This window comes from Salvelinus namaycush, chromosome 38 (genome assembly GCF_016432855.1).
Source record: "Salvelinus namaycush isolate Seneca chromosome 38, SaNama_1.0, whole genome shotgun sequence".
Lineage (NCBI taxonomy): Eukaryota > Metazoa > Chordata > Actinopteri > Salmoniformes > Salmonidae > Salvelinus > Salvelinus namaycush.
Window position 1 is genome coordinate 4,612,255 of NC_052344.1, and position 72,089 is coordinate 4,684,343.

General features: G+C 43.5%; 1 protein-coding gene across 1 annotated transcript; it reads left to right on the plus strand.

Annotated features, from left to right (window-relative positions):
• The first annotated feature begins 34,186 nt into the window (after nt 1–34,186).
• On the plus strand, nt 34,187–59,049 carry LOC120032145 (myoD family inhibitor domain-containing protein-like). The gene is made up of 5 exons (XM_038978108.1): nt 34,187–34,384; nt 34,656–34,818; nt 36,627–36,755; nt 51,666–52,001; nt 56,504–59,049. The coding sequence occupies exons 2-5, from the start codon at nt 34,725–34,727 to the stop codon at nt 56,755–56,757; spliced, it is 813 nt and encodes a 270-aa protein (XP_038834036.1). The 5' UTR covers nt 34,187–34,384; nt 34,656–34,724; the 3' UTR covers nt 56,758–59,049.
• The last annotated feature ends 13,040 nt before the right edge of the window (nt 59,050–72,089 follow it).

The following is a 72,089-nucleotide window of genomic DNA, read 5'->3' on the forward strand; positions in this document are numbered from 1 at the left end:
TCTCTCTCTCTGCCTCCACAGACAAAGGCCCTGTACTGTATACGATCCTCTCTCTCTCTCTCTCTCTGCCTGTCTCGTCTCTCCACTCCGCTGAGCCTAGACTCGTGTCAAATCAAAATAACATCTTGAAAAATTCAGTCAACATAGCCCTACAAACAGCAAGGCCCCTGGTTTTGTATCCATGTATTCAGGTGTACATTGTATCATGGTATAGGCCATTCTGTTGCTCGGGAGAGGAACATGGCGATTCCCATCAACATTTTATGTATTCAATTATAGTCACTAGTAAGTCTGTTTGTTTACAGATAATGGTGATGTTTACCGGTCCAGACCTGCCAGGAAGGAGTGACTACACACATGCAAATAGGTGTCTTATCGTACAAGTGGTCACCTATATACACACCTGCAGGTCATATGTCTTCTGGCGAAGAAGACAACTCCTACATTCTCATTTTCCAATGCTCTCCTTCATCTCTCTCTCTCTCTCTCTCTCTTTATCTCTCTTTATCTCCCTCCCTCCCTCCCTCTCTTTCCCTGTCCCTCTCTCTCTGAGTGGCGGTCTGTCTATCAGCACATACCTGGGAGAGGCCATGACAGTGGAGCCAGGTTGAGCGCATACAGGCTGGTGTGTGTGTGTGTGTGTGTGTGTGTGTGTGTGTGTGTGTGTGTGTGTGTGTGTGTGTGTGTGTGTGTGTGTGTGTGTGTGTGTGTGTGTGTGTGTGTGTGTGTGTGTGTGAGTGAGTGAGTGAGTGAGTGAGTGAGTGAGTGAGTGAGTGAGTGAGTGAGTGAGTGAGTGAGTGAGTGCACGCACGCACGCACGCGCGTGTGTCAAGATCCACAATATAGCCCCAACGCACGGCTGTGACAAACACCAGATGTGCTCAGCGTGAGAATTATTGGCTCCCTCTCCTCCTTTCCCTCTCTCTCAGTGTATTTACATCCTTGTTTAGTGTCATCCTCCCAGGGTCAAAATAAAGTGCTTTGCCTGGGGCTGGCTCCGAGGTTTGTGTACCACTGTGTTTGCTGTGCATTCGCACAGCCCCATCCTGCCTGGTTCTTTTCCTGACATTTTTTTCTTCTCAAATTAGTTATTATAAGATACCCGATGGCGGTCTCACTTGCAGCCTGCAAAGATCTAGAATAATATGTAAATAGAGAGTACTGAAAGTTCATTTAGTGCATTCGCAGACAGCTTACTAAATCAGGAAGGGGGAGCCACCCCCTTGTTCTCCTCCTCTTGTGAACCCGTCTTGCCTGGCCCACATTTCCATTGTGCTCTTTTTTTCACAAAAATTCCTTTTGTGTCAAAATGCATTACGAACATCAAAACATTTCTGTTTACAGCATCACAGTCATGTCAATTAAATCTGATAAATTATTCAAACATTTATCTTTTCCCCGGCCTGGGGAATTTTTAATCAAGCTTCGGTATTTGCTTTAAATTAACACTGTCAAGTGTGCCTTTCTGTAAAATCCCTCGTATCATTAAAGATTTATCAATTGAAGTCTGTTTGGGTTTATTTTGCTGTTAATTGGCTAGCAGGCGTATGGAGGCTGACTGGGACTCCATGTTCTGTGCCTGCTGCTGCAACAAGTGGCTCAGAGCCAGAAGCCAGAGCCAGACGGGGCATTGCAGTGGAGGACTGATGTGAACCACATGTGAATGGGTTGGCATGCAGGTCACACAGGGGTCAAATGCCATACCGGCTCTCTCTCTTTCTTCTCTCTCTTCTGTCTCTCTCTCTCTTTTTCTCTATCAAATTCAGATTGCTTTATTGGCATGAAGTACAATTTGTAGATATTGCCAAAGCAGTGGTACAGTATAGCGGTACAGCATTTCAGTAAATACAGTACAATGGAATGAGGTTAACATCAAAATGTACATGGATGATGGTTGCACTATGCATTACTTGTAAGTTATATACAATGTAAATACTTCCGGGTATGAATGTTTTAATTCCAAATCTCTCTCTCTCTCTCTCTCGCTCTCTCTCTCTCTCTCTCTCGCTCTCTCTCTCTCTCTGCAGATCACACCATCCACTCATTCCTGCCCAAACGTCTTACTGTGTGTTGTGCAGTGTACTTCATATACTTGGCATGTTTGAAGCAACATCAGTGGTGATATGTTTTGACAACATTTCAAACCCCTCTCTTTGTAATGCTAATCTCACCGACTCAATAGGAAAATACGGACACATGCTAAATGGATAGCTGGCGGATGGTTGAAGTCTTAAACATTGAGGGTTGGACTCCACATTCGTGAAGGATAATAATATTAACTGGTAGTGATGGAACTGTTCTTAGGGTTTCACTGGTTCCTCTCACCGCCCGGACCCAGGGGTCATTGTTGGGGCTCCCTCCGTGTGCCCCAGACCTGCAGCTCACATCTGGCTGCAGCTCGGCTCCTGCTCCACTAAACGCGGCCAGGTGTCGGCCCACAGCGACGCTCACGTCTTCAGGCTTGCAGACGCTGATGATTGCTCTTTTCATTGAACTGTGAAACATGAAAAGGGAGATAGGCACAAAAGTGTGCGTGTGTGCGTGTGTGCGTCTGTTCAATGCCTGTGTCTGTTTATTTCCGTGTCTGTGTGTGTTATTTGTGTGTGTCTGTCTCTATGTGTCATATGAGTCCTCTCCCCAGAGAAACAAGGCGGCGTTGCACTATAGACGAGATGATGTGAGGGCAATATCAATTAATGTATTCATGATATTTATATATTTAAATATATTTATAAGGGAGTAACCCATAGGGGGTGGTGGCCTCCCATCTTCTTAATGATATGCAAATGGGATGTAATACCTAATGTTTTGTTCTGTCTCAAGCTCATCCTAGTGTGTTCAATGGGGTTGTGAGTGACACAGCCGACAGCAGACAGAAGATGACTAGATGACTGGCCAATCCGATAACGCCACGAAAACTTGATGCAATGGGCAGTTAGGAATCACAAAGGAGCTTCACCAAAGCAAATAGCAAAACAACCATTTCTAATGCAAAACTATAGTAAGGAAGATATTGAATAATAATTTGTGAGTTAAATGTGTTTTATATTGCCTGTAATTAGATCTCTTATCGATGGGTGGTCTTATCTCCTCCTGTAATATAATACAGCGTCATAACACACACACACACACACACACACACACACACACACACACACACACACACACACACACACACCCTCATCAGGATGCTGAACCGAACCCTCCCAGGTTAGCCACATAGGGAGATATAATTAATCGGATGTAATCTTCATTTAACTGGAAACCACAGGGGATCTCAGACAGGTAATGCTGCATTCATCGCCTGGTGAATTAAGGATGTTGTCGTTCGTTTTCAAATGCAAGGTTCTCAAATCCAAATTTCATAGGGGGTTATTTGTCACGCCTGCTCCCGCTTCCCCTCTCTGGCGCTCGAGGACGCCAAGCTGCCCTTCATTACGCACACCTGTCACCATCATTACACGCATCTGCGCTCATTAGACTCACCTGGACTCCTTCACGTTGTTGATTGCCCCCTCTATATCTGTCTGTTCCTCAGTTGTGTTCCCCGTGTCAGCATTATTGTGGTAATGTAATTTTGTTCCCCGTCCAAACGCTGTTCTTGTTTTTGTTATATGTCCTTTTTCCATTAAATGTTCACTCCTTGTACTTGCTTCTTGTCTCCAGTGTTGGTCCTCACATAATGCTGACACCACTATTTGAAGCATCAGGGAGTCCTTGTTTTTTGTTTTTGTTGGAGTTGTCGGGTCCGGGTGCCTCTGTCGATGGAACCAGGGGTGCCTCAGCTGGCTCGTCGGGCTTCCACGCCGTAGCTGGCTTGAGAGGTTTCCTTGCCTCGGCAGGCTCCCATCCCACGTCATGCCTCAGCCGGCTCGTCGGGCTCCTACGCCTCAGCCGGCTCCTCAGGCTCCCATCCCACGTCATGCCTCAGCCGGCCCATCAGGCTCTCACGCTTCAGGCGGGATCGTCAGGCTTCCACGCCTCAGCCGGCTCTTCGGGCTTCTACGCCTCCGCCGGCTACTCGAGCGCCCATGCCTTGGCTGGCCCCTTCAGGCTTGCCCAGGGGGTGCCCCTTGTCACACCTGCTCCTGCTTCCCCTCTCTGGCACTTGAGGGCACCAGGCTGACCTTCATTACGCACACCTGTCACCATCATTACGCGCATCTGCGCTCATTGGACTCACCTGGACTCCTTCTCGTTGTTGATTGCCCCCTCTATATCTGTCTGTTCCTCAGTTGTGTTCCCCGTGTCAGCATTATTGTTGTAATGTCATTTTGTTCCCCGTCCAGACGTTGTTCTTGTTTTGTTATATGTCCTTTTTCCATTAAATGTTCACTCCTTGTACTTGCTTCTTGTCTCCAGCGTCGGTCCTCACAGTTATTATTATAATATATATTTTTTAAGCTATTGGCTCCAAAGTCAGACATCAAAATATCATAGGGTTTAAAACTGTAAACATTGAAGAGGTATTAGATTGTGGGACACAGTATCGTCTTCCTCTGTTCCGTTTTAGAGTGTGATCAAACTGCTACCAGTGATGAATGTCCTCTTGGTGAGTCTACCTGTGTGTTCTGTGTGTTGAGGCTGAGCTGTTGTAGTGTTAGTGTACAGTACAGTAGCTACAGTATGTGACAAGGTGAAAACAGGTCACCATGTTGGCTGCCTATCCTGGTCCCAGATCTGTCTGTGCTGTCTTACCAAGAAATGGCCATAAGAGTTGACAAGACAGCACAAACAGATCTGAAACCAGATTATTTTACTGGAGCACAGGTTAGCCACATCTACATTCCTCTGTCGCCATGACGCTGGCAGGAGATACACGCAAAACAGAAACAGAGCTGGAACAGACTCTGTTCTCTGGGGTTCTGTCCAAAATGGCACACTATTCCCTACATAGTGCACTACGTTTGAAAAATAGTGCACTATATAGGGCAGGGATGGGCAACTCCAGTCCACGGGGGCCCAATTGGTGTCACACTTTTGCCCCAGCACCAGCTAACACGCCTGACTCCAATAATCAACTAATTGTGATATTCAGTTTAGAATGCAATTCGATTAATCAGCTGTGTTTGCTAGTGAAGGGGCAAAAGTGTGACACCGAGGACTGGAGTTGCCCATCCCTGATATATGGAGAGGAATGCAATTCAGACACAACCAGGAACAGACTCTGCTCTCTGATCTGTGTGAGTGACTGTAGCGCTGCAGATAGCATGAGCCAACAGCAGGGTTGCCATTTTGTTTTTGTCAATGTGGTCATTGAGGATGTTTTCCAAAGATCCCCCTCTTCCTTCTGATGTCTGATAAGATTTCTCCAGAGCGTTTTTCAGTTCTGTTCTGTTTTAACATTTCTAGGAACACATGAACAAAGCTCCTGTAAATTAACAAAGACCATATTTTTGAGGGTCATATTTCTTTTATTGAGTTGTTCCTTTAATATGAATACATTTTTCAGTTCCCGGTCAATACGTATGTATGATTAAACCTCAAAGTTAGTATATTTTTTAATGATGGTTAATATTAAATGTATTGTATTGATTAGGCAAGCTGATTGGTGATTTATCGTTTACCTTCTGAAATCCTAATCCTCTTTAGTAATGCTGACATTTGGAGAATTCTTGATTTACATAATTAGACATCTTTGATCTGAGATTTGTGAAATCCCCTCTTTCTCCCGTCCTGCCTTGTTTCCTTCCACATCTCACAACCTTCACATTAATACTGTGAGTCCTTGGCTTAGATTTGACATTTGAAAAGGCATGTTTGACTGTATGAAAAGAGAAAAATAGCATCATCACATTCTGAATGGATACAGGCCAACTCAGGCTTGTATTTACGTGAGATGGCACAGGCACACACTCAAGCGCACACACACACACGCACACACGCACATGCACACACACACGCGCACACACCTACACACAAGCACACATTAAAAATACACACTCACAAATACACATATAATCACAACATTGGGCCTGACTGCTTTGAATAGTGTAAAGATGCCCGTGGACTTATTTCCCCTCTAACTGAGTTATCAGTCTGTGTTGTGAGCAGGGGCTTCTATGATCCATAGAGACAGAGAACACCTACACACGCGCAAACATAAACACACATTTCTACTCTATGAAGGAGACCACAGAGAGCTCCAGTGCTTTATAGATTTCTTTAGGTGCAGTCCTCTTATTCTTCCCAGAGGGTGCTGAGTGGTGCTCATCGGACACATACCTCAGACTGTGATCCCATGTCAGTGAGACCAATGCCTTCTCAACAGGCCACCCCTTACTATACTAACAACACCCATTCTACCTGTTTGTCAGTAATAGACAGCACTGTACATCAAAGTCAATGGATCTTTGTCATTGACAAACTACGGCAAGGTGTAATTGACTGGCGTACATAGTAATGGGTAATGAGTCGAGAAGGAAGACATGGTTGGGGAATTTGGGTGAACCTAGGTGCTTAAAGGTTTATTTGGGGATATTAGGACTTTAGTTTAAACATCTCACTTGGCGTGTGGGAGTGCTTCACCTGATTCTACAATCAAGGTAAACAGCCAACCCGGACACTTAGAATGTCTCGTCAGAACACATCAAACATTCTTAACAGGAAATATCTCACTAAAATTCAACCTCAATGTTCCCACAGTATCAACTAGCGAATACTGTTGCACTGTCCACTATTGTGCCAGCTATTCGTACCCAACCGTCTGAATGTTACACCATTTCAACATTGATGTCATTGTGTCTCACCTTTAGCTTGGTTTGTCTTTAATTATTGTCAGAGCCGCACACAGAGCCAGACCTCATCAACTGGATAAATATTTGACTGCTGTTCCATACAAATTGCATTGGTTTTATTTTATATCTGCACAGCCAGCCAAACCTAGACACAGTGGATTGGCTTCTTTGCAGGTGACCACAGTCCATCTCCACATGAGGTAAATTAAAACCCACATTTGTTAAAAAATGTGATTTTCCTTCACTTCCAGATTTGCCTTTATTTAATTCCAATATATTTCAAAGTCTAATCTGAGGCTAAGGCAGGGCCATTCAATTAATAAAAAATAGGCAAAAGTGTAGTTTTGTGGAATATTATGACGGCTTCACAGCGGTGTGTGTGTGTGATGATATGCCGCTAGTCTTGCCCTGCTGCACTCAGGGGGGTACACTAACAGGACTCTGGGGTATGTGTTTGGCACCGTGTGAGACGGCTCAAAGCTGGACACACAGGCTATGTGGCGTCACGCCTTCACAAGTAAGTAACCTACTGTGATTTTTTAGCCAGTGTCTCCACTGTATATCTTTGGCTTAGGTTTATGCTAATGATACGTCTCTGATGAATCAGAAAGATCCAAATATTGCGGTGGTGTTCAGCTTTGAAAACAAAGTCAATCAGATCCAGCCAAGGACAAGAAATGCTAAAAAAAAAACTGCTCAAAACTTTAAAAGGGGCAATCTGTGATTGCTACATCCATTTTTTGACTTTTTAAAATATAAACCCATTGATTCTTGACAAATATAACTTGTGAATGCCTAATGAGCTTAGTTCAACTGTCATACCCCATCAGAACCCAAAATATAAGCTTGTTTTACTCCATTGTTTGTAAATAATATACGGTAATTGTAAACGTATAGCCTCAAAAGATGGTTAAAACTATACTTTTGATATCATGGACAGTCAAACCTTGCATCCATAGCTCTGTCAATTAATTTGAAAGTGGTTACATCTCCTCAGCCCCATCCCTCATCCCTTTACCAAAACAGTGGTGGGAGAGTTTGCTTTGTTATTGTTTGAACTGCAGATTGCCCCCTAAAGTTAACAAATCGTAAATTTTATATTAACAAAGCAGAGAAGAGTTTTACATATCTTTGGTTAGCATCGTAACAGAGTCATACTGAACATAGACTACATGTACCACATCAGCTGTGACACACTGTCCACATCAACATGCAATCTGTAGCTTATAAAAGAATGTTAACATTAAGGAAATTAGCAACACAACCCCTCACGTGTCAAACTCTCTCTCTTACCGTGATGTCATTTGACATGTTGTTGGTCTCACGTACTATAACTTTGCTGCAGCTGTGAAAGTGAGAAACTAACATTAGAGCTACAGGCTGGTGGTGGTAGAGATTAGGGGGGTTGGTTGAGTGTGTGTGTGTGTGTGTGTGTGTGTGTACGTGGGTTTGGGGGTGCTGATGAGTGTTGCAATGATTCCCACAGCCAGGGGGATCCAGTTCCACATTTAGAGCTAACTAACACTGACTCAGATTGACTCCTTTTACACTCTCACTCTCTGTTCATCTGTATCAACAGCAGAAAATGAGTGCAGGACTGTGATGGATTGGATGATTTGACACATGCATCTGTGGCTTGGGGTAGAATGTCAACCAGGTTAATTTAGCAGCCTCAACTTTGATCTTTGGATCCCATCATCAGGAGCTGTCAGCCATATTGTTATAGCCTAACTGTCACTTTGTCCTGCTGCTGTACATGTGGACTATGAGTCATCTGGCCTTAGTTATCATCATGAAAACCTGCCGAGCGGTCTTTTGTTTTTTGAATATTAGTTTTCCATCAACTTCTCTTTTGCTCAGACCAAGGGCCATTTTGTATTGGAGAGAGGGATACATATTCATGAACTCATGACTAGTCTGACCCAGTGTGAACATTTGCTATTGATTACGTGCATTCTTCATCCATCCCAAAGTTCGAGTCCAGATGTTTACAAGGCAAGCGTAGAGGAATATTACTTCTTCTTCTCTTCCTTCCCTTGAGGGAGCTGAATCAACAATCAATTATAGTAATTGGCTAACAGTGCTGATCAGCAGGAAACTTGTTTTTTAATGAGTCGCATATCTATTCATGTCATATTCGTTTCAAGCAGACAGCTCCAGACTAGGCTTGCTCTGTGAAAACAAAGTCTGCCTCAGTGTCTGACAGTGCGACCAATAAAAGGGTGCAGAGTGTTGATCAGAGAGTATTTCAAACGCCGTCAGAAATGACCATAATGCCGTTAATCACACAGGGCGTCAAGGGTCACCCAATGCCACGGTCATCTTGGTCTGTGGATGGCTGGTGTTTTTTCCTCTGCTAGCTTCAAAGCTCGACTTATCAGGTTCCTCTCATTCTAGCCATCGACTTCCTTGTGAGTCTCTTTGAAGGTTTGATCAGTTACGGGTGTGTACTGTGGCTGTGCCCTGGTGTTTTGGTTGGAAGTGTCACCTTCTCATTTCGCTTGGCCATTAAAGTCAAGACGAGGTCCCGGCTCCGTCGGTAAGTTTCACATTTCTATTCCAATCACAGCGCCAGAGAATAAGCTCATTAGGCATAATTACAGGTTTCCAGTTCCACTGCTTTTCTTTTACACCGTTTGGTGTGAAACTTTAATTCCATAACAAAAACCAAATGCGTCCACCACAGGCCGCTGGTGAGAGCGATGCATAAGGACCATGGTGGGCCTCTTAGTTAACTAAAAGGGCTAGTTTAGGGCTCTTCAACTCTGGGCCTTGAAGTTCTCCTCAACACTGTGTCACGATCGTCTTGCGGTGAGAGAGAGGACCAAAGCGCAGCGTGTGAAAAATACATTCTCTTTATTAGAGATGAGTGAAACACGAAACAAACACTTAAAACAAAACTAAACAAAACAACAGTGAAGCTACAAACGTAAGTGCAATACAAAAGCTACAAACGTTCTACATAGACAATTACCCACAAACACATAATGCCTATGGCTGCCTTAAATATGGCTCCCAATCAGAGACAAATGAAAGCTGTCTCTGATTGAGAACCACTTAGGCAACCATAGACTTACCTAGACACATTCACTAACCACAACCCCATGCACTAAACCCAACACCCCCTTTACCATATAACCACCCAAGACGAGACAAAACACAAACATTCCCCATGTCACACCCTGACCTAACTAAAATAATAAAGAAAACAAAGAATACTAAGGCCAGGGCGTGACACACTGCTAGGTTTCCTTTCTTTCCCTCTAATCAGGGACTGATTCAGAGCTGGGAATGAGTGGACTTTCTGGCCAATCAATTACATTAATCCATTACTCAACCAATCATGAACTACCAAGAAGAGAAGAAAAACAGCATGAGGCCCAGATCTGAATACCACTGACCTATTTCCATCCCCTAGCTTTGAACAGTTTGTTCTTACCTAGGAGCACCCACATAGCCTACTGTAATTAAGTGACACTTTTCTCATTTGGTTTGTATGGTCATTGATTATCAGTTAGGAACACGTTGCAAAGCACGTGCCTTGACTCTCGGAAAGAGTGGCAAATGCAATGTAAATCAAATCAAATTGTATTTGTCACATACGCCGAAAACAACAGGTGTAGACCTTACAGTGAAATGCTTCCTTACAAGCCCTAATCAACAATGCAGTTAAAAAAATAAAAATGATTAAAGAGCAGCAGTAAAATAGCAATAGCGAGGCTATATACAGGGGGTACCAGTACAGAGTCAATGTACGTGGGCACCGGATTGTCGAGGTATTTAAGGTAATATGTACATTTAGCTAAAGTGACTATGCATAAATAATAAAAAAAAGGGGGGGGGGGAACAATGCAAATAGTCTGGGAAGCCATTTGATTAGATGTTCAGGAGTCTTATGGCTTGGGGGTAGAAGCTGTTTAGAAGTCTCTTGGACCTAGACTTGGCGTTCCGGTACCGCTTGCCGTGCGATAGCAGAGAGAACAGTCAATGACTAGGGTGGCTGGAGTCTTTGACAATTTTTAGGGCCTTCCTCTGACACTGCCTGGTATAGAGGTCCTGGATGGCAGGAAGCTTGACCCCAATGATGTACTGGGCCGTACGCACTACCCTCTGTAGTGCCTTGCGGTCAGAGGCCGAGCAGTTGCCATACCAGGCAGTGATGCAACCCGTCAGGATGCTCTCGATGGTGCAGCTGTATATCCTTTTGAGGATCTGAGGACCCATGCCAAATCTTTTTAGTTGTCACGTTCCTGACCTGTTTTTCCTTTCTCTTGTATTATTTTAGTTGGTCAGGGCGTGAGTTGGGGTGGGTTGTCGATGTGTTTGTTCTATGTTGGGATGTTTGTGTTCGGCCGGGTATGATTCTCAATCAGAGACAGCTGTCAATCGTTGTCCCTGATTGAGAATCATACTTAGGCAGCCGGTGATTCACGTGGTTTTGGTGGGTGGTTGTATCGCGTGTCTGTGTTAGTACCACACGGGACTGTTTGCGGTTTGTCACGTTTGTTGTTTTGTATGTTGAAGTGTTCAGTCTATTTTCATTAAATATGAACACTAACCACTCTGCGTATTGGTCTGATCCTTCTCGCCTCTCCTCCTCGTCCGAGGAGGAGGATTACGACGATCGTTACAGAACCACCCACCAATCTAGGACCAAGCGGAGTGTAAACGGGCAGCGACAGCAGCAACAGAGGACACAGGACTCGTGGACTTGGGAAGAGATCCTGGACGGCAAAGGACCCTGGGCTCAGCCAGGGGAATATCGCCGTCCCAAGGCGGAGCTGGAGGCAGCGAAGGCAGAGAGGCGCTGGTATGAGGAGGCAGCGCGGCGACGCGGTTGGGAGCCCGAGAGTCAGACCCAAAAATTTCTTGGTGGGGGGCACACGCGGAGTGTGGCAAAGCCGGGTAGGATACCTGAGCCAACTCCCCGTGCTTACCGTGGAGTGAGAGGGCGTCGTACTGGTCAGACACCGTGTTATGCGGTGAAGCGCACGGTGTCCCCAGTACGCGTGCTTAGTCCAGTGCAGGCTATTCCACCTCGCCGCACTGGTAGGGCTAGGTTGGGCATCGAGCCGGATGTCATGAAGCCGGCCCAACGCATCTGGCCTCCAGTGCGTCTCCTCGGGCCGGCATACATGGCACCAGCCTTACGAATGGTGTCCCCGGTTCGCCAGCATAGCCCAGTGCGGGCTATTCCACCTCGCTGCACTGGCAGGGCTACGGGGACCATTCAACCTGGTAGGGTTGGGGAGGCTCGGTGCTCAAGAGCGCGTGTCCTCCTTCACGGTCCGGTATACCCGGTGCCACCTCCACGTACCAGTCCACCGGTGGCAGCCCCCCGCACCAGGCTGTCTCTCCGGGTTCTCTCTCCAGCTGCTCCCACCTGTCCAGCGCTGTCAGAGCCTTCCTCCTCTCCAGCGCAGCCAGTGTCTGAACTGCCTGCCTTCCCAGCGCTGTCTGAACTGTCTGCCTTCCCAGCGCTGTCTGAACTGTCTGCCTGCCCAGCGCTGTCCGTCTGTACTGAGCCTTCAGAGCCGTCCAGCCAGGACCAGCCAGAGCCGTCCAGCCAGGACCAGCCAGAGCCGTCCAGCCAGGACCAGCCAGAGCCGTCCAGCCAGGATCCGCCAGAGCCGTCCAGCCAGGATCCGCCAGAGCCGTCCAGCCAGGATCCGCCAGAGCCGTCCAGCCAGGATCCGCCAGAGCCAGCCAGCCAGGATCCGCCAGAGCCAGCCAGCCAGGATCCGCCCCTCATTCCGGTGTTGCCCCTCAGTCCGGTGCTGCCCCTCAGTCCGGTGCTGCCCCTCATTCCGGTGTTGCCCCTCATTCCGGTGCTGCCCCTTAATCTAATGGGGGTTATATGGAGGGTGGCCATTGGGAGGAGGCCAAGGAAGCGGGGTTTGACTATGGTGGGGTGGGGACCACGACCAGCGCCAGAGCCGCCACCGTGGACAGACGCCCACCCAGACCCTCCCCTAGACTTTATGCTGGTGCGCCCGGAGTTCGCACCTTAAGGGGGGGGTTATGTCACGTTCCTGACCTGTTTTTCCTTTCTCTTGTATTATTTTAGTTGGTCAGGGCGTGAGTTGGGGTGGGTTGTCGATGTGTTTGTTCTATGTTGGGATGTTTGTGTTCGGCCGGGTATGATTCTCAATCAGAGACAGCTGTCAATCGTTGTCCCTGATTGAGAATCATACTTAGGCAGCCGGTGATTCACGTGGTTTTGGTGGGTGGTTGTATCGCGTGTCTGTGTTAGTACCACACGGGACAGTTTGCGGTTTGTCACGTTTGTTGTTTTGTATGTTGAAGTGTTCAGTCTATTTTCATTAAATATGAACACTAACCACTCTGCATATTGGTCTGATCCTTCTCGCCTCTCCTCCTCGTCCGAGGAGGAGGATTACGACGATCGTTACATTAGTCTCCTGGGGTGGTATATATTTTGTCGTGCCCTCTTTACGAGTGTTTGGACCATGTTAGTTTGTTGGTGATGTGGACACCAAGGAACTTGAAGCTCTCAACCTGCTCCACTACAGCCCCGTCGATGAGAATGGGGGTCCTCCTTTTCCTGTAGTCCACAATCATCTCCTTTGTCTTGATCACGTTGAGGGAGAGGTTGTTGTCCTAGCACCACACGGCCAGGTCTTTGACCTCCTCCCTATAGGCTCATTGTTGTCGGTGATCAGGCCTACCACTGTTGTGTCATCGGCAAACTTAATGATGGTGTTGGAGTCGTGCCTGGGCGTGCAGTCATGAGTGAACAGGGAGTAAAGGAGGGGACGGAGCACACATCCCTGAGGGGCCCCCGTGTTGAGGATCAGCATGGCGAATGTGTTGTTACCTACCCTTACCACCTGGGGGTGGCCCGTCAGAAGTCCAGGATCCAGTTGCAGAGGAAGGTGTTTAGTCTCAGAGTCCTTAGCTTAGTGATGAGCTTTGAGTGCACTATGATGTTGAACGCTGAGCTGTAGTCAATTAACTTCTCTGGGATAGTTGGGACGCTAGCGTCCCAACTGACAAGCACCCCCAACCCCCCCCTCACTGATTAGCATCGCGTCACAATTAAATAGTAGCATCTAAATATGTAAATATCATTAAATCACAAGTCCAAGACACCAAATGAAAGATACAGATCTTGTGAATAAAGCCACCATTTCAGATTTTTAAAATGTTTTACAGGGAAGACAAAATATGTAAATCTATTAGCTAACCACGTTAGCAAAAGACACCATTTTTCTTTGTCCACCATTTTTTCTCTCCACCAGTAGCTATCACCAATTCGGCCAAATAAAGATATTGATAGCCACTAACCAAGAAAAAACCTCATCAGATGACAGTCTGATAACATATTTATTGTATAGGATAGGTTTTGTGCATATTTCAGGTATAAATCATAGTTTACAATTGCACCCACCATCACAACTCGACTAGAATAAATACACAGAGCAACGTGTATTACCTAATTACTAATCATAAAACATTTCTTAAAAATACACAGCTCACAGCAATGGAAAGACACAGATCTTGTGAATTCAGACAATATTTCAGATGTTCTAAGTGTTTTACAGCGAAAACACAATAAATCGTTATATTAGCATACCACATGTGCAAACGTTACCAGAGCATCGATTCAAGCCAAAGAGAGCGATAACGTAATCATCGCCAAAATATATTAATTTTTTCACTAACCTTCTCAGAATTCTTCCGATGACACTCCTGTAACATCATATTACAACATACATATAGAGTTTGTTCGAAAATGTGCATATTTAGCCACAAAAAAACCGTGGTTATACAATGACAATACTAGCAAAACTAGCCTGAAAATGTCGGGCGCCATATTTGACAGTGATCTTGTCTCATGATTAACTATTCATAAACTTGACTAAAAAAATATAAGTTGGACAGCTATCGAAAGACAAATTAGTTCTTAATGCAATCGCTGAATTACATTTCTAAAATTATCCTTACTGTGCAATACAGGGTTCGCCAAGCGAAGCTATACCAAAGAAAATGGCAGAATATGCGTTTAAAATTTTTCGACAGAACAACGATTTATCATCTTAAATATTTCTTACTATGAGGTGATCTTCCATCAGAATCTTGGGCAATGTATCCTTTCTTGGGTCTAATCTTCTTTTGGTCGAAAGATGTCCGCTTGTCCGTCGAAATGCCCACTAACGTTCGACCGGTACTGGAAACGTGCCCAAAGCTTCAAAGTGCATCACCAAGAATTGCCTCAAAATCGCACTAAACGGATATAAATTGCTATAAAACGGTTTAAATTAACTACCTTATGATGTCTTTAACACCTATAACGAGTAAAAACATGACCGGCGATATATAAGTGGCTAAACCAAAGCTTGGAAAGAGATCCAGTCCAACGTCCTTCGTGCGTCAGGCGCAGCAGGAAAAGAAATCCACTTCCGCCTTGTGCTGTTTTATACAGGCCCTGATTGCGCAATCGACTCCATTCAAATTGTCACCACTTACTGACATCTAGAGGAAGGCGTGGGCAGTGTTTGTATCCTCATAGGATTACAGGGACTTTAAAACTGATCTGGAACCAGAGGCCAAGATCTCTGAAATCTCACACACTGGGAGGAAAAGTGCTGTAGAATGAGTTCTGTTTCACTCAGAGACATAATTCAAACGGCTATAGAAACTAGAGAGTGTTTTCTATCCAATAATAACAATAATATGCATATTGTACGAGCAAGAATTGAGTACTAGGCAGTTTAATCTGTAGAGCAAATTATGCTAATGCGAAACAGCACCCCCTATATCCCCAAGAAGTTAATAGCATTTGCATCATCTGTGGGTCTGTTGAGGCGGTATGCAAATTGGAGTGGGTCTAGTGTTTCTGGGTGTTGATGTGAGCCATGACCAGCCATTCAAAGCACTTCATGGCTACAGACGTGAGTGCTACGGGTCGGTAGTCATTTAGGAAGGTTACCTTAGTGTTCTTGGGCACAGGGACTATGGTGGCCTGCTTGAAAAATGTTGGTATTACAGACTACGACAATGAGAGGTTGGAAATGTCAGTGAAGACACTTGCCAGTTGGTCAGCGCATGCTCGGTGTACATGTCCTGGTAATGCGTCTGACCATGTGGCCTTGTGAATGTTGACCTATTTAAAGGTCTTACTCACATCGGCTGCAGAGAGCGTGATCATACAGTCGTCCAGAACAGCTGATGCTCTCATGCATGTTTCAGTGTTGCCTGCCTTGAAGCGAGCATAGAAGTAATTTAGCTCATCTGGTAGGCTTGTGTCACTGGGCTGCTCTCGGCTGGGCTTCCCTTTGTCGTCTGTAATAGTTTGCAAGCCCTGTCACATCCAACGAGCCTCCTAGCCGGTGTAGTATGATTCGATCTTAGTTCTGTATTGACGCTTTGCCCGTTTGATAGTTGGTTGGAGTGGGATTTCTTGTCACCTTCCGGGTTAGAGTCCCGCTCCTTGAAAGCGGTAGCTCTACCCTTTAGATCAGTGTGGATGTTGCCCGTAAACCATGGCTTCTGGTTGGGGTATGTACGTACAATCACTGTGGGGATGACGTCATCGATGCACTTACTGATGAAGCCATTGACTGATGTGGTGTACTCCTCAATGCCATCAGAAGAATCCTGGAATATATTCCAGTCTGTGCTTGCAAAACAGTCCTGTAGCTTAGCAGCTGCTTCATCTGACCACTTTTGTATTGACCGAGTCACTGGTGCTTCCTGCTTTAATTTTTGTTTGTAAGCAGGAATTAGGAGGATATAATTATGGTCAGATTTTCCAAATGGAGGGCGAGGGAGAGCTTTGCGTCTCTGTGTGTGGAGTAAAGGTGGTCAAGAGTTTTTTTCCCTCTGGTTGCACATTTAACATGCTGGTGGAAATTTGGAAAAACGGATAAGTTTACCTGCCTTAAAGTCCCAGGCCACTAGGAGCGCCTCCTCTGGATGAGCGTTTTCCCGTTAGCTTATGGCGGTATACAGCTCATTGAGTGTGGTCTTTGTTTCAGTATCGGTCTGTGAGATACTCTACAGCCATCTGAGATACTCTACGTCAAGCGAGCAAAACCTTGAGACTTCCTTAGATATTGTGCACCAGCTGTTGTTTACAAATATACATAGACCGTCGCCCCTTTTCTTACAAGAGGCTGCTGTTCTATCGGGCCGATACAGTGTAAAACCTGCCAGCTGTATGTTGTTCATGCCGTTGTTCAGCCACGACTCGGTGAAACATAAGATATTACAGTTTTTAGTGTCCCGTTGATAGTTTAATCTTGCTCGTAGGTCATCGATTTTATTTTCCAATGATTGCATGTTTGCCAATAAAGCGGATGGTGGTGGAGGTTTACTCACTCTCCTACGAATTCTCCGAAGGCAGCCCAACCTCTGCCCCCTTTTTCTCAGTCTTCTCTTCATGCAAATGACAGGGATGAGGGCCTGTTCCCGGGAAAGCAGTATATCCTTCACGTCGGACTCGTTAAAGGAAAAAGCTTCTACCAGTTCGTGGTAAGTAATCGCTCTTTCTAATGTCCAGAAGTTATTTTCGGTCATAAGAGATGGTAGCAGCAACATTATGTACAAAATAAATAAAAAAATAAGTTACAAACAACGCAAAAAAAAATAAAAAAAAATAACACAGTTGGTTAGGAGCACGTAAAACGTCTGCCATCCTCTCCGGCGCCATTCTACTCATACAGTAGCAGTCAAAAGTTTGGACACACTTACTCGTTTCAGGGTTTTTCTTAATTTTTACTATTTTCAACAAGTGCTCAGCATATGTGGGAACTCCTTCAAGACTGTCGGCAAAGCATTCCAAGTGAAGCTGGTTGAGAGAATGACAAGAGTGTGCAAAGCTGTCATCAAGGCAAAGCTGTGGCTACTTTGAAGAATCTCAAATGTGAAATATATTTTGATTTGTTTAACACTTTTTTGGTTACTACATGATTCCATATGTGTTATTTCATAGTTTTGATCTCTTCACTATTATTCTACAATGTAGAAATAGCAAAAATAAAGAAAAAAACCCTGGAATGAGTAGGTGTGTCCAAACTTTTGACTGGTACTGTATTTCTGTATCAGGACTCTATAACTTTCTCTGAACAGTGAGCCTGGGCTGCACAGTATGTATGTTGCGATGTTTACAACATTACAACACCAGGTGGCCTTTTATCACTAGATAAAGTGGCTGCATTTTTTGCAGTGTGAAGTAATGTGTTTTGGACAGTGGATTCAGACAGTGAAAAGGGATTACTGACTGGCTTTGTCTGGCTCTTTTCTACTCCAGCAATCAGGCAGGCTGCCAAACAAACAGATGAAGTCAATAGAGACATTTCCTATGTCTTCTGAGATGTGACTGCAACAGATGCACAATGCTGACACGGCGCTGACACGACACTGACACAATGTGACAACCTGCTGTGATGTAGTGTGTACACAGAGGATTCCACCTCGCCTTATTTAGGCGCTGATACCACACATGATCACACACAAGCTAATGTTTGTCAGCGTGTGTCGCTCTGTAACAAAGGGGAAAATAGATTTTGCAATGTAGTCTGAATGTGTGAAAAAGCACTGTCTCAGAGAGGAAGCTTGACTTGCGCAAGAAGCTATACATCTGAGATACAGTATTTGAGATATTTGCAGTGCACATCATTCAATCTTTGACTTGTACAGGATCCATTCCACCAAGGTCAGTGGCCTATTACTTTAATGCGATTTTAGCCATATCCGTTCCCAGTTACCATCCATTGAAACACCCCAAACAGACAGGGGAAATAGCTTGGAAGCACAGCAACCGTAGTTTGCCGAGTTTTTACCTTTAGCAGGGAGTCAGGGTGTGTCTGTATACAGGTAATTACCATCTGTGGGGCACAGAGGCCCACTGTGATTACAGATGAGCCCAGTAATAGATTTGACACTTAGAAACGGAGAATGCTGCATTCCTCCAGTCCGACTGCAAGGTGGGTAGGTATCTGCAAGATGGATTATGTGGGGTTTGTGAGTTCAACATGGACACAGATTCATCGTAAATCATTATGCCGGCGACCCGGAGTGATTTTTGCATTAGGAGCAGAAAATGGAGTTCACCCAGTCAATGAGGAGGGCATATTTCACATCAGTCACCCTACTTTCATGTTACATTTCACTTCCGTTACCAAAAGGGATCATGGTATATAATAGCAATCAGCATGATACCGCGCTAACAATAGGCCCTATACGGTTCCTGCACAGGGGTCACTGCATGGGGCGCTATCTTTCTTATAAAGCAAAGACAAAGTTCAAAACTAATGTTTAACTAAATAAATGCATGTATAATGTCAAATCTTTAATAGATGGTTTAGAATATAGCGTATGGTCTTTTTAAAGCATTTGGCACAGAGCTGTGAGGACGGTTCCCACTAAGCACGGACCAACGTCAGCGTCTTTTGGACGTCTTTTTTTGGTCCTGTGTGGACCGCCTGCCTTTTTTGGGGGGTATTGTTTTGGTGCGTTCCGGACAGACCTTGATTTCAATGTCCAAAGATGGTGCTTTTTGGTTCGGTCCGGACCAAATCCGAACCAATCTTAGACGTTTCTGTGTGGTTCAGATCAGCCTATATTTGGCCCGAACATAGTAGTCTATAATTGTTTCAGATTTGGTCTGGACCAAATCTGAACCGATCATAGACATCTATGCTTCACAAGTTTGGACAGCACAGTGCAGTAGAGCACATTACAGTACACTATAGTACAGTCTGATGAAACCAAGATTGAACTCTTTGGCATGAATGCCAAGCGTCACATCTGGAGAAGACCTGGCACCATCCCGACGGTGAAGCATGGTGGTGGCAGCATCATACAGTGGGGATGTTTTTCAGCGGCAGAAATCAAATGAAATTACAGTGAAATGCTTACTTACAAGCCCTTAACCAACAATGCAGCTGTAAAAAAAAAATAAGTAAAAAATATAAATAAAAATAACAAATAATTAAAGAACAGCAGTAAAATAACAGGAGCGAGGCTATATACAGTACAGGGGGTACCGGTACAGAGTAAGTGCACGGGGGCACAGGTTAGTCAAGGTAATTGAGGTAATATGTACAAGTACTGTAGGTAGAATTAAAGTGACTATGCATAGATAATAACCAGAGAGTAGGAGCAGTGTAAAAGGTGGGGTGAGGGGGGGTCAACAATGCAAATAGTCTGGGTAGCCATTTTATTAGCTGTTCAGAAGTCTTATGGCTTGGGGGTAGAAGCTGTTAAGAAGCCTTTTGGACCTAGACTTGGCGCTCCGGTACCGCTTGCCGTGTGGTAGCAGAGAGAACAGTCTATGACTAGGGTGACTGGAGTCTTCAACAATTTTTAGGTCTTTCGTCTGACTCCGCCTGGTATGGAGGTCCTGGATGGCAGAAAGCTTGGCCCCAGTGTTGTACTGGGCCGTACGCACTACCCTCTGTAGTGCCTTGCGGTCGGAGGCCGAGCAGTTGCCATACCAAGCAGTGGTGCAAGCCGCCAGGATGCTCTCAATGGTGCAGCTGTATAATTTTTTGAGGATCTGAGGACTCATGCCAAATCTTTTCAGTCTCCTGAGGAGGAATAAGCTTTGTTGCGCCCTCTTCACAACTGTCTAGGTGTGTTTGGACCATGATAGTTTGTTGGTGATGTGGACACCAAGGAACTTGAAGCTTTCAACCTGCTCCACTACAGCCCTGTCGATGAGAATGGGGGCGTCCTCCTTTTCCTGTAGTCCACACTCATCTTCTTTGTTTTGAACACATTGAGGGGGAGGTTGCTGTCCTAGCACCACACTGCCAGGTCTCTGACCTCCTCCCTATAGGCTGCCTCGTTGTTGTCGGTGATCAGGCTGACCACTGTTGTGTCAACGGCAAACTTAATGATGGTGTTTGAGTCATGCCTGGCCATGAAGTCATGGGTGAACACGCACACCTGAGGGGCCCTGTCATGCCAAATAGTGTCCCCCGGCCAAATAATGTCCCCCTCTATGTCACAATAGGATTCGATGAGTTGTAGCTTCTGTTGCTAGGGATGTTGCTAGAATTTGCAACATTCTGACCCAATTACGTAATGAACCAACACGTCCTTTGCAATGCTGGTTGCTTGGCTCTATTTGATCTCGTAGGAGGATGCGGGCAGTTCTAGTTCTATTTCACAAAAACTTATTACCTCAGAATTGTTCTCCAAGGACGGTGTTTTTGACGGTGTCACGACTTCAACCGAGGCAGGCTCTCCTTCCCGTTCGGGTGGCGCTCGGCGGTCGTCGTCACCGGCCTACTAGCTGCCACTGACTCTTTTTCCTCCCCCTCCTTATGTGTTTATTTGTTACACCTGTGTTTAGGTGATTGTTAATTAGTGTGGCTTTATTAGTCAGCCAGCCCGTACGCTTCCTTGTGCGGGATTGTTCATTTGTACTTTTGGATTCGGGAGTGGATGTATGTATTGTGGACTGGGTTTTGTCTTCCGTGTTTGGACGTTTGTTTATGACACCCAGTAAGTCCGTATTGGACATTGGTTTGCCGGTTGTGCATTAAAAAGAAAGCACCGTATTGAAGCTCTGTTGTTCCTGCGTCTGACTTCACACCCCCCGACACCCAGAGCGTTACAGACGGTGACAACCTGCTGACTTCCAGCTGCTTCAGAGGACCGAAAAGACTGGAAGAGAACACTTTCTTACCATTTAGAGTTGAGGTCAGAAGTTTACATACTGTACACCTAAGCCAAATACATTTAAACTCAGTTTCTCACAATTCCTGACATTTACCACTTTATTTTAAGAATGTGAAATGTCAGAATAATAGTAGAGAGAATGATTTATTTCAGCTTGTATTTCTTTCATCACATTCCCAGTGGGTCAGAAGATTACATACACTCAATTAGTAGTTGGTAGCATTGCTTTTAAATTGTTTAACTTGGGTCAAACGTTTCGGGTAGCCTTCCACAAGCTTCCCACATTAAGTTGGGTGAATTTTGGCCCATTCCTCCTGACACAGCTGGTGTAACTGAGTCAGGTTTGTATGCCTCCTTGCTCGCACACACTTTTTCAGTTCTGCCCAAAAATGTTCTATAGGAATGAGCTCAGGGCTTTGTGATGGCCACTCCAATACCTTGACTGTGTTGTCCTTAAGCCATTTTCCACAACTTTGGAAGTATTCTTGGGGACATTGTCCATTTGGAAGACCCATTTGCGACCCAGCTTCAACTTTCTGACTTATGTCTTGAGATGTTGCTTCAATATATCCACATAATGTTCCTCCCTCATGATGCCATCTATTTTGTGAAGTGCACCAGACCCTCCTGCAGCAAAGCACCCCCACAACATGATGCTTCCACCCCCGTGCTTCAAGGTCGAGATGGTGTTTTTCGGCTTGCAAGCCTCCCCCTTTTTCCTCCAAACATAACGATGGTCATTATGGCCAAACAGTTCTATTTTTGTTTCATCAGACCAGAGTACATTTCTCCAGAAAATATGATCTTTGTCTCCATGTGCAGTTGCAAACCGTAGTGTGGCTTCTTTCTTGCTGAGCGGCCTTTCAGATTATGTCGATATAGGACTTGTTTTACTGTGGATATAGATACTTTGTACCTGTTTCCTCCAGCGTCTTCACAAGGTCCTTTGCTGTTGTTCTGGGATTGATTTGCATTTTTTGCACCAAAGTACGTTCATCTCTAGGAGACAGGCCACGTCTCCTTCCTGAGCGGTATGACAGCTGCGTGGTCCCATGGTGTTTACACTTACGTAATATTGTTTGTACAGATGAACGTTGTATCTTCAGGTATTTGGAAATTGCTCCCAAGGATGAACTAGACTTGTGGAGGTCTACAATTTGTTTTCTGAGGTCTTGGCTGATTTCTTTAGATTTTCCCATGGTGCCAAGCAAAGAGGCACTGAGTTTGAATGCAGGCCTTGAAATACATCCACAGGTACACCTTCAATTGACTCAATTGATGTCAATTAGCCCATCAGAAGCTTCTAAAGTTTCTGTACATAAGCTATGCGAAAGCGAATAGCTATGCGAATTTCAGGACTATTGAAATTATATTATTTTATTGTAGATAAGGGAAGGGCAGGTTAAAATAAAAACATGACAGCCAGACTGTCACGTTCTGACCTTTATTTTCCTTTGTTTTGTCTTTAGTTTGTATGGTCAGGGCGTGAGTTGGGGTGGGCAGTCTATGTTATGTGTTTCTATGTTTAGGGTTGTCATTTGGCCTGATATGGTTCTCAATCAGAGGCAGGTGTTTTGCATTGTCTCTGATTGGGAACCATATTTAGTTTGCCTGTTTTCACTGTTGGTGTGTGGGTGTTTGTTTCCTGTGTCAGTGTTTGTGCCACACGGGACTGTTTTCGGTTAGATTTACTTTGTTATTTTGTATTTTCTGTCGTGTTCAGTTTATCATATTAAAACATGGACACTTACCACTCTGCGTCTTGGTCCGATCCCTGCTACACCTCCTCTTCAGACGAGGAGGAGGATATCCACCGTTACCCAGACAAGCCAGTTTATGAATAAAATGGATTTACATATGAATGGAGTGGAAATGAGCTGACTTCGTAATCTGTAAGGTAAGTAACTTTAATGTGTTAAACAGATTACACGTTTTCTTTGCCATTTCCGAAACATAGCAATGTTTAAGACATGGATTTCATGTTGTAACGTTAACAAGGTACCAAAAGTAGTTTGAAATAATGTTTTCATTTTATTAGCTAAAAAAAACTTGTTTGAACAGGAAATTGTCGAGGAATTCAGCGATGATGAAAAGAGCGCCGTTTAGGCTGTAATGATCTCCAAAATTCGAATCATTAGGTCATCACACCGTTGATATAACAACAGACGCTAATAGTTTATCGAACTCCATTGTGACGTAGAAGGGGACACTATTTGGCCAGGGGACAATATTTGGCATGACAGCTCCCGTGTTGAGGATCAGCGTGGCAGATGTGTTGTTACCTACCCTCACTATCTGGTGGCGGCACCGTCAGGAAGTCCAGGATCCAGTTGCAGAGGGAGGTGTTTTGTCCCAGGGTCCTTAGCTTAGTGATGAGCTTTGAGGGCACTATGGTGTTGAACGCTGAGCTGTAGTCAATGAATGGCATTCCCACATAGGTGTTCCTTTTGTCCACATGGGAATGGGCAGTGTGGAGTGCAGTAGAGATAGCATCATCTGTGGATCTGTTGGGGCGGTATGCAAATTGGAGTGGGTCTAAGGTTTCTGGGATAATGGAGTTGATGTGAGCCATGGCCAGCCTTTCAAAGCACTTCATGGCTACAGACGTGAGTGCTACGGGTCGGTAGTCATTTAGGCAGGTTACCTTAGTGTTCTTGGGCACAGGGACTATGGTGGTCTGCTTGAAACATGTCAGACAGGGACAGGTTGAAAATATCAGTGAAGCCACTTGCCAGTTGGTCAGCGCATGCTCGGAGTATACGTCCTGGTAATCCATCTGGCCCCGTGCCCTTGTGAATGTTGACCTATTTAAAGGTCTTATTCACATCGGCTACGGAGAGCGTGATCACACAGTTATCTGGAACAGCTGATGCTCTCATACATACTTCAATTTTGCTTGCCTTGAAGCGAGCATAGAAGTAATTTAGCTTGTCTGGTTGGCTCGTGTCACTGGGCAGCTCGGTGCTGTGGTTCCCTTTATAGTCTCTAATACTTTGCAAGCCCTGCCACATCCGACGAGCGTCGGAGCCGGTGTGGTGTGATTCAATCTTAGTCATGTATTGACGCTTTGCCTAGTTGATGGTTCGTCTCAGGGCATAGCGGGATTTCTTATATGCGTCCGGGTTAGAGTCCTGGTCCTTGAAAGCTGCACCTCTACCCTTTAGCTCAGTGAGGATGTTGCCTGTAATCCATGGCTTCTGGTTGGGGTATGTACGTACAGTCACTGTGGGGACGACGTCACCGATGTACTTATTGATGAAGCCAGTGACGGATGTGGTGTACTCCTCAATGCCATTTGAAGAATCCTGGAACATATTCCAGTCTGTTTGCAAAACAGTCCTGTAGCTTAGCATCTGTGTAATCTGACCACTTCTTTATTGACCGAGTCACTGGTGCTTCCTGCTTTAGTTTTTGCTTGTAAGCAGGAATTGGGAGGATAGAATTATGGACAGATTTGCCAAATGGAGGGCGAGGGAGAGCTTTGTACGCGTCTCTGTGTGTGGAGTAAAGGGCTTTATCTGGTTGCACATTTAACATGCTGGTAGAAATTAGGTCAAATGGATTTAAGTTTCCCTTCATTAAAGTCCCCGGCCACACGCTCTGGATGAGCGTTTTCCTGTTTGAGTGCAGATTTAGTGCCAGCATCGGTTTGTGGTGGTAAATAGACAGCTCCAAAAAATATAGATGAAAACTCTCTTGGTAAATAGTGTGGTCTATAGCTTTTCATGAGATACTCTACCTCAGGCGAGCAAAATCTTGAGACTTCCTTAATATTAGATTTTGTGCATCAGCTGTTGTTTACAAATATACACAGACTGCCACCCCTTGTCTTACCGGAAGTAGCTGTTCTGTCTTGCCAATGCAGCGTAAACCCCACCAGCTGTATTTTATCCATGTCATCGTTCAGCCACGACTCGGTGAAACATAAGATATTACAGTTTTTAATGTCCCATTGGTAGGATATTTGTGATCGTAGCTTGTCTATTTTCTTATCCAATGATTGTATGTTGGCTATTAGGACTGATGGTAGAGGCAGATTACCCACTCACCGTCGGATCCTTACAAGGCACCACAACCTACGTCCCCAATATCTCCGTCTCTTTCTCCTGTGAATGACGGGGATGTGGGCCTTGTCGGGTGTCTGAAGTAAATCCTTCGCATCCGACTAGTTAAAACATTTTAACGATAAGCCCCCTTTTTTTTCTTCCAATTTTCGCCTAAAATGACATACCCAAATATAACAGCCTGCAGCTCAGGACCTGAAGCAAGGATATGCATATTCTTGATACCATTTGAAAGGAAACACTTTGGAGTTTGTGAAAATATGAAATGAATGTAGGAGAATATAACACATTAGATCTGGTAAAAGACAATAGAATGAAAAAACCATGCGTTTTACATTTTTTTTGTACCATCATCTTTGAAACGCAAGAGAAAGGCCATAATTATTATTATTCCAGCCCAGGCGCAATTTAGATTTTGGCCACAAGATAGCAGCAGCATATGTGCAACGTTTTAGACTGATCCAATGAACCATTGCATTTCTGTTCAAAATGTTGTATCAAGACTGCCAGAAATGTGCATAATTGGTTTATTAATAACTTCACAAGTTCATAATTGTGCACTCTCCTCAAATGGTAGCATGGTAATATTTCACTGTAATAGCTACTGTAAATTGGACAGTGCAGTTAGATGAACAAGAATTTAAGCTTTCTGCCCATATCTGATATGTCTATGTCCTGGGAAATTTTCAGGACAAGTCTCTGAATGTCCTTGAGTGGCCCAGCCAGAGCCCGGACTTGAACCCGATCGAACATCTCTAGAGAGACCTGAAAATAGCTGTGAAGCGACGCTCCCCATCCAACCTGACAGAGTTTGAGAGGAATGAGAGAAACTCCCCAAATATAGGTGTGCCAAGATTGTAGCATCATACCCAAGCAGACTCAAGTCTGTAATATCACTGCCAAAGGTGCTTCAACAAAGTGCTGAGTAAAGGGTCTGAATACTTATGTAAACGTGATATTTCAGTTAGAGAAAAAGTGTAAATGTGCAAAAATCTCTAAATCTGTTTTTGCTTTGTCGTTATGGGGTTTTCAATCAATTTTAGAATAAGGCTGTAATGTGGAAAAAGTCAATGGGGTCTGAATACTAGGCAACAGGATAGATAATTGACCGTAGCAGCAGAGCCTGTGAGTGTGCGTGTGCACATGTTATGTGTGTGTGGGTGTTTGTAGATTGTGTGTGTGTGTGTGTTTGTGTTGGGTTGTCAGTGTAAGTATGTTTGAGTTTGTGGGTAGAGTCCAGTGTGTGTGCATAGAGTCAGTGTAAGAGAGTTAGTGCAGGTACTCCGGGTAGTCCGGGTAGCCATTTAATTAGATATTTAGCAGTCTTATGGCTTGGCTGTAGAAGTTGTTCAGATGCTGTTGGTTCCCGACTTGGTGCACTGGTTCAGCTTGCCGTGCGGTAGCAGAAAGAACAGTCTATGGCTTGGGTGACTGGAGTCTTTGACACCGCCCGGCAGAGAGAGAACCCAGTGATAAAACTCCACTGTCATGTACCATACCATACCATACAGTACTGTACTCTACTGTGCTATACTGTCCTGAACTGTGTCATACTTTACTGTGCTGTTCAAACTTGTGAAACATAGCCTAGAGGTCTATGATTCGTTCAGATTTGGTCAGGTCAGAAACATCAAAATGTGTACTTGTTTGGGGGTGGAGCTTATTAGAATAATACCCAGCATTCTTTGCAAGTGTTTGTTTTTAAATGTACATTTGGTCATTCAACAGACAATCTTATCCACAGCAACTTATAGTGCATTCAAGGTAGATAAACAACAACATATCAAAGTCATAGCAAGATTCGTTTTTTTCTGTAACCATTACTGAGAATGTTATTGTAGTTGAAGTGGTCTGTTGGTTCATTCTTAGTTTGGACTATTTTGAACATTATTGCTGCCAGTTTTAAAGACCCTGTGTAGTCTTTTAAAATCATCACTGTATGTCTAATACATCACAGTGTGTGTTTATTTCATGACAATAATGCAATGTATATTTTTTATAATTTATTTTCTGAACCTCCTTTTGCCTTTCTAAGTCTGATTGTATGAGCTTGTTTTTTTATAATTTTTTTTGTACTTTTTATCCCTTTTCCTCCCCAATTTGTAGTTAGTCTTGTCTCATCGCTGCAATTCCCGTACAGACTCGGGAAAGGTGAAGGTCGAGAGCCTTGCATGCTCCAAAACACAACCCTGCCAAGCCGCACTGCTTCTTGACACACTGCTCGCTTAACCCGGAAGCCAGCCGCACCAATGTGTTGGAGGAAACACCCCGAAGTCAGCCTGCATGCGCCCGGCCTGCCACAAGGAGTCGCTAGAGTGCGATGGGACTAGGACATCCCGGCCGGCCAAACCTTCCCCTAACCCGGACAACGCTGGGCCAATTGTGCATAATATATCTCCCCATCGCGGCCAAATGCGACACAGTCTGGGATCGAACCCAGGTCTGTTGGAACGCCTCAAGTGCCTTAGACTGCTGCACCACTCGGGAGGCCCTTTGTGTGGCCTTGTTGATATACATTTAAATATATTTACATATTTGATTTGCGGATAGGATCATCTCGACTAGAGCCTACCCCTCTTACCCCTTCAAAGTAGGAGGGTACAGTGCCACACCCCTTGACTTTTTCCACATTTTGTTGTGTTACCAGGTGGGATTTTATAGATTTTTTTTGTCAACAATCTACACAAAATACTCTGTTGAAAAAATGTAAATGTAATTAATATATCTTGATTAGATACGTATTCAATACATGTTAGAATCACCTTTGGCAGCAATTACAGCTGTGAGTCTTTCTGGGTAAGTCTCTAAGAGCTTTGCACACCTGGATTACATTTACATTACATTTAAGTCATTTAGCAGACGCTCTTATCCAGAGCGACTTACAAATTGGTGCATTCACCTTATGATATCCAGTGGAACAACCACTTTACAATAGTGCATCTAACTCTTTTAAGGGGGGGGAGGGGGGGGTTAGAAGGATTACTTTATCCTATCCTAGGTATTCCTTAAAGAGGTGGGGTTTCAGGTGTCTCCGGAAGGTGGTGATTGACTCCGCTGACCTGGCGTCGTGAGGGAGTTTGTTCCACCATTGGGGTGCCAGAGCAGCGAACAGTTTTGACTGGGCTGAGCGGGAACTGTACTTCCTCAGAGGTAGGGAGGCGAGCAGGCCAGAGGTGGATGAACGCAGTGCCCTTGTTTGGGTGTAGGGCCTGATCAGAGCCTGAAGGTACGGAGGTGCCGTTCCCCTCACAGCTCCGTAGGCAAGCACCATGGTCTTGTAGCGGATGCGAGCTTCAACTGGAAGCCAGTGGAGAGAGCGGAGGAGCGGGGTGACGTGAGAGAACTTGGGAAAGTTGAACACCAGACGGGCTGCGGCGTTCTGGATGAGTTGTAGGGGTTTAATGGCACAGGCAGGGAGCCCAGCCAACAGCGAGTTGCAGTAATCCAGACGGGAGATGACAAGTGCCTGGATTAGGACCTGCGCCGCTTCCTGCGTGAGGCAGGGTCGTACTCTGCGAATGTTGTAGAGCATGAACCTACAGGAACGGGTCACCGCCTTGATGTTAGTTGAGAACGACAGGGTGTTGTCCAGGATCACGCCAAGGTTCTTAGCACTCTGGGAGGAGGACACAATGGAGTTGTCAACCGTGATGGCGAGATCATGGAACGGGCAGTCCTTCCCCGGGAGGAAGAGCAGCTCCGTCTTGCCGAGGTTCAGCTTGAGGTGGTGATCCGTCATCCACACTGATATGTCTGCCAGACATGCAGAGATGCGATTCACCACCTGGTTATCAGAGGGGGGAAAGGAGAAGATTAATTGTGTGTCGTCTGCATAGCAATGATAGGAGAGACCATGTGAGGATATGACAGAGCCAAGTGACTTGGTGTATAGCGAGAATAGGAGAGGGCCTAGAACAGAGCCCTGGGGGACACCAGTGGTGAGAGCACGTGGTGCGGAGACAGATTCTCGCCACGCCACCTGGTAGGAGCGACCTGTCAGGTAGGACGCAATCCAAGCGTGGACCTTGCCGGAGATGCCCAGCTCGGAGAGGGTGGAGAGGAGGATCTGATGGTTCACAGTATCAAAGGCAGCCGATAGGTCTAGAAGGATGAGAGCAGAGGAGAGAGAGTTAGCTTTAGCAGTGCGGAGCGCCTCCGTGACACAGAGAAGAGCAGTCTCAGTTGAATGACTAGTCTTGAAACCTGACTGATTTGGATCAAGAAGGTCATTCTGAGAGAGATAGCAGGAGAGCTGGCCAAGGACGGCACGTTCAAGAGTTTTGGAGAGAAAAGAAAGAAGGGATACTGGTCTGTAGTTATTGACATCAGAGGGATCGAGTGTAGGTTTTTTCAGAAGGGGTGCAACTCTCGCTCTCTTGAAGACGGAAGGGACGTAGCCAGCGGTCAAGGATGAGTTGATGAGCGAGGTGAGGTAAGGGAGAAGGTCTCCGGAAATGGTCTGGAGAAGAGAGGAGGGGATAGGGTCAAGCGGGCAGGTTGTTGGGCGGCCGGCCGTCACAAGACGCGAGATTTCATCTGGAGAGAGAGGGGAGAAAGAGGTCAAAGCACAGGGTAGGGCAGTGTGAGCAGAACCAGCGGTGTCGTTTGACTTAGCAAACGAGGATCGGATGTCGTCGACCTTCTTTTCAAAATGGTTGACGAAGTCATCCGCAGAGAGGGAGGAGGGGGGAGGAGGGGGAGGAGGATTCAGGAGGGAGGAGAAGGTGGCAAAGAGCTTCCTAGGGTTAGAGGCAGATGCTTGGAATTTAGAGTGGTAGAAATTGGCTTTAGCAGCAGAGACAGAAGAGGAGAATGTAGAGAGGAGGGAGTGAAAGGATGCCAGGTCCGCAGGGAGGCGAGTTTTCCTCCATTTCCGCTCGGCTGCCCGGAGCCCTGTTCTGTGAGCTCGCAATGAGTCGTCGAGCCACGGAGCAGGAGGGGAGGACCGAGCCGGCCTGGAGGATAGGGGACATAGAGAGTCAAAGGATGCAGAAAGGGAGGAGAGGAGGGTTGAGGAGGCAGAATCAGGAGATAGGTTGGAGAAGGTTTGAGCAGAGGGAAGAGATGATAGGATGGAAGAGGAGAGAGTAGCGGGGGAGAGAGAGCGAAGGTTGGGACGGCGCGATACCATCCGAGTAGGGGCAGTGTGGGAAGTGTTGGATGAGAGCGAGAGGGAAAAGGATACAAGGTAGTGGTCGGAGACTTGGAGGGGAGTTGCAATGAGATTAGTGGAAGAACAGCATCTAGTGAAGATGAGGTCAAGCGTATTGCCTGCCTTGTGAGTAGGGGGGGAAGGTGAGAGGGTGAGGTCAAAAGAGGAGAGGAGTGGAAAGAAGGAGGCAGAGAGGAATGAGTCAAAGGTAGACGTGGGGAGGTTAAAGTCACCCAGAACTGTGAGAGGTGAGCCATCCTCAGGAAAGGAACTTATCAGGGCGTCAAGCTCATTGATGAACTCTCCAAGGGAACCTGGAGGGCGATAAATGATAAGGATGTTAAGCTTGAAAGGGCTGGTAACTGTGACAGCATGGAATTCAAAGGAGGCGATAGACAGATGGGTCAGGGGAGAAAGAGAGAATGTCCACTTGGGAGAGATGAGGATCCCAGTGCCACCACCCCGCTGACCAGAAGCTCTCGGGGTGTGCGAGAACACGTGGGCAGACGAGGAGAGAGCAGTAGGAGTAGCAGTGTTATCATTGGTAATCCATGTTTCCGTCAGTGCCAAGAAGTCGAGGGACTGGAGGGAAGCATAGGCTGAGATGAACTCTGCCTTGTTGGCCGCAGATCGGCAGTTCCAGAGGCTGCCTGAGACCTGGAACTCCACGTGGGTCGTGCGCGCTGGTACCACCAGGTTAGAGTAGCAGCGGCCACGCGGTGTGAAGCGTTTGTATGGTCTATGCAGAGAGGAGAGAACAGGGATAGACAGACACATAGTTGACAGGCTACAGAAGAGGCTACGCTAATGCAAAGGAGATTGGAATGACAAGTGGACTACACGTCTCGAATGTTCAGAAAGTTTAAGCTTACGTTGCAAAAAATCTTATTGACTAAAATGATATAGTACTGCTGGCTGGTGAAATAGGCTAGCTAGCAGTGGCTGCGTTGTTGACTTTGTTTGAAAGTGTAGCTGGCTAGGTAACCTCGACAATTACTCTAGACTGGATTGTACAATATTTGCACATTATTATTTTTACAATTCTTCAAGCTCTTTCAAGTTGGTTGTTGATCATTGATAGACAGCCAGTTCAAGCCAATTTAAGTTAAAATTGTAACTAGGCTACTCAGGGACATTCAATGACGTTTTGGTAAGCAACTCCAGTGTATATTTGGCCTTGTGTTTTAGGTTATTGTCCTGCTAAAAGGTGAATTTGTCTTCCACGGGGAAAGCAGACTGAACCGGGCTTTCCTCTAGGATTTTGCCTGTGCTTAGCTCTATTACGTTTCTTTTTATCCTAAAAAACTCCCTAGTCCTTGCCGATGACAAGCATACCCATAACACGATGCAGCCACCACCATGCTTGAAAATATCAATAGTTTTACTCCGTGATGTGTTGTGTTGGATTTGTCCTCAACATAACGCTTTGTATTCAGAACAAAAAGTGTATTTATTTGCCACATTGTTTGCAGTATTACTGTAGTGCTTTGTTGCAAACAGGATGCATGTTTTGTAATATTTTTATTCAGTACAAGCTTCCTTCTTTTCATTCAGTCATCTAGGTTAGTATTATGGAGTAAGTACAATGCTGTTGATCCATCATCAGATTCCTCCTATCACAGCCATTTAACTCAGTAACTGTTTTCACGTCACCATTTTACCAGGTAAGTTGACTGAGAACACATTCTCATTTACAGGAACGACATGGGGAATAGTTACAGGGAAGAGCAGGGGGATGAATGAGCAAATTGGAAGCTGGGTGTGATTAGGTGGCCATCATGGTACGAGGGCCAGATTGGGAAGTTTGGTGCCACCTTAATTGGGTTGAACGGGCTTGTGGTAATGACTGAAGCGGAATAGGTGGAATGGCATCAAATACATCAAACACGTGGTTTCCAGGGGTTTGATGCCATTCCATTTGCTCCGTTCCGGTCATTATTATGAGCCGTTCTCTCCTCAGCAGCCTCCTATGCCCTAGTCTTACAACAAGTACCATGGGATCTTTCGTGACCACAGAGTCAGGACAATCGTTTAACATATATGTGCCTTGTATTTTAAATAAATCACTGACAGTGTCACCAGCAAAGCACCCCCACACCATCACACCTCTTCCAAGCTTCACGGTGGGAAACACACATGCGGCGATCATCCGTTCACCTACTTTGCGTCTCACTAAGAATTTCTAATTTGGACTCATCAGACCAAAGAACAGATTTCCACCGGTCTAATGTCCATTGCAAGTGTTTCTTGGCCCAAGCAAGTCTCTTCTTCTTATTAGTGTCCTTTAGTAGTGGTTTCTTTGCAGCAATTCGATCATGAAGGCCTGATTCATGCAGTCTCCTCTGAACAGTTGATGTTGAGATGGCTGTTACTTGAACTCTGTGAAGCATTTATTTGTGCTGCAATTGCTGAGGCTGGTAACTCTAATGAAGCTATCCTCTGCAGCAGGGTCTTCCTTTCCTGTGGCGGTCCTCATGAGAGCCAGTTTGATCATAGCACTTGACCATTTTTGAGACTGCACTTGAAGAAACTTTCAAAGTTCTTGACATTTTCCACATTGACTGACCTTCATGTCTTAAAGTAATGATGGACTGTCATTTCTCTTTGGTTATTTGATTTGTTCTTGCCATAATATGGACTTGGTCTTTTACCAAATAGGGCTATCTTGTGTATAAAATTCCACTATTTAACTTTTACACCTGTCAATTGAAATGCATTCCAGGTGACTACATCATGAAGCTGGTTGAGAGAATGGCAAGTGTGCAAAGCTGTCATAAAGGCAAAGGATGGCTACTTTGAAGAATCTCAAATATAAAATATATTTTGATTTGTTAAACACTTTTTTGGTTACTACATTATTCCATATGTGTTATTTCGTAGTTGTGATGTATTCACTGTTATTCTACAATGTAGAAAATATAAAGAAACACCCTGGAATGAGTAGGTGTGTCCAAACTTTTGACTGGCACTGTATATATATCTACCAATAGGTGCCATTCTTTACAGGGCATTGGACAATTTCCCTGGTTGAATCTGTATTGGAATTGCACTGCTTGACCTTACAGATTATTGTATGCGCGGGTTACAGAGATGAGGTAGTAATTCAAAAATCATTTTAAACACTATTATTGCACAGTTTGAGTCCATGCAACGTATTATGTTGTAAAAGTACTATTCAATACGTTTGAAACTTCAGTAGTGATCAGCTTAATAGTTTGATAAAAAACTATTTGAGTCGTGTGATGACTTGGAGGACGATCTGCATCATTATTGGACAAGGTGCATCGATGCATATCACTATAATGATATTGACAGATTTAACCAGGGAAATTGTCCACAAACAGATAATAATCTTCAGAGCAAATACGCAGCAGCTATACATTGAGGACACTTTGTGTAGGATACAGTCGTGGCAATAGTTTACACGTCAAAGTTGACTTTTCCAACATTTCCCATGGTCTTTTAGACACTGCACACGAGCTCTCTACTGTAATTTCTGCAGCTGGCCGAGTGGTTTTCGGAATCCGGATATGATGAATGTTTTAGACCAAACTTTTATCAAGCGAACCAGCAGAACGTCGAGGACATTAGGAGTAATATTACAACTTTCCCCGCGCGATAATCGGAATAAAGCGGATCATTGGAAACGTATTGATAACTTTGGAGATATTTGAATTTACAACTAGTGCAGCATTTTCAAAAGAGAAGGCGTTTCACTATGGAGGAGGGATGGGAATAAATCAAACTTGGGCGCAGGGAGTTGTCATGTTTGTAAGGTACTTATCAACAAACTTATTATGCATGTGTTTACAGTGTAGGCCTATGTGATTTATTCGATAATAAATAACCATATATGTATAAATGTAAACGACTTAGTTGCAGGTTTCCTTCCCGTTTCTGTAAGGCAGTAAAGTGGGAAAATTCCACTAACTTTAACGACATATTGTGGGTTGACGTCACTCATACTCTGCTCTCTATGAGAGAGATCCAGCATTGTCGTTAACTTGAGTGGTAGTTTGTTACTCAAGTCTACATTCAACGTCCCAGGGTTAAGGGCTAAGGAGGAAAAGGAGGCTCATCTTTATCTGTCGTGTATCTCTCCAAGAGGACTGTCTCATGTCCACGGAGACCGTCTTACCTCCGGAAGACCCTGCTGGGCCAGGGAAGAACCTTCAACAGGAGACAAGTCCTCTTCTCCCAAACTCTCACGGTATGACAACATGACTCTTATCCAATTGTTGTTTACATGTTTGGTGAAGGTGTTGTACTGGTGCTCTACGTCTCTTTCACGTTCAATGAACACTGATGTCAATTTACCATTGAGGGAATATTCCAACAATAATAACTTGGTCAAGATGGAAATGTAGTCATCATTGAAATCATGATCTTATTTTCCTTGCATGTCAAAATCCATCAGTTCACCGAGAACAATAATAACAACCAACATGAACCCATTCCCGCTAAATTATATTCCTGTCGTTTTGCCAGACATCAGTATCTATACACCAGCATTAGGCATGTTAATGTTTTCATTATTTCGCAATAAAGATTGAAGGAAAGCCTTGGTGACTATTAGCAGGAACCACAGCCAATTATAGTTTTTAATTAACTTTCTAGTTGCCGTGAGATTCACATGTAAAATAAGCTTGGCCCTGTTTTTTTCCTTTTCCTTCTTTCAACAGCCAGTGAACCGTTACCCATCCTATTTATACCAAGCATCATTACAGCACTGTCAAAAATAGCAAAGTAGGACAGAGTAAGCAATCACAGGGACGGGTGGCAAATGGATTTTCGCTGGACCTTCAAAGCCTTTCTCAGTTCAGACTGGATTTCCCCTCTCTCAGGAGGCTGTAGATGTTCTGAGAATAGGCTAATTTATTTCTAACTGTAATCACTAAATACAGCGATGCATCACACACTGCTACTGTAAGTGTGCATCGATCTGAGAGGGAGGGAGTCACACCAAGACTAAAGACTTGCCATCTATCAGCCCCTGCCTCTGGCTAAGATTGGGCCATATTTATCTAGAGCCACTGTGGCTCGTTCATCTATCTGCCATTGCTTACTAAACAGAGCGGCAGCATTACAGGCCTGCAACAAATACATCATCCGGCTAAGGAAAATAACATTTGCCATGTTGTGCTGAGCCATTCGTCACCTTCTTTTCCAGAACCAAACAACATGAAAGGGCTATGGTTACAACCAAAACATAACCCCCCACACCCCCAAAAAACAGGAATTATCTGAAGCAAACGGAATTTGTTTTTTCAACTATGTCATAAAGACTCCCTGACAAAGGTCATGCAGCTGAAACGCGTGAGAATTTTAACTTTGTTTCCATTGAACATGCCATACAAATAAAGGCATTTTAATTGCATGAAGTGCGCCTTGGTCCTCTTTTTTTTATGTCATAAAGACATTGTAGATGTTTTTGACGTTGTAGCCAATTAGCTAAACATAGCAGGAATGGAGATGGCATTTTTGCATTGATCATTTAATGTACAGTATTTGATGAGGGATCACATAGTACTAATAATGTCACTCAGAGAGATGGGTCTGACCTTTTGCATAGTTATCGGAGCAGGTTTTTGCCTACGTACGTTTTTCAATGTAGATGAAGGCTGTCTTTATGGTTGTAACAACCTTGGCAGGTAGTGCACACCCGAGAGTAGACAAAATGAGATCCAGAAATCTGGCATTGGCTTTTACCTGAACCGCCTTGCTCCCGACTCTGTTGTGTAGCCTTTCGACAACGGACAATGTTTTCTCTGGCAAAAATAAGGCAGCCCTGACTTGGCTTGTCCTTCTGTCCCTGATATTAGTATTACGTCCACCGAAGTTGACCTTCTCCTCACCGTTTACATCTGTTTCTGAGTAGAAGTACATAATGCAACTTTAATTTGACCAGTTGAGTTGTTCAGTGGGAGTACATGCAAACAATGTCTCTGTCTCTCTCTCCCACCTTCTTTTTCTGCTAACCAGTTGTTCATTTTCTTATGTTGTGTGCTTTGATCCTAGATGCTTGTGGCAGTAACGGATCACCTTCAACTACAAACCCATCCGGAACATCGTGTCCCAGAGGCACGTCCACTGAAGGACAAAGTCACGTGACGGGGGAAAACACGACCTATTGTGACCCTGTTCGAAGTAAGTGTTAAAATGAGGGGCACCTCGGGAAATCCTACTGTTACGTGTTTGCCCAGATCCTCATCTGTTACTTTCCTGAGATACACAAAACACAATACCTAACAATTGTATTGTACGCATTGACAGAAACAATGACATAGCGACAGAAACACTCTAAACACGTATAGCCTTGTGCAGTAGGCAAGCCCAGCTATCATACCTGAGTAATGTTTTTGTCATGAACATGTTCTGTCAGGACCTTCGGACTTGTCATAAGCTGGCATCATCAATCAACACTTGTTGTCACTAGGCCCCGTGGCAGAGTGGCGTATGCCCGTTGACAGATGGTCCCTCTGAAAAGTTACCCTCCCAGCTTCAGAGAGAAATGGCAAGATGGGATGAAGTAGCATGCGTGTTCTCTCATTCTGCTATACTGACCAATAGTTGGCATGGTCGCTCTTCTAACCCTTCAGCTTTCTGTAGTGTGAGTGAGGAAATCCTGTTGTGGTTTGGCTTTCACTGTCTAGGCCCACTTGTTTCAGCTTTCAGTGCACTTAAATCATTTTAGAAGGCACGTATAGTGTTTTAGTGTGTTTGCACTGTAGCCATGTTTAGAGTGAAGCAGAATAACATGCTTAGTTGTCCTTTTATTTGTGAGATAAAAAAATCTCCCTTACTAGCGCTGACTTTGCTGATAGCTACTTTGAGGAGAAATGTACTGGGATATGTGGTTGTCCCACCTAGCTATCTTAAGATGAATGCACAAACTGTAAGTCGCTCTGGATAAGAGCGTCTGCTAAATCAGGGTTTCTCAAACTCTCTGGTGGGGCCCCCTAGGTGCACGTTTTGGTTTATGCCGTAGCACTACACATCTGATTCAAATTATCACAGCTTGATGGTGAGTTGGTTATTTGAATCAGCTGTGTAGTGCTAGGGGAAAACCAAAATGTGCACCCGGGGGGGGGGGGGGTCCCCCCCAGGACTGAGTTTGGGAAACTGTGTGCTAAGTGACTCAAATGTAAATATGCTACAGGCCTGAAATATCCAGTTACTAACGAAAGAAGGGGCCATAGCAACAACAAAGGAGTCTGTGGTTATTTTGCAGTCAAGGTGATACACACTTGGTTGTTTCTTAACCCTTTACACTCATACCGGTATACAAGTTGAAAATAATGAGCGTCTAAATTGGAACATTGTGGCTGTACATTAACATGCTATACATGACGTCAGAGCTCTGGCTCTGGGCTTCACAGCACTGTATGGGTTCTGAGGTTGAGCACCGCACGCGACAAGAGTTAAAGACTGTTCTTTGCGTTATAAAAGTGCTGTGCACACTTTGGCGAGGTGTGTGGCCACTTGGAGACACTCAACCAAACTCCTGTCATTTTTTTGGTCTTATGATGCACCTACCTCACATTTTCCAGGAATAGTCTTATCATGGTACTGAATGTCTCCAGAGTATTTTCAGATTTTGTTATCAACAAATGTGGCAAAATGTACAGTAAATGTGAAATGCAGATAAAATCAGCAGTGTAATGGTTGGATTCAGTCTTGTCAGGTGAACTGTTGTGTCCTCACCTCTTTAGTGTAATAATTGTCCCATTATCGCCAAACTGTTCCCTTTCAACTGCTACCATGGTTATGCATATGCTTTTCATATTTCTTCTGTAAAACATTTCAATTCCCACGAGTGTAAAGGGTTAAGCAATGTAAACGCTTCCTCATGTGTCGTTGTGCCCTTTTGTTCAGCAGAAATAATAGGGGAAACAAATAAATTGATTGGAAAGTTCTCACCGTTTGTTTTTGAGTGGAAAGTGAATGTCAACCTATTTCCAACTCCGAGTCCCACTGAGTTAGAACAGAACAGGTTGTTTCTATTATCACAGTTCTTTCCAGAATGTTCTGCCAATTCACTACCAACCAATCTCTTGTCTGGAGGTGTCACTATTAACCCACTCACAATGCCTCTTACTGCTCGTCATTTAACCTGCCAAGTTTGCCAAAGCAATATTTTACACTTAAATCACACTGTCTTTTGCCAACAGGCTAAAGCAATCTCATTACCTCAACTTGATTAGCCACATTCCAGGTCAGAATGGTACAGCAGAAAAAGCAGCAACTCGAACTCCTCTAAAACCCTCTTGTGTTTGCCACTCCATAAGGAGAGTGTGTTGTCAGGCAACACTAATAGCAACAACAACCTGATTGCTTCCATCCATGTAGCTGTACGAGGATTGTTTACATGCTGATGCAGCAGCTCTTTGTTTCTAGGCTGTTAAACATTTCTAGGGGGCTTTTCCGGTCTTACGCTAATGACTTCCAATTGGTTTGTTTACCGGCGCAGCTTCGAACAGGGATTTTTAAGCAAGAACTTGTCAAACTAAGGTCTCTACTGTAGCTAGCAGGTGTAAGTAGGTGTTCTGATGGTAATTGGCCACCCAAATGACCGCGGTCACCGTAATAACGGAATAGCAAGAAAAGGGTTTTAAAAAAACGTTGAAGTCAATTTTCTCCTCTTCCTTCCTGACAAAAATACATTCCAATGCATCATTTTAATGGACTTTCTACATTACACTTATTGCATCACAATACCAGGCAGCCATTGTGAGTGTACATGAGTCAAATTGCCACACTAATGTAGTCCGTCCTGTCTTAAGTCAGCTGTTCGTTCCACACGCTAATTTAATATATATATATATATATATTTTTTTTAAAGGGCTATGACTGTTATTTTATTTTCATGTAGTTCTTCATCCGTGACTTTCGGTTACATGGTTATTGTGCCAGCCCTAAGTGTAGGCTATGTAGTGTATCCCTTCATCTAAAAAATAAAGAAGTCTGTGCCACCAGTTTTAATGTAGCAATTGTATTCACCCCCCACAGACTGTGTGTTTGGGGAATATGAAAGTGAGGGAGACGACAAATCTCCTTTTGAGCGAAAGGTACAGGAACATGTTTTAGTCACTTCAAACAATGATTAAAAACCTAATCTGTGTATAGAGGGCCTGCTTGACTCTAATGAAGCCCTCGCTTACTGAAACAGGAAATCATCTTACTGACCACGTAGTGCCACTTTATTCCTTTTTCTTTCCTCCCGCTGTCCGATTTCCAGCTTGTTGGGTGCCCTAGGCTGCATGGGATCTGTCTGGGTCTGTTGTTTTTTATTAGCCTGAATCAAAACAGAATAGCTGGCGCTTGTTATTTGAAAATGTTGTCTATTTCTGTCTTAAAGGGGAACTTCAACCCCAATATCAGCCTTTGCCTAACCCCTTCCCCCCCCCAAAATTATGCGTTCAGGTGAAGTTGTGGGTGGGGAGATGCTCATAAATATTCATTTTGCTGGTGGGTAAACTTAGTTGTACCTGATCCCAACACTTTCTCACTAAAGCATACTTACCAGAAGCCCACTGGCACACACTGATAGTACAATTCTGTTCATTGCAAGTATATTAGGCTCTGGACAGTTGGCCCACAGTGGTAAGGCGCTGAGTTCTTTATCTATTGCCACCTGTGGTGTAAGTTCGATATTTATTGCGTTCTTGCTTTGGGAAGAAAAGTGCAATCATCACCTTCAAAATGAAAATCAGGGAATCAATTCAATCCAACCTGCATTGCAGTAGCTCTTTTTGGGGGGGCTCACCAGTGGTCCAATGCACTGCATCTCAGTGCTAGTGTCATTACAGACACCCTGGTTCAAATCCAGGCTGTATCACAACCGGCCGTGATTGGGAGTCCCATAGGGCGTTGCACAATTGGCACAGCGTCGTCCGGTGTAGGCTGTCATTGTAAATAAGAATTTGCTCTTAACTGACTTGCCTAGTTAAATAAAGGTTAAATATAATGGTCAAATGAACTCTAATTGGTTTTGGGCACTGTAAAGAAAAAAATACTACTACCAGGGAGACCCCCCTGTTACAGGTATGGTTTCACTTTTCAGAATTAAAAGTATATGGGCACAGGACAAATATCTGCCCCTTGTGGGATTAGAACTCACAACCAGTGAACTATGAGCCAACTGTTTTAGCAGACTATGCCAGTCATAGCGATTGGGAAAATAGTTGGCATGACCACCATTGTCATCTGTCTTTTGACGATGGATGTAGCAATGAATATAAACGTATAATCCTCACACTACTGTTCAAAAGTTTGGGGTCACTTAGAAATGTCCTTGTTTTTGAATGAAAGACCATTTTTTTGGTCCATTTTAAAATAACATCAAATTGATCAGAAATAGTGTAGACATTGTTAACGTTGTAAATGAATATTGTAGCTGGTAACGGCTAATTTAAAAAATATATTATAATAATAACATACAATTATGGAATATATACATAGGTGTACAGAGGCCCATTATCAGCAACCATCACTCCTGTGTTCCAATGGCACGTTGTGTTAGCTAATCCAAGTTTATAATTTTCAAAGGCTAATTGATCATTAGAAAACCCTTTTGCAATTATGTTAGGACAGTTGAAAACTGATGTTCTGATTTAAAGAAGCAATAAAACTGGCCTTCTTTAGACTAGTTGAGTATCTAGAGCATCAGCATTTTTGGGTTAGATTCTATTAAAAATCAGCCGTTTCCAGCTACAATAGTCATTTACAACATTAACAATGTCTACACTGTATTTCTGATCAATTTGATGTTATTTTAATGGACAAAAAATTAGCTTTTCTTTCAAAAACAAGGACATTTCTAAGTGACCCCGAACTTTTGAACAGTAGTGTACATGTTTTTTTTTTCTTCATAAAAGCACAGGTGGCTGTGTGAAACGGTAAGCAAAAATGTTGAATTTGATCATATGTGGAAACGTGCCTTACTGCATTTTGAATTTCGTTTAACGTCAGTAGTCAAGGAAGCATTTAGCTAAACATATTGGCACACATTGGCAGACCATTGCCAAATAAGGCACGCTGTCATCGGCTTTTATAGTAAGCGTTGAGGTGGTACCACCCAGCACATCTAGAAGGGAGTGTACTTCATACCGAACTCCTCCTTTGAGATGACATAGAGGAACCTTCTCAAGCTAGAGTAGAGTTGATCCGCTAGGGGTAAATAGAGCTCGATTTACTACTAAAAGACAAATATATCACTTTTGCAGCAAACTGTTAAAATGAACACCAGAATTGAGTTGTTTCACTACAACTTAGCCTAAAACAACTGGTTTCAGATTTTTTTTAAAGTTACTCTTCAACAGTTAAACTTGCGTTATTTAGCTCAAGTTATTTCTGACCTTAATTATGCAAAGCGTGAAGGGCATGTATGTTCAGGTCACTGTTTTTTGTTAGAGCACTTTGCCTGTAAGGCCCCAGTATGTGCCAGCTAGTAGGGTCTTGTGTGGCTCGGGCCCTAAGGGAATACACTCAGGTGATATCTCCTCCAGACTGGGCTTTGGCTCTGCAGGCCCGGGCCTTAAATAAATTGCCATGATCTAACGCCAGTTTTAGGTGTTTAATCGCCACATTATTCACTGTGATTGTCAAATAGTTGAAGTGCTCTCGCAGTGGATAAAGAAGAACCCTGGCTGCTGAACTGATTATTATTATTTATTTTTTTATCTTGAGGGAAATTCTGAAGGGAAGTCGTGAGGTCAAATAACATGGCTGTCGCCTTGAAAAGAAAGACATTAGTGTGGCCTTTGTGTGAATCCCTGATTGTGCTTTTACTCTGGAAGCTTCAAGGTTATTACCCGGGTGCAGATATTACCTTTTAGGTAGTTCATATTTGACACCTTCAATGGTAGATGTATGTCGATGAATTGTTGCAGAAGAGCTTGCTTATTGATGCCTCAATATAGCATCTATGAAATGAATGCAGAATAGTGAGATATCCAGCAATCGTCATTGTTTTGAATAGCGTTGTGTAAAGATGAGTTAGACCCACATACAAAATGTAGCACCCTAGTAAACAGGGTAAGATCCTGTGAACTCCAGAAACGTTCCTATATCATCAATATTCAAAAAATGTGTCTCATTGTTTTTGTGCTATTCTTTCTGCCAAAAAGAACAGCATGGTTGTTGTTATCCAAGAGCTACATCTTGTAATTCAGTAGACCCCTGTCTCTACTGAAAAAATGTGTCTAAAGCAAGAGCGCATTAAAAACAGAGGTGTAATTTTCAAGTGATTACTTACCAGTGGGTCATGGAATCAAAAACAGTATAAATAGGGTGAAATGGTAGCACAGGGGTTGATTTAAAATGGCCATTATAATTATTTCCTCATTGTCTTGCTGTAGATGGATTTCATATGGGACATTTCAAGCATTCAAATGAGCATTTCCAGAAGTGTTGAAGCATTTTCATTGTGGATGTTTTAAACAAAAAAAGGAGATTTGAAAATACTTAAGTGAAATGATTTTGTTAGGTTATAGCCTTGTTCTAAAATGTATTAAATTGTTTTTCCCCCTCATCAATCTACACACAATACCCCATAATGACAAAGCAAAAACAAGCTTTTAGAAATTGTTGCTAATTTATTAAAAATGTAAAAAACATATCACATTTGCATAAGTATTCAGGCCCTTTACTCAGTACTTTGTTGAAGCACTTTGGCAGTGATTACAGCGTAGTGTTCTTGAGTATGATGCGACATGCTTGGCACACCTGTATTTGGGGAGTTTCTCCCATTCTTCTCTGCAGATCCTCTCAAGCTCTGTCAGGTTGGATGGGGAGCGTTGCTGCACAGCTATTTTCTGTTCTCTCCAGAGATCTTCGATCAGGTTCAAGTCCGGGCTCTGACTGGGCCACTCAAGGACATTCAGAAACTCCTGTGTTGTCTTGGCTGTGTGGTTAGGGTTGTTGTCCTGTTGAAAGGTGAACATCTTGAGGTCCTGAGTGCTCTGGAGCAGGTTTTGATCAAGGATCTCTCTGTACTTTGCTCCGTTCATCTTTGCTTCGATCCTGACTAATCTCCCAGTCTTCACCGCTGACAAAACATCCACCCAGCATGATGCTGCCACCACCATGCTTCCCCAGAGGGATGGTGCCAGGTTTCCTCCAGATGTGACGCTTGGCATTCAGGGCGAAGAGTTAAATCTTGGTTTCATCAGACCAGAGAATCTTGTTTCTCATGGTCTGAGAGTATTTAGGTGCCTTTTGGCAAACTCCAAGCTGCTGTCATGTGTATTACTGAGGAGTGGCTTCCATTTGGCCACTCTACCATAAAGGCCTGATTTGGTGGAGTGCTGCAGATATGGTTGTTCTTCTAGAAGGTTCTCCAATCGCCACAGAGGAACTGTGGAGGTCTGTCAGAGTGACCATCGGGTTCTTAGTCACCTCCATGACCAAGGCTCTTCTCCCCCGATTTCTCAGTTTGGCCAGGCTGTCAGCTCTAGGAAGAGTCTTGGAGATTCCAAACTTCTTCCATTTAAGAATGATGGAGGCCACTGTGTTCTTGGGGACCTTCAATGCTGCAGATATTTTTTAGTACCCTTCCCCAGATCTGTGCCTCGACACAATCCTGTCTTGCAGTTCTACGGACAATTCCTTCGACCTCATGGCTTTGTTTTAGCTCTGACGTGCATTGCCAACTGTGGGACCTTATATAGACAGGTGTGTCCTTTACCAAATCATTTCCAATCACAGGTGGACTCCAAACAAGTTGTAGACACTTAAATGGAAACAGGATGCACCTGAGCTCAATTTCGAGTCTCATAGCAAAGGGTCTGAATACTTATGTAAATAAGGTATTTCAGTTTTTTATTTGTAATACATTTGCAAAAAGTCCTACAAACTTGTTTTCACTGTCATTATGGGGTATTGTGTGTAGATTGCTGAGGATTTTTATTTAATCCATTTTAGAATAAGGCTGTAATGTGGAAAAAGTCAAGAGGTCTGAATACTATCTGAAGGCACTGTATGCACACCCATCTATGTACTGAAATCTTATACACAAGTATTTCAAATGTGTGGATATCTTATCACCGCCATAATGCAAATAAACAAGGTTATTGGGTATGGAGAACGAAATATTATTTTGCGATGTTGGAGGGAGGATTTAAATACTCAAACACATTCAAATTGTCATTTTTTGTAATAATAGTAAAACACACAGGCCTAGATCGCATTCCCTAGTTTACCTGTCTTCTTGGAGCAGGCAGAGCAGGTGTGCACAGAGCTCCGCTATATCAACTCTACTGCAAAGGCTCTGCTGCATTCCCTGAACAGCAATGCCCTAGTGCAGCTCCACTCTGTTGGTTCCCAAACCAACTCCACAGCACAGAGGGAGTGCCTTGGAGAAGAGAGAAGGAAAGCTCTCTCTCTCTCACACACACACACAGGGTCCCACTTCAAATGAGAGCAGTGCAGGAGGGATTACTTGGCTTCTAACAGGGTTTTGGCTCCAACATTAAGGTTAAAACCCTTTTCTATTACAGAGATCTCTAGTGATGGTGCCCCCACGATGTTTGCAGGTTCACCACCTCTGGTAGGTCATTCTGCCATGGCTCTGATCACTGGACTGTGACTGAGGACCCGGCTGGGCTGGCTCCATTCAGACACAGTGCAGACGGCGCTCCCCGGCTCGAGCTGAAATCAATACGGCCGTCTCCGTTAAAAACGTACTCAGAGGCAGACTAGCACCTCTGTCCCCTAGTCTGATCACACAGCTTAAGGCCCTGATTGGCACCTCTGAAGACAAAGACCGTTGACCCACAGCTGTCCCATTAGCTGTGGTTAATGCTCAGATTGATACTGAGCAAATAAAGGAACCATGTCTATAGATATTTTTTATAGACTGACTGCCCCATACAGACCCTATACTAGCTGGCTGTTATGGACAGCTCCGTTTTGCCTAGTTTCTTTTGTCGTTTTTTGTTGTTGATTTGGAATGCATCTGTTCTCCTCTCAGGTGCTGTTAGTACAGTAATGCCCTCCCTCCAGATGCATTGTGCCCCGTTTGAGTTTCAAACAAGTCTGTTTCCTGTGGAATTTGTAGCTAACTTCAGCATAGAGATTTAGACATTTGTGGAATCTGTGAGTCATCAATGTAACTGAAAATAATCTCCTCATCCCTGCACCCCCCCCCCCCCCCTCTTCACTCCACTTCGCTGTTGCTTAATTTTGGTTTTGAGTCGTCAGAGAGAGGGTGGAGCACTCTGCGAGTATGGAGTCTGGCAGCTCCCCTAGGCCTGCTCTGAGTCACGTCATAATTGATCTTTATAGAAAATGTGGTAGATGCCTGTGTAAAGCATAAATCTGTGCTATATGTGAATTTTCTCAAACTTGTGAAGACATGTTTACATTTGATTACTACGTTGCTCTCAGATGGAAACAGATTGGGGAAGAATTTGGATTTTATAAAACTTAAGACAGAATCACAGCACAGGTCTTTAAAAAAAATCTTAGGTGAAAAGGAGGGAGAAAAGTCTAATTCAACAGTGCTCAGATTTTAAGGCTGTGGTGGATGTCCTTGATCTGTTCTGTTATGCTACATTAGCACCACTCCAATTAGCAGCACACCAAATTCCACACAACACAAGAGGGGGAAAGAGAAGAACTTCTACGCCTGTGAGCTTTTGGCGTTTGCACAATGTGAATGATTTTCCTCTCAATGCGATTCATTTAAGAGAAAACGGCATCTCATTGGGTGTTTTTAATGATTTAGATAGCAGTCAGACATATTCATCTCGCCAAATGTTCCGTTTTGAAATCGAAGGATAATTGATGATAGCCTCCGCCTCCCCCAAGGGCGCCTGAAAGGTTCAGGTCGTCGAATCAAGCGCTTGTCTTTCAAGTTGCCTTCTCCGCTGTAAAATGTAATTAAGCAGAACAAGGTCCGAAGGGGTTATTTTTTCCCCCCTCAATCAGCGGCGAAATTACCAAATTTGAAATGAGTAAATCCCAGACGCCCTGCTTTCCTTGTCATTGTTATCAGGAGGGTGAGAGAGAGGCAGTCTAAAATAGGGAAGGGAAGAGACTGCAAACAAGGGAAAGAGAGAATATTAAAACACTCAAGTGTCAGATCACTACAGCAGGTTACATTTGAAGGCCCAAATTTGAATGATCATTTGTCACAGAGAATTAAGTGTGCCACGGTGAAAACCAGCTGAGTAGTAGTAACTTTCCTCATTCAAAACAGCAAGAAAATAAGACATTACTGTAGATATGGATGTTTCTCCAGGAATTAGATGCTATATTATAAAATACCATCAGAATAGAGGGTAGGAGGGCTAATGGAGTTAAAACACTTCTGTCGCATAACATGTCACATCCTGCTGATAGAGTATCCTATCAGAGAAGGTAATTTAGTTCCCTCAACGGGCACAGATGGCCCGTCGTCACTAGGCTAAGCTGAATAGAGCTGTGTGTGATCAGTTGGACGGTTACTTTTTTTAGTATAGGAGTGATCTGACATTACCACGACAACCACCACAGAGTCATCCTGAGATTGTCACATGTTTTATTCTGTTGAAGCAAGATACATTTTCCTGTTACGCTGCATGTGTTGAATGTCTTCCTGCTATACCATTTTTTAGGGGAATGCTAGTCTGTCTCCATTAATTAGTTAGACTAGGCTTGTTGGACTAGCTTATCCAGGCTATTCTAAGCTACAGCACCCTAACACTCATCAACATTTTCACGCTAGATTTTCTATTTAATCAATTTGAATGCAATTAAAATGCCATTTTTACGCCTGGTACTCACATGTACAATGATCACAGCCTGGGGTTGTGTTGAGTTGGAGTAGTTGAAAGGACAACTCCATGATGATTCTGACATTGCATGTCGCTTCCAACAACCTGTCCTCTGACACAATAAAGAAAGTCCTTGTCACAGAGTTGGAAGGTCAAACTGTAAATGAGCTTTGATATGCCGAAGGAAAATTTTAAATCAGAGCCTTTGTAATAACATTTTTTTTACTATTTTTCCCCCCTTCTCTACATATAATTCCCCTGGTTTTGCGTGTATAACTATGGGAATGGGAGACGTATAATTTCTAATGAGAAAATATATCCCTTTGGATTGAGCAACCCAGCCAGCCAGACATTACAGGGGTGTTTGTTAGGAGGGGAAACGCCACCCCAGGCTGTTTAGGGGATGATGAGACCGCTGCTAGGTCATGGGCACATTCACAAATTAGCATTTCGATCAACCAGGTATAAGGTCGGAACATGTACAGGAAACATGTTTATAATATGTACATATGTAATGAGTACAAAGATAAACAAACAAGTTACTTGAAGAATTACCATTTTAAGTGTCGTTCAGTGTTTTTGAAAGAGATGCTCCTGTTGGATTAGTTTACATCTTGTTTGTCATATTTGTCAGTTTTTTTTTTCTTCCTGTGAGTATTCCACAGTGCATTTGACAAGCATGCTGTATCTGGCTAGCTATTAGGAGATGGGGCTGGATGGATCTGTTTAGCCTGCTGACATGTGACATTTGAATAACTAACTGTATGTTCCTTATGATAGGCATCCTAATAGGTCTCTGCAAACACAACTCTCTATCCCGTTAATATTAAAAAGGATTGAGCCATAGAAGCACAGTGATCTAGTTTTTCAATCGAGCTCCTGCCTTACCTATGACTTATAATAATAGTAGTGTGCAAATGAGAATTTCCAAGCTGCCCTGTTTTGACCTCTTAGTTATATTATTGTTTATACAGCACATTTGAGTTGATGTTCATATTCCTGGTTGGTCAGTGTAATATACTCGTGTCTTTTGGGTGCAATTTTGAATTCTTCCTATAGGACCTATTTTCTGGCACACATAAAAAACGTTTGTGTTTATACACAGTTTTACATACAGAGCGATCCCGCACACAGACCGTAGCGCGCTCTAGGCGCCCCTGCGCTGCTGTCCCCATGGCGTGGGGTACTACTTGCTGAAGACTTGGTGACAAATGGCAATTATATTTGTGTGTTCTTCATGAATCCATCAAACACTGGCCTTTTTAAAAAATGCTCCCGAGATATTTGAGCCTGTCAGATATAAGGAACCAAATTGGGATGCTGCTTAGACAGTCAAGAACCACTCACCCCCCAGTTCCCTCTGATATGTTTGACAGCCTGTGTAGAGGAATACTCCATGTATTATTCAGCTACAGATGTACACTCTCAACAGTTGTTGTGTTAGAAATAGGGTGGTTAGAAGTCCAATTGGAAGTGTGTTTTTTCCTCCTCTCCTAAACATGTTTTTTTAATGCGATCTGTCAGGTTGTGTACGTCCACCAGATCCGAACAAGTTTTTGTGGTAAACCACTCAACTGTTCAATTTTAATCGCTTATGATTATTTAAACTTCTGGGAGGAGTTAATTTTTTTATTTCTTTCATGGGGGATATGTTTCCTTGTCTGGATAGGAATATTGACTTTGTAGTGCATTTATATTACATAGGCATTTATATTGTATACCTGATCTATAGAGTATACAGTTGTTATCCAAGTTGATGTTTTACTGTTATTGTCTATTGCTGCTAGTTCTATTTCTCTCTTATTACCAGAAGTTATACAGTATATTCTATGTCCTACTAGCTGGCTTGGTTCAGTGTGGTTACATGGTTCATCATGCCATCTTCGTCTCCCATTGCCTTTTCTGGATAAAAATAAAAATGTCTGCCAGAGACACTGGGAACCTGTCCCTGGAAACGTGTCTTCCTAGGCTCGCACTTGAACCACTTTCTAGGCTTTCTAGTGTCGGAAACCCAAACCGCAGCTTTTTTATCTGGTGGTTTCCTAATAACTATTTATACTTCGTAAATTGAAAGCTTGACTTTCTCCAAAGGGAAAGGTAATTATGCTGGCTGAGGCAGAGAATAGACAGACTGTGCGTTGGTCGTTTGTGGATGCCTCCATGACCTCTGTATGAGAAAAGAGACTGCTTTATTACACAAGCTGCTATGGGTAATTTATTTCATAGGCAAATGTCGTCTTTTAGGCCAGAGTGTGGTGTCACATAGTCCTGCCTACATACTGTGTTTGTACCCACCCAGTAGGCTATGTCAGTAAAGGGTATTGAGCTTATTATATATCACTTTTTACATTTACACCTTTTTCTCCCCAATTTCGTGTTATCCAATTGGTAGTTAGTCTTGTCTCATTGCTGCAACTCCCCTACGGACTCCGGAGAGGCAAAGGTCGAGAGCCATGCGCCGCACTGCTTCTTGACACACTGCTCGCTGAACCCGGAAGCCAGCCGCACCCATGTGTCAGCGGAAACGCCGTCCAACTGACAACCGAAGTCAGCTTGCAGGCGCCCGGCCCGCCACAAGGAGTTGCCAGAGCACGATGAGACAAGGAAATCCCGGCCGGCCGAACACTCCCGTAAGCCGGACAACGATGGGCCAATTGTGCGCCGCCTCATGGGTCTCCCGGTCACGGCCTGCTGTGACACAGCCTGGGATCGAACCCGAGGCTGTAGTGACGCGACGCAGTGCCTTAGACCACTGCGCCACTCGTGAGACAAGCTTAATATAACTTTTGTACTAGTTCATATAATGGTGTGTTTGTTGCCGATTCTGAATTCCACTGTTGCAAAATGTGCCTTATTACAGAATAGATTGTTGATGTTCACTATAGAAGAACAAAATTGATATCACACAAGTTACATGTGGATATAGTGAAAGAAAACAGCAAGCAATTGTTGAATCTCCTTTTTAGCCACCGTAGTTTACTAACAATATCACGTAAAAAGCTGTCAAATCTATCAACCTGGGTTTAAATCAGAGCCTAATGAATTCTCCTTTGTGCCAACTAGTTGTCTAATTCAAATTGCATTGAAACCTGATCCCAAAAGTCTATTTGTTTATAGAGGCAGCATGCGGACCACTGTACGAGGAGACAAAGCAGTGTCTGTTTTTAATTGCATTGTTTTACATCTACATTCTCATCAGAGAGGTCTCCCTGGGTGCTGAGAGTGTTGTAAAAAAAAAAAAAGGTTGGCTAGATCTCGATTTTTCCCTTCTCTTGTTAACAATTTGTACTAGTTGGTGAGCAGACAGGAAGGACAGAACAGGCGTATGCAGTTCGCTGTTTGGTGCATCCACTTTGACTTGGAGAAGTTCAGGTACAGTAGTAGCACTCTGCAAATCAACACTACATCGTGTGGCTGTCGCCAACAAAGTTCCCCTGTGAGCGTCGTATTGCCATCCGGTTGTACTGCAATCGCACCCTAAAATGCAGAGTTTGTGAAAAAGAAATGGGGAGAAACCCTAAAGAGCTGAATAATTCAACGGAGATCAATAAGTCACCGTGCTGCTACTTGTCTCTCCTTTGTGATACAGATGGAAGGTAATGCAGGAGCTAGCTCCCTGTAGAGCTGAAGGTGTAGGAGTCTCTTCCACTGGAAATGTCACCGCTCCCTTTATTTTATCAGATGCCCGACGTTCATTTGTTCGGGGGTTGACTCTTCATGGCTGGCTGCTACCTGTCACACGTGGAGCGACTGTAAGAGTGTGAAGAGCCAGAGCTTTCATAAAGGGGAAGGGAAATCACTACTCTACTGTAGCAGAGGCAGGAATGCATGATCAGTCTTTCTCTTAACACTCACCTGGGTGCTTCTCCAAGAGAACGCTTGTTCACTCACTGTTCACCTACAGGGATACTGTACTTTGTGATCATTTGGCTGTGGGGAAGGTTGCATCTTCTCCTGTGCTCTTTTATTTGTTAAGGCTCCACGATGGCAGTGCAAGAAAAGGACAGTTGTTGAAGGTTTAGCCTCGGGATTCCCCTATCTGTTCTGATGGTATGAAAAGATCAAAACGAGAAGTCTTGAGGGTTACAAAAAAGTAACCTTAAGTGACTTATTTGGTACTTGTCATGAGCACATAAAGACACGCAGTACCTTGAACCTTCTAAACATCCTTCTCTATAAAACCTGAGTAGAGAATAAATGCCATGTTCTCAGTCAAACATGCTGAAAGCACAGTAAGTGCTCTCTAACTGAAAAGAGAGGAGTGTGACATTTTAAAATAAAAAAAACTTTCCCCATCCAGCTCAACCTCAGCCGCTGCCCCAGCCTACCGCCTCTGCGCAGGGAGAGCTCGACGAGGGAGGAGAAGATACTGCTTCTGCCAGGAGTCAAAATGACCACCAATCCTCCACCGGCCTGAGTAACGGCAATGGAATCCGCCGGCAATGTTCCTGTGGGGCGGAGCAGCACAGGAAGCAGCACCCATCGCCCGGCGTCTCCCAGAAGAGCCAGCTTCGTTCCGGCGTCTCCCAGAAGATGCAGAGCCAGCTTCGTTCCAGCCTGTCGGTCAACAGCGACAGCAGCAGACGGAGTAAGGGAAGCTCCACCGGATCTCACAAGCCTGGGACGTTACCAGAGGGTGAGTTATAAGTACTGGGCGCCGACTGTACACACACATACTCTGTCTTATATAGAACACACACTCTCACCAGTAGGTGTGCTCCAACTTAAGGTCATTAGAGTCACTCACACACTAATAATCACACAATGAACACACACATCCCTCATCTGCTTGGCTTGACATTCCTCTAGCACTTCAACAACACCTTTTAGTGCAGGTCTTCCACCATTAAAATGCTATTTGTGGAGGGGACAGAATAGACAGTCAAAAATGGACAGATTCTGTCAGTTGTCTTATTTTAATGATGAAAGTACACTTTCATTTGGTCAAGACCTGCTTCCTATGGCTTTATTTTCCTCAACAACAACCGAAAGGATGGATTTTACAATTCAGGGGGAACCATCATTTTCTCTGGTGTTGTGCGGAGGTGAGTGTAATGAAGGTGATTGGCGTTCTGAATGACTAATGGTCAGTAAGGTGTGACCCGCTAATGAGGCTGAGCCGCCCAGGTTGCCTGCGAAGTGTCATCCCTCCTTTCATACCTCCCTCCCTCTGCATGGGCCCATGTCTGTCCTCCAGTCTCCAGCCCCACTGTGGCTCCTCATTAACAGTGGCTCTGTCTGTCTGGGAGTCACACACACACACATCCTCTTTTTATCTTGTAACAGCTATCTGCTATCCATTATCTAACCTGCCTGCTGCTCCCTGCTTATCATCGCCTCGTCTCTGACTCCGCTCGCTTTGTCTTTTACTTTGTCTTATAGAGGAAGAGGGAGTAAAAATAAGATGGGATGATAGGAAGTGTGAAATGTGTGATACAGTGAGTTCCAAAAGTATTGGGACAGTGACACATTTTTTAAAATGTTCGCTCTGTACTCCAGCACTTTGGATTTGAAATGATACAATGACTGAGGTTAAAGTGCAGACTACCAGCTATAATTTTTGGGTATTGTCGTCCATATCGGGTGAACCGTTTAGAAATTACAGCACTTCTTGTACGTAGTCCCCCCCATTTTAGCGGACCGAAAGTATTGGGACAAAATTCACTTATGTGTGTTAAAGTAGTCACGTTTATTATTTGGTCCTATATTCATAGCTCACAATGATTACATCAAGCTTGTGACTCGTACAACCTTGTTGGATGCATTTGCTGTTTGTTTTGGAGAGTAGAAGTATAAGAGTAGAATAAGAGTAGAATATGTTTCTAAACACACCTTCAGTAATGTGGATGCTACCATGATTATGGGTAGTCCTGAATGATACCCTCAAATTAAAGCTAACAGTCTGCACTTTAACCTCATAGTCATTGTATCACTTCAAATCCAAAGTGCTGGAGCGCGGAGCCAAAACAACATACTTTTGGAGCTCACTGTGTGTTTTTATATGGATTGGGGAATTTGAGATTGTCTTCACCAAGGTTAAGCTATTTGAAATATGCAGCAGATTGATGGTAGGGCTAAGACTAACAAGTGATAGAGTTCCCTATAAATATAAGGTATGATACAAGTTAAATATTCACCAATGATGTATTCCACCGGTGTCATGTTTTCTTCCACGTCTTAATTGGCAAAGAGAAATAGCAGCAACAGTTCAATAAGTCCGTCTCATTACAGCTTTTGTGTTGCTTATTTTTCGACTTGTGTTTTCCAAGTCAATATGTTCACACTCAAGTATTTATTTCCCGGCGGAAAACAGCAAGCTGTTGTGTTTTAATGTTTACATGGATTACCATAATCTGTTTGCCTGTGAAATGAGCTACTAAACAGCTCCTCTGGAAGAGGACCGAGCTCAGGGGATTCTACAACAGAGCATTCTTGGCACATGATCTCTAGCACTGAAATAAAGCTGTGATAAGTTCTGTATACGCTACTGACTGAAGAGTCGTTTACCGCTCGTCTTTTAGTCAGGCTGGGGGTCGGTTGGGGCCTTTTTGTGTTTTTTTATTTGTTGTATAATCAATTATGATTTCAGCTCCTTAAGTCCCATTCAATACTTTTTAAGGCCTTTGTGGTGACTGATTTGGAATGCTGTCTTTTGCTTTCTTTGCTCTGTCGTCACACCTTGGTTTGTGTGTATATTCCCCGTAGCCACAAGTTTGACCCTCGTTCATGCGTTATGGACTTGCACTGTAAAGGCTACCGCATGGGGTGGGCCTCTCCTCTCAATCGCTCTCTCTCACCCTCCCGCTCTCCCTCCCTGTGCTTGGCAGGCAGCTAGGCAGTATCCTGGCCCTCCACCCAACAGTCTCTTCATTTGAATGTTTTTGTTTGGCTCGATGGTGTGCAGCCATTCCAGCTTGTTTTATGTCATGCTGCTCCTCTTTTTGATGTGAGCGTTTGGAGTTTTTTCCCCCAGATGTCTCAAACAATTTCCTCTGATGCGCTCGCCGCTGTTTTTGGCCCTCCAGAATCTGGGCATCTTCGCCGCGGCCTGACATTAAACATGATTGATCTCTCACTGAGTTGGTGTCAATTTGCGCCGTATTTTTCTTTGTGGTAGGAGAGATGTCTGGCGTTCTTGTGTACATGACCCAGCCCCCTTCTGTAAGGTTTTCACTAATCGCTGCTGTTGAATTATACATCCAAGTGAATCGCTAACTAAGATGCCCCAACTGCTTGATGCTATGGACAGTATTTAGATCATTTTGTATCAGAACAGTGTACTGTTCTGGTACTAGCTTAATTATTGCAAGGCGTCTTTCAAGGTTTGAGAGGCTTTGAGGTATCATCATTTGACATTTGACATTGGCAAAGTTCTGCTCATTCCACTTTCTCTAGTAGTACACAAGCGCTTTCAGTTCTAGAATACGGTGCACAATATGTAAAGGCACAGTATCATGAATTCATGTTTTTTTCAATAACTTAATGTCATCGTTTCAAAAGCTGAAAAATTAAGCGTTTCTTCGAAAGCGTCTCCGTTGTAGTTTTGCCTATGATTTATCTGCGTTCAAACATCTTTGGGAACACAATTGTTTCATGTTGGCCTTCTATCTGGTTTGTATCCGATACAGCGCCGCTGGTCAAGCTTTGCGGCCTGCCTGTGTGAGGGAACAGGGAAAAACCCCAACTTTGATTGCTCAAACATGAGCATTCAGCATTCCTCAGCCCGTCCCGTCCCATCCTCTCCTCTTTTCCTTCTCCTTCGTTCTCTTCCTCATACCCAGTCAGAAAGGAGCCCTGTCGTTCTGACAGGCTGAGATGAAAGTTCTGAAAATGCTGTCTGTTTGTACTGGCATTTTTCTGCATCCATATCCATGTCTTGCAGCTCCAAAGCTCTTCTGGGATTTGACTACAGTGTGGGTAGAGGTGCATGTTCTGGCCGAAGAGGCTGGTAGGGAGAGCCTTCTCAGCTCCTTGCATGGTACAGAAAACAAAGAGGAGATCTGTGACGTAGTACACAGGACTTAGTACAAAGATGTTTATTCATTTCAACTAACATTTGTTTAAAATGCTTGCATGTGCTTTGATTTATTTTAATTCTACATGTTCTTTACTTATTGTTTTGTCTAAATCTGTTGTCCGTCTTTTGTTTTCACTGTGTACCACCTGATTTTCATGTAACGGCCGTTAGTGCATGACATTACTTACGTTCTGAACAAAAAACGGAATAATAAATTCCATAAAATAAAACGACAGCTGTCTCATTGGTGAAGCAGAGAGGAGGGTTCTCCATCCGTTCATTGGAAGACAACAGTGATTTGGCGTCGTGCTCCCCAGCCACGTAAAAGGTCGAAGAAGAGGTTGAATGTTAATCAGTGATGAGGAAAACGGCAGCATTGGCACAACAATTTGCCAGGGAGATGAATTCGGACTTTGCTAATCAGCTTTACGTAATCAAGTCTGTGCATTTGCATGATAATGCCCCAATTATTAAGAAAGCTGCTAATCAAAACTCAAAAGTGGAATTCAGTCCCTTTTGGAATTTTCCCTGATTCCATTTGGCTCTCCCTCCTCCCTGCTTAGTCTGCACCTTCTACTCAGTTTACACTCTCATGCACCCGAATGCACACACACACACACACACACACACACACACACACAGGTTCACGCCCACACAATACACACAAACAGTCATGGACACAGTTTCATCCATAGAGACAATATTCTAGTATTGACTATACTACTGTTGTTCCATTTCATTCTGTGGTTCTGTCTGTTTTGCAAATTATTTTGACAGTTAATAGTGCTAGTCTGTTATCTTGCCCTATTTACTGTTAGGACATTATCATACTGTACGTGTCTGAGTAATTGGCCAGTCTGATTTGTGACTGTATAACTGCCTGAGCCCTGCTCAAGGCTTCTGATTACAAAGGACCAGGGATTAATTTGCTCTGTTCCAGGCAGGAGTTGAATCAGATTTTTCCCACTGGCTTTTAATAGGCTTTAGTTCTTGTTTTCTGTTTGTTTGCTTTGTATTTGATCATGCTTCGTGTGGTTTTCTGTGTTTTTTTTTCATCTATCCTTCATCCTTTTTCATCATCCTCCACCCGTCTCTATGGACATGGTGTGTGTTGGACCCAGACTGCTGTGTCCACTGCATCCTGGCCTGTCTGTTCTGTGAGTTCCTGACCCTGTGCAACATGGTGGTGGCCCAGGCTAGCTGTGGCACCTGCACTTCGGAGGGCTGCTGCTGCTGCTGCTGCGCTGAGGACATGGGAGACGACTGCAACTGCCCCTGCGACGACATGGACTGTGGCATCATGGACGCCTGCTGCGAGTCCTCCGACTGCCTGGAGATCTGCATGGAGTGCTGCGGCATCTGCTTCCCCACATAGGAAGGACCATGATGGGGATGGGATTGGGAATGTTGGCCGTAGTGCTACTGTTACCTGTACTTTACACTCCAGCAGAGGGAGGGAGAGAGGGAAAGTGTGTGTGGGTTAATGTTAGCATATGTGCGTGCCTTCGCTATAAGCCCACAGAGAGATCTATTAATCTACACTGGGCCTCTCTGCCAACATGGCCAAGCAGGGGCCAAAAATAGTTTAGAAATGCTTTTGTACCACAAGTATAAACATGTTATTTTAATTGACCAAAGTGTGTTTACTGTTGACAACTATGTTAATCAGCTCTTTAAAAAGTATTACTTTAGATGCCTTATTGGATAGAAAGATCATCTCTATCATTTCAGGAATCCTATCCGACTGACATCTTTGCCTTTAAAAGTGTTCTTCTCTTTCACTACCAAACTGTCAATGCCTGATGCAAAATCAAAGGAATACATATTTTACCTTGATATTTAGCAGCCTTTTTGTGTGTTTTAGTCAGTACTGTATGACACTGTAATAACGTTGATGTTTCTGGGATGTGTTTTTCCTACTCATATTAATACACCTTCGTGACACACATTCATGAACAATGTGCGTCAACCGATCAGAACAGTCGTAGTTCTAGTCCATATCTACTGTAGTTTGCAGAACGATACGTATTGAAAAGCTTCACGTAAAGGAAGTTTGAAGATCAGCACTAAATCCGGTAGATTAGTGTATACCTTTTCTGTTAACAATGTATTTAATCACTTAGACACATTTTAGTTGTCTTTCGGATTCAAGTGTGCTTGAGTTACTTACAGAACTGCACAAATGAAGCTCCGTTACGTATAACCAATGCTAATCTCGGACACCTAGAACTAAAATCTCTATCGCTTGTTGTCCCATCCCAGTTTCTTTTGACAGATGTTACGATACCATTTATGCTACGTAGTCTAATAATAGCAAAATATCTACCTGTGTCAACAAATCTCTTTGAGAAGGAGTGATGGATCACAGGCAGGGTTACCTACAGGGTTAACATGGAGTTAAAGGACGTCTGGGTTGTCAGGCTCTGGAGTATGCTGCCATTGCTGTTATTAGATCAGAGGAGATTTTGATTTAGGCCTACCGTCAGCAGTTCAGATATGAGTAGTATTATTCTTGTCAGATTGTTCCTGATTGTTGGCCTGATATAACTAATGATTTAATGAACATTTGAGTTATGCTGTAGCGTGTGCCCTCACGTAATGTTAAAGCCATATTGTTGGAACTAATGGTTTTAGTCTATCCTGAAGACTCTCACCATGGTTTTCACCTGTCAGTCTTTCAAGCCGTGAATATACTGGATATACATTGGAAATACTGGCTTCCTGGAATATACAAGGGATAAAACATTTGTCCGACTGGTGAATTGCACAACATTTTCTTATTGTAGGAAACAATGTTTTTATATTGTTGACGATCAATTATTTGCTCAGTCTTACACTCACTTTGATGACATACTGTACGGTACGACTGTTAGTTGTGATGTTATTTAGCATGTATTTGGGATACTGCCTCCAGTATTACTTGTTCAACTGCACTCTTTAGTAACAGAAAGTGATAAGGAATTATAACATGGCTGACCCTGTTTGCCATAAGCGGCTTTTGGATTACAAGTGAATGACTCGCAACACAATAAAGGAAATATTCTGGACTGTCAGATTCGGAGGAGAAGAGAATCCTAAACTTAATGCACAACATTTTTTTTTCCAGCAGATTTTTTCCCCCCTCTTAATTCTGTGTATCAAGTTGAGTTTGTGGTGAATCATTTTCCTTGGTCTCGAAGAAAAGATTTGCTTTGATCTTGTTTTAGTGATACTTAACACGGGGACTCATTAGTGTGTTGCTATTCTAAATGGTAATGTTCCTTCTCTTCACACCATCAAAGATAATGTGATGTCACATCTTAGGCTTGCTCTAATGGTCGATTGTTATTATGTTTAAAGGAGTTGGAAGGACACCTCCGCAGCAGATAGTGTTCCGTCGCACGCTGTATGAAACTAAGCCGCAGACCTCTTAACATTCGTATGATAAACTAACACGGTCGTTCTCTGGATACGCACAGGAACAACACTATAGATAATGTGAAGACATAGTATTTACATGTATTTATCTTTATTTCTCAACTAGTATGTTTTTATATTCTGTCAATGAGTTGATGTGTATGTGATTATACTGTACCGTCTTCACCGTTTCTATCTTCTAGAAGACCTCTTTTCACTGCATTAGCATACAACACACTTTGTATGTTATACATTAATTCAGAATCATGTCTGAAATAATAAAACATTTAAAAAAATAAGTATGAATGTTGTAAATTAACTTTTATTACTTGTGTTCAGATTTGCTATGAGCCATTGTGTAACACTTTCCTGGCATGGAAGCAGATCTGTTGGCACTTTAGCCAACTGTTTTGTCACTCCTTGTCATGCCGTACCTAGCATTGGCATGAGATTAACAGGGTGAACACATGGCTAAAGCACATACAGTGCATTTGGAAAGTATTCAGACACCTTCACTTTTTTTCACTTTTTGTTACATTACAGCCTTATTCTAAAATGGATAATATGTTTTTCCTCATCAATCTACACACAATACCACATAAAGACAAAGTGAAAACAGATTTTTTTTTTTTTTTTTTTACAAATGTATAATTTCAAAAAATTTACGATATGTTATTTACTATAAGACTCAATTGAGCTCGGGTGCATCCTGTTTTCATTTATCATCCTTGATGTTTCTACAACACCAATGGTCAATTCAATTGGTTGGACATGATTTGGAAGGGCACACACCAGTCTATATATGGTCCCACAGTTGACAGTGCATGTCAGAGCAAAAACCAAACCATGAGGTCAAAGGAATTGTCCGTAGAGCGAGACAGGATTGTGTCGAGGCACAGATCTGGGGAAGGGTACCAAAAAAACTCTGCAGCATTGAAGGTCTCCTAGACTACGTTGGCCTCCATTATTAAATAGAAGAAGTTTGGAACCACCAAGACTCTTCCTAGAGCTGGCCACATGGCCAAACTGAGCAATCGGGGGAGAAGGGCCTTGGTCAGGGAGGTGACCAAGATCCCGATGGTCACTGACAGAGCTCCAGAGTTCCTCTGGATATGGGAGAACCTTCCAGAAGAACAACCATATCTGCAACACTCCACCAATTAGGTAATCATGGTATAGTAGCCAGAAGGAAGCCTCAATAAAAGACACATGACAGCCTGCATGGAGTTTGTCAAAAGGCACCTAAAGGACTCTCGGACCATGAGAAACAAGGTTCTCTGGTCTGATGAAACTAAGATTGAACTCTGACCTGAATGCCAAGCATCACATCTGGAGGGAACCTGCACCATCCCTACCGTGAAGCATGGTGGTGGCAGCATCATGCTGTGGGGATGGTTGGACGCTACCCAGCCAACCTGACAGCGCTTGAGAGAATCTGCAGAGAAGAATGGGAAAATCCCAAAATACAGGGGTACCAAGCTTGTAGCGTCATACCCAAGAAGACTCAAGGCTGTAATCGCTGCCAAAGGTGCTTCAACAAAGTACTGAGTAAAGGGTCTGAATACTTATGTAAATGTGATGTTACATTTTGTACTTAAAAAAAATAAGTTGAAATAAAAAAACAACATTATTATGTTGTATTGTGTGTAGATTGAGGAAAAAATACAGCGTTATTCTAAAATGGATTAAATTGTAACAAAATGTGGGAAAAGTCAAGGGGTCTGAATACTTTCTGAATGCACTGTATGTCATATGTACCGTACATCCTTAATTGGTTGGCAGCAGTCAATGTGTGGTGGTCTCCAAGTCAGGTCTGTGTGCTTTCTACTTTGACCAACTCTATTGGCTGGTGTACTGTAATTATACTGTCTGCTTTCCAAAATACTTATGAATTATGCAATTTATAGTATTATAGTATTTAAAAAAAAATCTATCTATAGTGTAACTTCAAATGACACCGGCGTGTCATGTGGGTGGTCAGTAGTATGACTACAGCACTGACCAGAGACCCTATGATACTCTGTTACGCTACTGTCCTTTTTCATCTTTCCCACTATTCATCACTGAGACAATAGGTAGTCTGTAGTACGGCTCAGTGTGGCTCCCCTCTGCTCCCCTCTCTATTAGAGAGCATCTCACGTAGACGCAGCGGAGGAACATGGAAACACGGCCACCAACACTCGGCAAGGTTAGCAGGGACCATGGAGACCACGGGCCCCCTGCCGGGTAGAGCACAGCACTGACCTTTGACTGACACAACCTCCTGTTAACCTCTCAATTAACCCCCGCGCCTAGCCCACCTGGCAATTGGGTGATGGCAGGCGAACCTGCTGAAAGCTAACAGAGACAGGGAGGATCATTCCCTTTTGTAATTTTCTGCCCGGATACACACTGCCCACGAAATTACCATCTTATTTCACTAATGCATTGTAAAATATCGTCCCCGGCCCCTGAAACGCCTTTCCTTTCTCTTTTTATCACATAGGAGTTTGTTCTGTCTTTTTTTTCTCCTCTTTTTTTTGAGAGGAAAATACGTGAAAACCCCAGGTGTATAAGTGTGCGATGACCTTTTCACAAAGTCACCCACCTTTCCCGTCCTTTTAATCAGTCCCCCTCTGTTTCTGGCTGTGCGAGTGCCTGTAATGTTACAATTAAGACGAATCCATTGTTTCTGTTTTCAGTCTTTAAAATTTGGCGCTTCTTGGACCTGGGGTCATCTCTCTTACAATATAAAATAAGTCAGAGTGCCTTGCCACCCCTCTTACTCTTCCTCGCTCTCTCGCTCGCACGCTCTTTCTCTCTCGCTCTTCCTTCCTGTCCTTTCTGGGTGGGATGGAATCGTCACTTAGAAAATGAATGTCTGCTGCCCTTAGCCATGAGAACAAATTTATACCGTCACTTTTTATTGCATAACGGGACGGGGGTTTAATGGTGTTTTTAGTTGCCTCAGTTTCACATTAGAGGTAGACTTCATTCACATATTGATAAGATTAACCACACCGGTAATTATATCTAATACAAGTCATTTGATAGGAAACAAGAGGACGGGTGCATTACGTGGCAATTTGCCGCAGAGGACCCTCTTCCAAATGGCTCCAGCTATAGTACTCTTATGTTTAGCATTACAGTGGATTTGTCTGTTTTTGTGTGCTTCTGTACTGCTGTCCTTTCAGCCCGTGCAAATTTAAACCTCGTTACCTGGTAATTAGAACAGAGACGTGTTTGGTAAAAAGACACATCTCATGTTCCATTTCACTTATGAAGCTTGGGTATTATTTTATTCTCTGCCATGGTTAGGAAAACCATGCAGCCCGGTGATGCACCTGCTCCGAACATCACATGTGATGATGCATAATGCAAGCAACGTCCTTTCTTCTCAGAGCCTGTGTCAAAGTTTGAAGGACTCCCGCTATTTGGGCTTGTAGCGCGGTAGAAAATAATATGAGGCAGATCTTTCGGAGGGGGGTAAGCAAGATGGAGGGGGGGGGGGAAAGAATGGAGTTCAATTCATGTCACTCTAAATTAATCTCCTCAGGTAGTGGCCCCATTAGGGTTCACACACGCGGGCCCGGATTACTATGCAAATGGGGTCATTACCTGGAGAAGTTAATTGACTCTGACACAGGGCCAGAATGGTGAAACCACGTGATGTTTATTTGCTTGTTTTGAAAATGCTTGAGAATGTGGCTCGAGTCTGCACACATGAAAATTATATTGATGGAATAAGATGGAAAGATAGTGGATGTCACGTAAAAAGGGATTTTTGAGATAAAGTTTGTCGATTTTTTTTAAAATCATTTTGATGGATTATTTATAGAAATGCCTAGATATCTGAGGCTTTGTAGATGTATTTTAACATAGTATTTTAACATAGTGATTTGATGTATGTGTATTTAATGATGTATGAACGCTTTTATATTAAATAAGAAATATTCCACCATCACCTCACACAGGATATCACTGTCATACAAACAAATGTATTATCTTGTACAAAAATGCAATTTTTTTCCCTTTTTCTAAACCATAGTTACCTACAAAACAGACACCCAGGAATTAAATGTAAATGGTTAGATTTTTATTTTTATTTTGCGCAGCAACGTGTCATTCTACTCATACCCTAAATATTTAAAGACCCCCTTCACTAAAGTTTTGCTGATATACGAGGGCATCTCACTGTGCTTAATCTCTGTTACCTGGAGGCGCTGCTGACAACATGTAAAGACGGCAAGAGCCAGGCGCTTACAAAGATCACGAGCTGAGCCCTAAACCTGCCAGATGAATGGGGCGCAGAGGTTCAAAGTTTCTGCCACTTGACTCTGTGAAGTGGGGACTGACAACACCTGCCTGAGAGAATGAAAGGAAGAAATTAAGGAAAGAAAGAAGGCAAGGAGGGATGGAAGGAAATAGGGTAGACACATTGAGATGTTTTCAAATCATTTCCGCTCGATTGCACAAAGTGCCCCCCCCACTCGTTACAGCCTTCTAGCCCCCCACCCCACCCTCTGTGGGTTGTATCTGTAAGTAAGCGTGCATGTAAATGGACCATTTGTGTCAAGGCCTGTCAGCTTGTTTCCTTTGTTTGGGGGGGGGGGGGTAGTTTAAGACTGGTGGGCTGCGGGCTCAGGCCTCTGCACTGCAAGTGAGACATCAGACTAAAGTTGTCCACTTTCAACTTTTTTTCCCCCTCCAAAGGCAATGGACCGTGGGAGAGGCAAATTGAGAAGGACGTGTGGAACAGAACTGCCTGTTTGTTTGCTTGTACACGGTCCTTGAACTGTAAATTAGATGTCACCATTGTTACCCGTCATTTACTGATGTGGATGTGTTGTATTTTCTCCCCGGGTCGCTGGTTTGATTGTTTGATCTTAACATCACTTAAATGAACGGCTCCAACTGGCCTCCAGTCATCTCGTTGGGATTGACAGTTTGTTTGGAATGCTGAGTGCTTGCTTCATTATACTCAGGGTATTTACAACTAGGTAATGCTGCCATGCTTGTCAAAGGTACGTAACTAACTAATGCAGACACTAATATCAGATATGTACAGTGCGGTATCCCTCAGGGCAGTTGCCTTGGGCCGTTTACTCTTCTCTATTTTTACAAATGACTACTGTAAAACATTAATTTAACGCAGTCTCAAATAGCCACCTATCCCTTTCTAATAGCCCGGTATTGGCCCACATTTGAGCTAATAAATGCCTGTTTGAAATAAACGCTGGGTTTAAATTAATTGTTTACGATGTTACCATGAATTGGTTGAGGTTTGTTTGATTTGTTACATTAAATAATTCAGTAATGACAGCAATAATCAGTTTTTATCACCAGTGAGAAACTGCTAGCCATTGGCTGCTAACAGCTGAGAACTGCCAGCTAATTGGCAAGCATAAAAAGTAAACTACTTGGGGAGTTACAGACCCCTAGAAATCGTCTGATCGCCCTCTAGTGGAGAAAGTAAGAACTGTTAAATGCACAGTCAGTCGTCAGGTCAGCAGTATACCACCCTGCATCCCACGGCTGGCTTTCCTCTGAAGCTGGTCGGTACCTGGATGGGAGACCAGATGCTGCCGGAAGTGGAGTTGGCAGGCCAGTAGGAGGCACTCTTTCCTCTGGTCAATAATAATAATATCCCAATACCCCAGGGCAATGTGATTAGGGACATTGTCCTGTGTAAGGAGCAATCTTTCGGATGGGATGTTAAGCGGGTATCCTCACTCTCTGTCGTCACTAACGAACTCATGGCGCTTAACGTAAGAGTAGGGGTGTTAACCTCGGTGTCCTTGCTAAATTCCCAATTTGGACCTCCCAATCTGGCCACATGAGCTTCCAATTGGCTCAATAATCCCCCCCCCCCCCCCCCCCCCCCCCCCACACCTGCTGTAACTATTCACCAGGTCATTGCTGTAAATGAGAAAGTGTTCTCAGTCCAAATTACCTGGTAGAATGAAAAAAACAAAATGTTGGAATTAAACAATGAACTATGCATAAGAGCAAAAGCTTTGTGCATTAAGGAAATAGAAGCCTGGCTCTAAGTGCCTGTTGTGTTCAGTGATTTAAGGAAATAAACGCCTGGGCTATTAATTAATTTGCTGACTGCACACTCTACACATCAGCACCTACAGCCAGTGAAGTCATTGAGACTCTTAGCAAGGAGTTACAGTCAGTGTCAGAATGGGTCATTAAGAATAAACTGTTCTAATACGTCTAAAACATAAAGCATTGTATTTGGTTCAAAACATTCTCTAAGACCTAAACCTCAACAGGAGTTGTACATAAAGGGTGTGACCATTGAGCATGTTGAAGAAGCTGAACTTCTGAACTTTTTTGCAAACTTGTAAATAAATAACTTTTGGTAAACTCCAAGCGGGCTGTCATGTGCCTTTTTACTGAGGAGTGGCTTCCGTCTGGCCACTCTACCATAAAGGCCTGATTGGTGGAGTGCTACAGAGATGGTTGTCCTTCTGGAAGGTTCTCCCATCTCCACAGAGGAACTTGAGAGCTCTGTCAGAGTGACCATCGGGTTCTTGGCCACCTCCCTGACCAAGGCCCTTCTCCCCCGATTGCTCAGTTTGGCCATGCGGCCAGCTCTAGGAAGAGTCTTGGTGGTTCCAATCTTATTCCGTTTAAGAATGATGGAGGCCACTGTGTTCTTGGGGAGCTTCAATGCGGCAGAAATGTTTGGGTACCCTTCCCCAGATCTGTGCCACCTCATAGCTTGGTTTTTGCTCTGACATGCACTGTCAACTGTGGGACCTTTTATATAGACAGGTGTGTGCCTTTCCAAATCATGTCCAATCAATTGAATTTACCACAGGTGGACTCCAAGTTGTAGAAACATCTCAAGGATGATACATGTAAACAGGATGCATCTGAGCTCAATTTCGAGTCTCTTAGCAAAGGGTCTGAATACTTATGTCAGTAAGGTATTTCTGGTTTTGCTTTATCATTATGGAGTATTGTGTGTAGATTGCTGAGGATTTTTAAAATGTAATCCATTTAAGAATAAGGCTGTAACATAAAACAATGTGGAGAAAGTCATGGGGTCTGAATACTTTCCGAAGGCACTGTATGCCACCTTTCCAACAAGTCAGTTCGTCAAATTTCTGCCCTGCTAGAGCTGCCCCGGTCAACTTTAAGTGTTATTGGAAAGTGGAAATGTCTAGGAGCAACAACGGCTCAGCCACGAAGTGGTAGGCCACACAAGCTCACAGAACGGGACCGCCAAGTACTGAAGCGTGTAGCGTGTAAAATTGTCTGTCCTCTTTTGCAACACTCACTGCCAAGTTGCAAACTGCTTCTGGAAGCAACGTCAGCACAAGAACTCTTCATCGGGAGCTTCATGAAATGGGTTTCCATGGCCGAGCAGCCGCACACAAGCCATGCGCAATGCCAAGCGTCGGCTGGAATGGTGTTAAGCTCGCCACCATCCGACTGGAGCAGAGGAAACAAGTTGTCTTGAGTGATGAATCACGCTTCACCATCTGGCGGATGCCAGGAGAATGCTACCTGCCCCACTGCATGGTGCCAACTGTAAAGTTTGGTGAAGGAGGAATAATGGTCTGGGGCTGTTTTTCATGGTTTGGGCTAGGCTCCTTAGTTCCAGTGAAGGGAAACTTTAACGCTACAGCATACTATGACATTCTAGACGATTCTGTGCTTCCAACTTTGTTTTAACAGTTTGGGGAAGGCTCTTTTCTTGTTTCAGCATGACAATGCCCCTGTGCACAAAGTGAGGTCCATCCAAAAATGGTTTGTCAAGAGAGGTGTGGAAGAACTTGACTGGCCTACACAGAGCCTTGACTTCGAACACCTTTTGGATGAATTGGAACGCCGACTGCAAGCCAGGCCTAATCGCCCAACATCAGTGCCCGTCCTCACTAATGCTCTTGTGACTGAACGGAAGCAAGTCCCTGCAGCAATGTTCCTTATCTAGTGAAAGCCTTCCCAGAAGAGTGGAGGCTGTTATAGCAGCAAAGGGGGACCAACTCCATATTAATGCACATGATTTTGAAATGAGATGTTCAACGAGAAGGTGTCCACATACCTTTGGTCATGTAGTGTATGCATATTGTGTAAAAAGTATTTTTTCCAAAATATAACTTGTATTTAATTTTTTATTTGAATTTAAACCTCTTCGGGATCGGTGTCCCTACACTGGGACGGTTGTTGCTAATGTTGTTGCTAATGTGACGATAATGACGTTGTAAGTAACATCCAACTTTCCAGGACATAGACATGTCATTTGTGCGAAAAGCTTAAATTGTTGTTAATCTAACTGCATTGTCCAATTTACAGTAGGTATTACAGTGAAAAAATAACATGCTATTGTTTGAGAAGAGTGCAGAACAACAACTTTTATCACGGTTTGATACATTCACCTCTGAAGGTAACAATGTACTTACATTCAGTCATCTTGCTCTGATTTGTCATCTTGAGGGTCCCAGAGATAAAATGTAGCATAGTTTTGTTTGATAAAATCAATTTTTATATTCAAATGTAGGAACTGGGTTCTAAGGTTTGAAACCCTGCTGTTTCAGGCCCCGCGCCCTCCCCGACCGGCCATCTAGATGTGTGTAGGTTAGTGTCTTTTCTGTAGGGTAGCTAATTTTCAATCATATATGACCTCTCTGGGAGTGTGTAACCTTAAATTTGTTATTACCATATCATTTTTGTATGTACTTGGTAATATATAATTTGACCAATTCGGGCAGACTTGATACAAAATGTTGGGCAGTATTGTAACGCTTCACTGGATCAGTCTGAACTTTGTACATACACTGCTGCCATCTAGTGGCCAAAATCAAAATTGTACCTAAACTCCAATATTATTTTATGGCCTTTCTCTTGCATCTCAAAGATGATGGAACAACAACAAAAAATAGAAAACGCATGTTTTTTTTTTGTTTGTATGATCTTTTAGCAGATCTAATGTGTTATTCTCCTACGTTAATTTCACATTTCCGCAAACTTCAAGAATATGCATGTCCTTGCTTCAGGTCCTGAGCTACAGGCAGTTAGATTTGGGTATGTCATTTTAGGTGGAAATTGAAAAAAAGAGTCCGATACTTAAGAGGTTTTATCTTGTCTATAACTGTTCTGTCCTTTGTCATGTATTTGTATGTTTTATGTGGACACAAGGAAGAGTAGCTGCTACATGTGCAGTAGCTAATGGGGATCCTAATAAACTAAACACAGACAATGGTTTATTTTCAAGATTGTTCTTAAAAATACAATCTTCGTTTTATTACGTATCCTATTTTCAGATCATTCATTACTTTGCTCCCATTTTATTTCAAAAGTAAATAGACGGAATGTATAAATAATTAGCATAATTAACATTCATGTTACTATGTAGATTCTTCATTGTAGAATGTCTTCTTCCATTTTAAAACTATCACTATGCAACAATGCTATCAGGCTTTTAGAATCCTGACAGGAGATGGAACGTATCTAATGGTGTGTAATAACAAAAACTTTGTGTGTGTGCGTGTGTAGATACACACCAGGCTGGCATTAACCCCCCCCCCCCCCCCCCCCCCCCCCCCGAATAAGCCCAGCGGAGCGACTATACACAGGCTGGTAGTTAAGAGAGCGTAGTTTACCTCCTCCCATGCAGAAAAAAACATGGGCGGATGGATAGAAGGTCTTAATACTACCAGCCCTGTGCTGCTATAGGACTCAAATTTCCGCTTGGAGCAGCCCTCTTCACATTGAGTTAACATGACTGACAAGTGAAGTCTCATATACACAGAGGAAAGCACACACACACACACAATGTGGCTGCACATTCAGAAAGGCAGTACAGAGATGAATAAATGCCTACTATGGTTTTAGATGAATTAATAATTGATCAATCGACGTATACCTATTGAGTTGTTTCATATAGCACTTTTAACAATGCATTTTTAGTCTTTCAATCTCACTGTAACAGAGATACCACCTACCGTAGGCACACATCTACACCTGAGACTCAACTCACAGATGCATCGCCTTGATGTGCTTGTTTCCTTGTCAACCTCTTAATCGTCTCATCCAAAGTCAACAAATACATCTCTGTTTACATCCTTGTTTACCAACCATTCGTTAACAACCTGTCACTGTTACTCACAATTGCTTTGTTTGTGATGGTGAAGTCAGCACCATAACCTAAGAAGGAATCTGCAGGCTTCGCGCATGTGTAACCTAGGGGAATAATAATATGTGAGAAACTTTGCAGGTGTATGTGCATTGAAACACCTTTCTTCACACTTGGGACAGACCTCTTTGTCTCAACATACTTGATGAATATATCAAGTGTTTTATGGCCCCATTAGTAGTACTGTGTTACAATTATGTTCTTGTGAACTCTGTGACCCAGCCTCTTGCTTGATTGTTTGTCAGTGCTCTGCAAGCGTTAAAACTAGTTTCTACGTTAAGATACTTCATTTATTAGTTGTCTTTCACGCTGTTATCTCTTCTTTTTCAATTGTATATTTTATCATCTGTTAATCAGTACCTCATCTTTAGGGTGTGTTCTTCATTTATTTACTTTGTGGATAAGTCTTCTATATGTTTGCTACAGTTGAAATCGGAAGTTTACATACACTTCGGTTGGAGTCATTAAAACTCTTTTTTCAACCACTCTCCAAATTTCTTGTTAACAAGTCGGTGAGGACATCTACTTTGTGCAAGTAATTTTTCCAACAATTGTTTACAGACAGATTATTTCACTTATAATTCACTGTATCACAACTCCAGTGGGTCAAAAGTTTACATACACAAAGCTGACTGTGCCTTTTAACAGCTTAGAAAATTGCAGAAAATGTCATGGCTTTAGAAGCTTCTGATAGGCTAATTGACATAATTTGAGTCAATTGGAGGTGTACCTGTGAATGTATTTCAAGGCCTGCCTTCAAACTCAGTGCCTCTTTGCTTGACATCATGGGAAAATCAAAAGAAATCAGCTAAGACCTCAGAAAAAAATTGTAGACCTCCACACGTCTGGTTCATCCTTGCGAGCAATTTCCAAACGCCTGAAGGTACCACGTTCATCTGTACAAACAATAGTACGCAAGTATAAACACCATGGGACCACGCAGTCGTCATACCGCTCAGGAAGGAGATGCGCTCTGTCTCCTTGAGATGAATGTACTTTGGTGCGAAAAGTGCAAATCAATCCCAGAACAACAGCTGTGAAGATGCTGGAGGAAACCAAAAGTATCTATATCCACAGTAAAACGAGTCCTATATCAACATAACCTGAAAGGCCGCTCAGCAAGGAAGAAGCCACTGCCCAAAACCGCCATAAAAAAGCCAGACTACGGTTTGCAACTCCAAAGATCGTACTTTTTGGAGAAATGTCCTCTGGTCTGATGATTTTTTTTTTTTAACTGTTTGGCCACAATGACCATCGTTATGTTTGGAGGAAAAAGGGGAAGGCTTGCAAGCCAATGAACACCATCCCATCCGTGAAGCACGGGGGTGGCAGCATCATGTTGTGGGGGTGCTTTGCTGCAGGAGAGACTGGTGCACTTCACAAAATAGATGTCGTCGTGAGGAAGGAAAATTATGTGGATATATTGAAGCAACATCTCAAGACATCAGTCAGGAAGTTGAAGCTTGGTCACAAATGGGTCTTCCAAATGGACAATTACCCCAAGCATACTTCCAAAGTTGTAGCAAAATGTCTTAAGGACAACCAAGTCAAAGTATTGGAGTGGCCTTCACAAAGCCCTGACCTCAATCCTATAGAAAATGTGTGGGCGCAATTGAAAATCCATGTGCGAGCAAGGAGGCCTACAAACCCGACTCAGTTACACCAGCTCTGTCAGGAGGAATGGGCCAAAATTCACCCAACTTATTGTGGGAAGCTTGTGGGAGGCTACCCAAAACGTTTGACCCAAGTTAAACAATTTAAAAGCAATGCTACCAAATACTAATTGAGTGTATGTAAACTTCTGACCCACTGGGATTGTGATGAAAGAAATACAAGCTGAAATAAATTATTATTACTATTATTCTGACATTTCACATTCTTAAAATAAAGAGGTGATCCTACCTGACCTTAGACAGGGAATATTTACTAGGATTAAATGTCAGGAATTGTGAAAAACTCAGTTTAAATGTATTTGGCTAAAATTCTGACTTCAACTGTATAGAGTCCTTGACCCTTCAAACCAGTTAGTTTAAAACCTGTTTCTGTATGTGCCTGCTTCTTTTAGACAAACAGCTGCAGCTGCAGAGACAGGATTGTGGGGTGGAGGAGCTTTCAGATCATATTGCCTATGCTCATATGTTCTAGGTGATGAAGTGTTGATATCTGCCCTTAAAGAAGTGGCCTGCGGACATTCACACAGATTTGTCTTTCTCCTATTTTTTTCCGTCACCCCATCCTTCAAAATTCAAACGCACATAACAAAGAGAAATATTCCTCATGCCTGCCTGGCAAGAATATTCATGATTTGGCTTCCAGGTTAAAAATGTATATGCAAATGTACCTACATTAGAGCATGCATAGGTTGTTAATAAATTAACACGTGGCAGAAATAATTCAGTTTTAGCGTAATGTTCCTTGATGTGAGCTGTCAGCTGTCGCATTGTTCCGGATTGAACGTGACTGAGGCGGCAACACAGTGCAGTGAACTGTGATGTTTTAGTGTACCTAACTCTCAGGGCTCAGTCTTTCTGAGAGACGCGCGCACACACACACACACACACACACACACCCACTGAATTGGGATGTTTTAGTGTACCTTACTGTTAACTCTTGGGGCTCTCTCTGCCTCAACTCCTGGCTTTTGCTCAGGGAGTTTGTATTTTTCTTGTTTCATTCTGAAGGCGTAAGTTATAATATTCCCCTTTCGCTGAATGTTCTTATGAGTGTTTGTGTCTGCTTACAAACAGCCCACAGCCTTGTTTATGCACAAGCTAAACCTTCATGCGAAACAAAATACTTTTGGGGTTAAGCATCTGCGGCTGAGATTTGTCGCCAGTCCAGAGACATGTTATGTCTAACGTTACAAACATTAATTTCAGCAATTAGTAGAATTAACGCATAGTGAACAGTAAGAACTGTGTGTTTTTCCTCTTCGGTTGCTGTGGCAGCCGCACTAAGCCCCTGATTGTAGGAAGCTTTAACATCTTGACGCGCCAGCATGGTGTGAAGCATGGCACTTCTCTTCTCCATCTCCTCGCTTTCTCCCATCCCAAAGATTTACATAGTGGAATCCAGGGACTGGCACCGTGTGACAATCTGTTTGTGTAGCTCTATGTGCAAGATGTGTGTTTTAATAAGCACCAGTTGTTCAATCTCCTGTTTAAACACTCCTCTTGCCT

What these genes read in the sequence shown, in the direction of transcription:
- LOC120032145 (XM_038978108.1), top strand. Translation starts at nt 34,725, where the DNA reads ATGTCCACGGAGACCGTCTTACCTCCGGAAGACCCTGCTGGGCCAGGG. An exon ending in TCTTCTCCCAAACTCTCACG is followed by an intron (nt 34,819 to 36,626) that starts GTATGACAACAT and finishes CTTTGATCCTAG; the next exon opens with ATGCTTGTGGCAGTAACGGA. An exon ending in CTATTGTGACCCTGTTCGAA is followed by an intron (nt 36,756 to 51,665) that starts GTAAGTGTTAAA and finishes TTCCCCATCCAG; the next exon opens with CTCAACCTCAGCCGCTGCCC.